The sequence below is a fragment of the Lygodium microphyllum genome, chromosome 6 (assembly GCF_053477565.2).
Source record: "Lygodium microphyllum isolate KBCC chromosome 6, Lygodium_microphyllum_v1.1.10, whole genome shotgun sequence".
Lineage (NCBI taxonomy): Eukaryota > Viridiplantae > Streptophyta > Polypodiopsida > Schizaeales > Lygodiaceae > Lygodium > Lygodium microphyllum.
The window spans coordinates 152,635,895-152,707,983 of NC_141140.1; positions in this window are offsets into that span (position 1 = coordinate 152,635,895).

Genomic DNA, 72,089 nt, shown 5'->3' on the forward strand with positions numbered 1-72,089 from the left:
TGAAGGTGCATAGATTGAGGTTTGAAGGAGCGTCAGTGGTTGTTGGGAAGCATTAATAGGCCTTCCAAATTCGGGATGTGTACGATATAAGACACGGTTCTATGAGTCAGTCGTAAATTTAATAGTTTTATGATGAATTCCATTGGTAAATGATTGGAAAGGGTTGTATTTGGTTGTCAATGTTGTGATTTATCAAATATGTTAAGGAAATCAAGAAAAATCGTCATCTAGTAAGTTCTTTATAAACACGCAAAACCCACAACATTGTGGTTTTAAGGAAAATCACGAGTTTTTGGGGTTTTGTTGTATATATGGTGTTTACATGGGATGGAATGTGACAAAAAAATAATTCTCAAAAATATTAATTCGTCCAAATTAGTAAATTATAAAATATCAATATTTATCAATAAATAAATGAAAAAAATAAAAAAGAGAGAAATTTAGGATTTTTGTGTCCAAAAAATAGAAACAAATTACACTTGTATTTGTGAATGTATGATAAGAATGAGACATGAAATTTAGCCTTAGTTTCAGCCCTATCTTTATGTTAAACTGGGTATTTGCTGCTTTTATGAAGGAAAAATACATTACAAATGCTCTCTAAACCTACCACCGAATGCACAACCTTAAGCAGTAGGGGAAAGGGGGGTGTTAAGGGTTGATAATATGTTGAATTATAGTTTTTTTTAATGCATGGCATAGAGGACACGTGGTTTTGAAAATTAAAAGGGTCCAATAGCTTGAGCATGCTCGGTGCTGGCTCTATGCAACACATCAATCTTGTTTAGAGTAAAGGCATGAAAAAATGTTTTTGCACCTTCACAATGACGGTTGTTGATGGAATTTTTTAAAAGCACTATATATCATATACAATTGCATTGCATACAACACATGGTATCATCTTGGACAAACAACAATTGTTTTTGTAAATATTGACCACTGTTAAGTGTGAGGAATCCTAAGCCGTAGGTGTAGTAATCATTTCCCTTGGGGAGTATGAAGTGAGGAATATATTACATCTCCTAGAACGACTAATTTAAAAGAGTGGAGCATGTGTCCTATGCGTTCTATGTATGATCAATGAATCTTGGGGCCAATTCTTGAGGTGTAGAAGAGCCATAGTGGGGCCATGGCAATCAGCTGAGGGGCACTCCCTTTGTTTGTGCTTACGTGGTGTATTACACCGATATGTGTAGGCACTCCCTTTGAGGAGTGTGGGAAGGGTTATTTGTTCGATTACAATCCATACAAACAGGAAATTCTACATTAGAGGTTAGGGTAGTATACCCCTAAGATGCTCCTAGCCATGAGATTGTGAAGGGTGGTTTGGGTGCATAGTAGAGGCCCGGCTAGTGCCATAGAGCCAATGTCAGGCACATATTAGGTCCCAATAAATAGGTACAATCCCCCCTTTCTCATTAAACTCAATAGGGATACTAATAAGAACCTTATGACAATGGTGTCAGTATACCTTAATATCCTACATGAAAGATCTATCTTGCCACTCATTAATATGATAACCCTTACTCCACCAGATCACTCAACTTTGGTGGTAACCCATCACTAAATATGAATGTTCAAGTTAAGGAATGGCTCTGTCCATTTGATTGCCTTGGCACGTGTATTGCAAGTTTAAGCTAGATTTTGGAAGACCTCTAAAGGTATCAAGTCTGATGTCAATCCCTACACATAATAGGACTTCAAGTTATTAAAGTTTACTTTATTTTAAAATTCTACCCCCTAAAAATATGCTAAAATGGTTGTAGATCCATTCTTTCCTATACAATGGATGATATTATAAGGGCCATCCCATTTGGGTTTTAATTTTCCTAGAAATAACTTGCAATGAGCATCATAATATAAGACCAACCGACCCTTCATAAATTTATATCTTTTAACACAAAGATCATGAAGCACTTTCATCCTCTTCTTCTCTACCTCTTGATGTGACAAAGCCTACAACAATCGAATCTCATCGAGATATGCTAGGGAGGTCAACCTTTTTTGCAATGCTTTCTCTTCTCCCAAAGAATGGTTTAATGCAAATCTCATAGTGGGTAACTCAATTTCCAAGGGCAAGACATAATCTTCCCTATATACCAACTTAAATTGGGTGTAGCATGTTGCTATCTTGAATGTAGTATTATAAGCCCAAAAAGCCACATAAAGTTTATTGTCCCAGTCGTGCTTCCTCAGATAGAGTCTTGGATAAAATGCCTACAAGCTGCTTGTTGGTATTCTACTTGTTCTTCATTCACTTGGAGATTATATGGGGTGGCTTCTATGACCTTATTCAAAAAGTTGTCCCATGAACATGAGTCTCTTAGGCAGACCAAAATGGCAAACTATTTGTTTCATAATGAAACTAGCTATTTCCTTGGCATTGTCCTTCATTGTAGTTCGAGCTTCATACCATTTTGTAAAGTAGCCCATCACCACAATAATATACCTCTTCCTTGTAGTAGACTATTTACAAAATCAATACTTCAATACTTGTAGTAGCCCATCACCACAAGTCCAACAAAATCAATACTTCACTTCTCAAAGGGCAAAGCCACAAGAATAAGATTAAGCGACTATTTACAATTCTCCCTAGCATCATGTCTTTGATATATATCACAATGCTTAACATACACAAAAGCATCTTGAAAAACTGTCGACCGACAATAGCCATCACATAAAGCTTTTTGGGCGGTGAGTCATCTAGCAAAATGGCCTCCATATGGTAAATCATGACATTTCTCTAGAATAAAGGACACCTCATCAATCAACACACAATGATGATAAATCTCATCCATATCTTTCCTATATAAGACACTCGCTATTATTGAAAAGCAAAGTGCTTGCTGCTTAATCTTTCTCTTCTCAGATTTAGAGAGAGTTTTTGCTGGGTTGCCTATTGATAGATAATGTGTAATAGAAACATACCATGACAGAATAGAGGTTGCATCAATTTTTCATAAATCCTCATAGTCACTAATATCAACCCACTCTTCCTTAGGCTCAACAAAATCTACTAGACACTCTATGATACCATACAACTTTGGTGGCTTGCTCCTAATGTCATAGTTGAACTCTTGCAAAGAAATCAACCACTTGACTAGGCGATCAAGAGGTTGAAGCTTGTTTAGTAATAAGCACAATCCCTTTGTGCCTTGGTGAAAACACCACCTTTTCATAAAGAATATAGTGTTTGAACTTCTTAGTGGCAAATACCATAGCCAAGCAGACCTTCTCCAAGTAGTTGTAGATAAGCTATGAAGTTTCCAACTTCCGAATTGCGAATTTAATAGGATAATAAAGATGTGTCTCCAAAATCCAGGATAGGCAACAACTAATAGTATGCCTTGTCACTATCGTGAATATATAGAAAACCTCACCACTTTTTGGAGCTTTAAAAACCGACGCTTTGGATAATTCCATTTTAACGTCTTCAAATGCCACTTTGCATGCTTTTGTCCATTCAAAAACATGGCTATGAGATAAAAGTTTCATCAAAGGTAATGAATGTTCAGCCAATGCATTAATGAATCAATGATAGTACCCCCCCATGAATGACACAAAAATGTGAACTTTCTTAGGGCAAGTGGGTGGGCTTAGGGCCATAATAACAACTACCTTTTCAAGGTCAGTGGCAATACTAGTCACTCACAACATGACCCAGTAGCAAGCCATAAGACACCCTCAATACACACTTTCGAGGGTTCAACACTATGCAATACTCATGGCATTTATCAAAGCATGTGCATAGAATAATCAACTATTTATGACGGGTCATGGTAGCTGTCTCCAAATCATCTATGAACACCTTTAGCTCTTCACAAGATATATCAGCAAACATCTTGTTAGCCATTCTTTGCCAAGGCCCAAGAGCATTACATAGGCCAACAGCCATCACATGGTACACAAAAGTACTAAAAATTATAATGAATGTCATCTTTAACTTATCCTCTTCAACTATGACAATCTAGTTATAACCCACGAAAGAGTCCATGAAAGAGTATATCCCTCGAGGAATTCACTATATGTATACCCTCTATATCATGTGCCTTCAAGGGCTATTTATACATATCCTTATCTGTGAAATTTCCCTTAATAAAACATAACCCTTTCCTACTCAATCTGTAATAAGTAACCCCTTTATATGGGACCCTTCTGTATGTAAAAAAAAAGTGTAAAAATGGTATTTTTAAAATCCCTTATGTTGAACCCACATGATACATACATATATTTATGATAATCTCCATGGACACCCTGCCATCAGTAGCTAATCTAAAATTTGATCAATAAAGGGTAGAAGATAATAGTCCTTCACCATTTGCTTGTTCAATTCCTTAAAATCAACACACAAGTGGATTTAATTGTTTTTTTTCTTTCTTATTGCCATCCGTGAGCACCATTTTGCATGTTCAATGGGAGAAATTAGACTAGCCTTCCTTAGACACATCAACTCCTCAAAAAGAGGCTCTCTCAAAATGCACACATTTAACATTCTCCCTCACTATCTTACTATCTTCTTTCAATGGGATCATATGTATGGCAATAGAGGGGGGAATTCTTGGTTCTTCATAACTCTATGCAAATGTATCCCTGAACTCCTATAGGAGTATCACATAATCTGTATGCTCATCAGTAGATAACATAGTGCTGAGTTTAATGGGGCATGAATCATTGGAATTACCAAGATCTAGCTCTATCACATCAATATCACGAATCCTATCCTTTGCCTCTATTGGCTGATTTAAACATACTTGATAAACCTCCTAAATGGTAGAACCCTCTTCATAATCACTAGAACTTGAGGTTCCAATAGCTGAAGTTCCCTCAATCCCTCCATTTTGTAGTGGAAGGTAATGCCCTTTCATCCAACGGGCTCTCAAGGTATGCATCTAGAATTATTCTCCTTAATCCATGCCCAAAAATTAGTTGACAGGTGGGATATCCACTAAACATTTAGAATATAATATCCATGGGCATCCAAGCAACAACGGATAGCTTTGCCTCCTAGCAAATTGGATAACATGGAAGTCAAGGATGCACTCAATATTAGCAACCATCACATGTACTTGCGCTACCATTCCTTCTAGTTGCCTTAGGCTATCATCATCCATTTTCAAAACCGTCATGATATCATTTTAGATTGGTAGATCTAGCCTCTCCAATAAATCCATACTCATAATGTTTACGAACACCGCATTATCTATCAGGATACCATAGACATATGCCTATACCTTAGGGCAGTGCTTCTCTACATGATCCCATCATTCACTACCCTCTCAATGAATACCAAAAGGTTCCCTTGACAGAAGCTTGGAAGCTTCTAATTAGAAGCTTCTATTAAAGCCTCCATAAGCCTTGTTCTCCCGGGCCTTCCTCAGTTTTTAAAAAAACCGTGACTGCAAGTCATGTATCCTACTCGGAAGAGGAGATCACGGACTGAGAGACTTCGAAACACATGAGTAGACCAAGGGGGAGTTGCTGCGACGAAATTCACTGCATAAATGGCTCCGAAGCAAAAGGCGAGAGGAGCACACATGGGAGCTTCCACCCCGAGCATGCGAGTGGACAACACCTCGAATCTTAACACCCAGGTTCCGATAACTTTCCTGCATGAAAAGGATGCATTTTAGCATGTCTTTAATTCACGTAGGCAAGTTTGAATACATTGTAAAATTTATATACTTGCATCAAATTACCAAGTAAGTTGCATGATGAGTACTTGCATGGTCATGGTAGTTGCATTCTTGAACGCATATTGCATAAGTTAAAAGGTGGATTTGTCTAAGGGCATCCTTGTTGCCTCACGAAAAGAACATCGCATAATGCACTTAGGTAATAATTTCCTAGTTGTGACTCATGTATGAGATAATCTTAGACGCCCATTGAATGATGTCCAAATAGTCGCAATGCATGGAAAGGAATTATAAACTTTGCAAGTTGCATGCGAAGATGGTTACATTTTAGGTCGGCGGGTTAAGTGATAAAAGGAGAGATTAAGTCAATGATGGACTCATAGTATTCGCTCGTGCATGGAGTTCTTTATCAAAGTTTGAATGCATCATCATCAAAAGTATTTAAAGCTTTGATTTCGTTGCATCATTATAGTTTAGGGCAAGGAAAAGAAAAGATCTTTGTAAATCTTTTAGCTGCATAGAAGGAAAATGTTTATAGTCTTGAAATCACAAATTTGCATGGAATGATACATCGCATACATCTTGCAGTTCCTTGCATCTTTTAGGGAAAAGTACTTGCAAATTTAGAAGAATGTATTTGCATCTTTAATAGAAAGATCATATTAAATCGCGGGTTGATCAAACTAAGTAATTCGCATATAATTGAATAGCTTACATGAGAATCATAAGGGTACAATTAGATTGCTTATGACAATCACCTCAAAGTGCTAGGTAGGGTTAAGTTACGTTAAAATTCTGCCTAGTATTGCACTTGGGTTGTCGACCTAATATTTTCGATCTTAAAGGTCCTACCCACATTCACCAAATGTTAGGGTTAGCTAAACACCCATGCAAGAATGATCTAGGGATTCTCACCCTAAGGATAAATTGACCAAATACTAGACTTCCATATGAATTTAGGAACCCTAGGGCCAAAGCATTATCGGCCTAGCAGGGTAAGGGTTGGGTTGGGTCAAGAGAGAGGACTCTCAAACCCTACATCTTGACCAAAGGTATTCTTGACCAAGGAATAATGTGTGATGGGTGAAGTAATCCCACGAATTAGGTGCTGACACCTATCTCGTGCAACAAGTTGCTACGTCGCATGGTTTTGTGTCTAAATCACAAAATAGTATTGCCATTCCTTAGAACAAGATTGGTGAGTTCTAAGTACAAGTCAAATTTTCTAGAGGATTAGTAGTCATCCTGCTATATCACCCTTCCTTGAGGCTGATTTGCCAAGCTAGGGCAGATACGAATTTGCCAAGAAGGCAGTTAACCAACCAAGTTAGGGCGACGAGGTTGCCTAGGATTTATTGTCTATAATTTAAGGAAATCTAAGATGGAAATAATTCGGGTTAACAGGGTACAAACCCTAACCCAAGGATAAAGGATAAACAAGCAGCTTATCTTACGAAACCCTTGGGATCTTGCCAAGTCGCGATTGATCTCGGATCAAATGCTAGATGTATTCGGAGAGAAGGATTCACACCTTAGCAGTTGGCCATATAAACGACCACTATAGTGCTTGTGTTTGTACACTTAGGAGCACTATTTGTTCTTCTTTGTTCAAGGAACTAATGCTGGAAAATAACTAATGCTTTAGGTTGAAAACCTGGAGGGAGAGGTAGCATCAGTTATCCCCGACTGTCTACCTGACCCTATCCAAGGGGGTTGTTAGCCGCACCGGGTACATGGACCTAACCCGCTGTGAGAGGTCTCTTCGTGGGTGCTACTTGGAGCAGGAGGACGCTTGGGTGCTAGGGGGGGCTCTGGCTATAAATCCCTTGCTTCCAGATCCTGCACAAGAGGCCGATGTGACTCGAGATTGGATCTCGAGGCCCGCATACTAGTCTACAGGCAGAACTTGGAATAGCGATCCCGGAGGATTGCTGGAATAGCCTTCGGCCGGATTATTTGGTGTATTTCAAAGACTGATAAATAAAGATCAAATGTTGTTTGACATTGCTTTTCTATGTCAGTGCTTAAGTTACGTGAAGGAACCCGTGACTAATTGGTTAATTAAGGAAGCTATTTTTGCTTGTCAAACTAAATGTGGTAGATAATTAGATAACTAAAGCAACCCGAGGAAAGTGCGGTGGATGTGACCTTGGGTTCGTCCTATGGAAGGGTGGTCCTGGTTGGCCGGGAACTTTTCTCAAAGGAATTGATAGCAAGGTAAACGATGACCTAGAATCTTTAGAGCTAGAGTCCCAATTTATGCTATTTTAGGGGAACGGAATGGGACTATGCCTTAAGGGTAGAGAAGTCGAGCTTCACATCCCTCTCGTTTCCCATTCTCCTTGAACCAAGTGCAGTATAAATCCACTTCGACCCTGATGTTTCTGTGTAAAGTAGTTCATCCGAGGCTCGACGCTAGCTACCTTCTAGGAACTTGACCATTAGGAAAACCCTAATTCAGGTCAGTCTTAAGTGGGAACGGCCGGAATGCTTTCGACTCGTGGCAGACTTGGGAAGACCTAGATCGCAAACCCCATAACATTCCTTGGGAGTGCCGGGCAGCGCTTTCTAGACTCTCCTCTCGATGGGCTGCTAAGACATGTCCTACAAGTGGACAGGGGGACACGTTACAGTTGGTATCAGAGCCAACCAATGGAATCTAATATTTACAAGAAGACTTAATGAGGGGAAGTAGAGCAATGTTGCCGTTAAGAACATTTTCTTACTTACCTATGGATGCTGGCCTGCAGAGTCGCGAAGCATGGAACAAATTCTTGGTGTTCCAGGTTATGGTTATGACTACAATGCGTGCTTCGGATTATCGACAGAGGCTAGATATGATGAATATCCTAGACCGCATCTACAATTCTTCACCCTTGTACGTGGAACGGAGATGGATGGGTGATTTAGGAATTTATTACATAGCTGCCCACCGACTTGCATACCTTCGGACCAACTTGAAGAGAGTCAAGTGGATGGAGGAGTTAAGGATCGTGAAGCTGTTCATCTTTGTCGAGGCTCACGCAAACACAATCCTACATGTCGGCGGTCGAAAGGTCAAGCAGAACAAGTATGTGTACGAGGAAGTGACTCGAATAATCCCTGCCGATAGAATCAAGGTGTTGGGACGTTATGAGAAGAATGGGTATCAAAGGAAGGGATACCCCAAGCTTCCTATGACCTATCGATTCCTGAAAATCCATGACCCCAATCCATATTATTACTCAGTTTCCGTAGCTGAATGTAACACAATCTTATTCTCCCCAAATTGATGTGCCAATTAGCTTGTTCTACCTTCCCAAATAAATGTACTCGAAAGGGCTATACCCACATGAATAAATAAAATTTTTATCACTATCTGTCTTGGCTGTAAGTGTTGGTAAAGGAGTTAAGTGATTAGGTTACTTGGCTAAAAGCTGAAATGGGCATCTTAATGTAATGTGAGAAACGTTTAGCAAGTTTTTAACGTAAAGAATCTTAATGCCTAGGTGCAACCTCAAGTGCAGATTCCTAGTCCGACCCCTACACCAAGTACAGATGTAATTGAAGAGAAGAAGTTTCTTCTCAAACAAATCAAGCCACCAGAATTTGATGGTAAGGGAAGGACCGTCCAAATTGATGCCGAGATCTGGATCGAATCCATGGAGGATTATTTTGAAGCAACAGGTACTACACCCGCTAACCAAGTGATGCTCGCCAAACTAAAACTTACTGGCAAAGCAAGACTTTGGTGGAAGCAATGGTGCAGAGACCAAGGGATCTCGGAGGGTCAATTACTTGGGAGAAGCTTAAAAGAGCTGTGCGAGGGAGATATCTACCACCTGCCTACCGCACGTAAAAGATGAACGAGTTCTATGAACTGAAGCAGCTTGGTCTATCTCTTGATGCTTACTATTCAAAATTCATCTCTCTCTTAAAGTAAGCACCACAAATGGATATGACACAACAGGTGTCAAAGTTTTGTGCTAGATTAAACCCACCCATAAACACTCGCCTGGAATCAATGTGCCCAAGAGACCTTCAGGACATGCTCATTCGAGCTGCACCAATAATATAGGAGGTGCAAACCAAGCCAAGAAATAACAGGACTTGGTCTTACAAGGATCAAAACAAGGGAGTGTATAGGTCTCAAGCCAAGAGAGTGTAGGGCCAAAACCAGGAACAAAGGAAGAAAGCTAGGGTGAACACTGCTAACAACTTCATTCCTGCACAAGGTAATGGCTGCAATCTCCGTTGCTTCCATTGCAATAAGCCTGGTCACTTCAAAAGGCAGTGTCCCAAGCTTAACAGAGGACAACGTCAAGGGCCATTCCAAGGAGCTGCCCATGGCCAAGGAGCCACCGTCATGGCTAGAGGGAGAATCTCCAGTGTTTCCAACAAGGAGCTGTGTGATGAAGAAGATCCAACCATGGAAGTTGACATTGAGAGGGCAATGGTTCACACCGCTCTTCACAAAAGAAAGGCCCGAATCGCCAATTCTCGGGGTGATCCAAACACCATCAGATTATCAAGGTAATTGCTTCAAAACCCTGATTGATTGTGGTTGTACACATTCCTTCATTTCACCAGTCTGTGCAAAAAGATTAGGAATAGCTACAATAGATGCACCTACCTTACTTGTGGAATTAGCAAATGGTCATGAGGTCACTTATACTGGGCAAACTGCTAAGGTGAAATTCCTACTGGGTGGAAAGTTGACTTCAGGGTAATGAACCTAGGTGTCCACGAGTGTTTACTCAGAATGGATTGGCTAATACCCAATGATGCCCACATTCACTGTGGAAAGGGCCAATTCTCCTTCCGAAATTCTGAAGGGAAGCTAGTTACAACTCAAGGAGAGGCTGGGAAGCCGAAAATTCAACTCGCCAAAGCAACACAGATAATAAAAGGAGTTAGAAAGGGGCTACCTGTCTATTTGATTAAGCTAAATAAGCTAGATTAGAATCAGGAATCTAGGGAAGAACTTTCATGGTTAAAGGAATACACAAACGTATTTCCTGAAGAGCTGACAGAACTTCCTCCTCAAAGGGAAGTCAATTATGAAATCAAGCTAGCACCAGGAGCTGCGCCAATCGCAAAGAGACCATATAGAATGTCCATCCCAGAAGCGATTGAGCTGAAGGAGCAACTCAAGCAACTGTTAGACCAAGGTTACATCCATCCTAGTAGTTCACCATGGGGAGCTCTAGTGCTGTTCCAGAAGAAGAAAGATGGAACGCTTCGGCTATGCATTGACTACAGAGGGTTGAATCAATCAACCATTAAAAATAAATACCCCATTCCAAAAATAGATGAACTCCTTGACCGTCTTCAAGGTGCGAAGATCTTCTCTAAGATTGATCTTAGGTCTGGATATTATTAGATAAGGATCAAGGAAGAAGATATCCCAAAGATGGCATTTAGCACAAGGTATGGACACTTTGAATTCCTAGTCATGTCATTTAGGTTGACAAATGCTCCTGCTACCTTCAACAGGCTAATGCAGGATATCTTTAGGCCCTATCTTGATGACTTCGTACTCGTCTTCTTTGACGATACCCTAGTCTACTCCAAGCAGGAAGAAGATCATGAACCCCAGCTTCACATCATTCTTGAGACAATGAGGGCGCACAAGCTTTATGCCAAAAAGAAGAAGTGTGCATTTTTCAAGCGACAGATTGAATATGTGGGATTCATTGTATCAACGGAAGGAATTTCAGTAGATCCGCGACCAAGGTCAAAGACGTTCTGGAATGGCCAACACCAACAACTGTCAAAGAAATATGTAGTTTTCTTGGATTGACAGGATGGTACAGGGTCTTTATAAAAAACTATGCTTTGATTGCAGCACCTGACTGATCTACTAAAGAAGCAAGTATCAATTGTATGGTCACCTGTTGAACAGACCAGCTTTGACAAACTAAAGCAAAGCTTGGTATCAGCACCCATCTTGAAACTTTCGGATCTTAGTAAGAGGATTGAAGTGATAACTGATGCTAGCACACTTGCCTTAGGATGTGTGCTTATGCAAGAAGGTCATCCCGTAGCATACTCTTCAAGGAAATTGAAGAGCCATGAAAGGAACTATGCTACCCATGATGATCTAGAGTTGTTGGTTGTCATCCATGCTCTCAAACTTTGGAGACACTACTTGCTGGGTAACAAATTTACTTTAGTGACGGATCACAAAAGTCTTAAATGGATTTTCACCCAGAACCAGCTCAATATGAGGCAATGTCGATGGATTGAAGTGCTGGAAGAATATGATTTTGAAATCAAATACCGACCTGGAAAGGAGAATGTAGTTGTCGATGCACTCAGTCGCAAGGCATTTCTGAATCCTCTGATTTTGCAAGATCCATCAACAGCAAGATCTCTAGCCACAAAGGTATCCATGCCAAACAACCCAATTCTTGAGCTAGCTAGGGAAGAGGCATGCCATGACCCAACCTATCAGAAATTGCTAAGGGAGATCCCCATCAAAGATCGAGACCTGAAGCTACAAATTAAGTATCAAGAATTCTCTATCCATAGCGGACTTGTCTACTATAGGACAAGATTATATATCCCGGCAAGCCAATCACTCAAGCAGAAGATACTTTGGGAAGCCCATGACTCCCCTTTCTCAAAACATCCTGGCTATGCCAAGACCCTTAATGCCGTCAGGAAGAGCTATTATTGGGAGAGGCTCAAAAGTGACGTTCTCAAATATGTCACTGAATGTTTGTCTTGTCAACTCATTAAGGCCGAACATGTCAAAATGCCAGGGAAATTGCAACCTCTTGACATTCCCCAAATGAAATGGGAATTCATTAGGATGGACTTTGTTGTTGGCCTGCCCCAAGTTCAGGGAGGATACAACTCCATTATGGTTGTGGTGGATATGCTCACCAAGGTTGCACATCTTATCCCTGTTAAGAAAAACTATAAAGCCTCAGATATTGCAAGGTTATTCATCAAGGAGATTTTCAAATTACATGGGTTACCAAGAAGAATCATTAGTAATCGTGACTCTCTCTTCACATCACACTTCTCGAGGGCTATCTTCGAGACCATTGGGACTCAACTATGTTTTAGTATAGCTTATCATCCCCAAACTGATGGTCAAACAGAACAAGTCAACCAAGTCATTGAAGACATGCTTAGGGTACACTACTGTCGTGAACCCAAAAAGTAGATTCAATATTTGCCACTGGTTGAGTTTGCCTACAATGCTTCTTACCAACAAAGCATTCAGATGACCCCTTTTCAAGCATTGTATGGGCACAACTGTCGTAGTCCTTTAAACTTTTCGGATCCAACCTTAAGGGTTGAAGCTTCAAAGCAGATGCTGGAAGATATGGATGACCAAATTAAGTCAATAAGACAGGACATCCAAGCCGCCAAGGATAAACAGAAGGCATACGCGGACTTGAAACGTCAAGACAGATCCTTCATTGAAGGCGATATGGTCTTCATTCGTGTACGTCCAAAGAAGAGTTCCCTATCCTTGGGTGAATGCAAAAAGCTAAGTCCAAGGTATTGTGGACCCTACAAGATTCTCAAGTGCCTAGGGCCCAATGCTTACAGACTTCAACTCCCTGAAAACCTAAAAGTTCATAATGTATTCCATATCAGTCTATTGAAAAAGTACGTGCCTAACCCTAGTCACATGCTTGATGATCAACAAGTTGTAATGCCTAGCCGAGGAGTCCTTGAGCTACGGCCTGACAGGATTTTAGATGTTAGGGAGAGGCATTTGAGATCCAGGACCTTGAGAGAATACCTCATCCAGTGGAAAGATTATCCCAAAGAGGATGCCACTTGGATGGATGAAAGTACTATCAACCAACAATACCCCCAGTTCTTCTCGAGATGAGGACATCTCAATTCCTCTAAGGAGGAGAGAATGTAATATTTGCGCTATGAAATATTCAAGACCCAAATCTCATGCAAAAGCGGTTCAAAATAATCTCTTGCAACAGAAAAACCTTTGGTTAAGTGCTCCACCCTCACGCAATAGCAAACTCTAGCTCCGTGTCGTGTATAGGAAGCCGTGGCTTGAAAACTGCGAGCCACCGTAGGCTTGCACGGGAACACCCCTTCAAGGGGGAAAAGGGATAATGGATGATGAATTAAGTGTAAATTTTTTTATTAAACCCCCTCCCCTTCAGCCATTGCATGGCGGGGAGAGGAAGTATGAGCTAAGTGGTGGAGGGGCATGGGGGAGGAGGGCATGCACCCTGCCACATGTGTGGCTATCCTCCACCCTTCTACCTATATATGACCCCCCCTCCCCAAGCTTGAGGAGGGAGGGAGAGAAGGGAATCGTGCTGTTTGCCCTGCTGTCATGAGGAGCCACCACGCTGCCACGCCGCCAGGCTGCTACACCTCCACCTTCATCATCATCATCATCATTATTATCATCATCATCATCATCCTCGTCGTCATCTTCACCTCCATCCTCATCATCTTCCCAATCATTTTCTCTCACCATGTTACTTCCCTGTGACAGAAGCTTGGAAGCTTCTAATTAGAAGCTTCTATTAAAGCCTCCATAAGCCTTGTTCTCCTATGCATTCCCCAGTTTTTAAAAAAACCGTGACTGCAAGTCCTGTGTCTTACGCGGAAGAGGAGATCACGGACTGAGAGACTTCGAAACACGTGAGTAAACCAAGGGGGAGTTGCTGTGACGAAATGCACTGCATAAATGGCTTTGAAGCAAAAGGCGAGAGGAGCACACATGGGAGCTTCCACCCCGAGTATGTGAGTGGACAACACCCCGAATCTTAACGCCCATGTTTCGATAAATTTCCTGCATGAAAAGGATGCATTTTAGCATGTCTTTAATTCACGTAGGCAAGTTTGAATACATTGGAAAAATTATATACTTGCATCGAATTACCAAGTAAGTTGCATGATGAGTACTTGCATGGTCATGGTAGTTGCATTCTTGAATGCATATTGCATAAGTTAAAAGGTGGATTTGTCTAAAGGCATCCTTGTTGCCTCGCGAAAAGAACAGCGCATAATGCACTTAGGTAATAATTTCCTAGTTGTGACTCGTGTATGAGATAATCTTAGACGCCCATTGAATGATGTCTAATTAGTCGCAATGCATGGAAAGGAATTATGAACTTTGCAAGTTGCATGCGAAGATGGTTACATTTTAGGTCGGCGGGTTAAGTGATAAAAGGAGAGATTAAGTCAATGATGGACTCATAGTATTCGCTCGTGCATGGAGTTCTTTATCAAAGTTTGAATGCATCATCATCAAAAGTATTTAAAGCTTTGATTTCGTTGCATCATTATAGTTTAGGGCAAGGAAAATAAAAGATCTTTGTAAATCTTTTAGCTTTATAGAAGGAAAAGGCTTATAGTCTTGAAATCACAAATTTGCATGGAATGATACATCGCATACATCTTGCAGTTCCTTGCATCTTTTAGGGAAAAGTACTTGCAAATTTAGAAGAATGTATTTGCATCTTTAATAGAAAGATAATCTTAAATCGCGGGTTGATCAGACTAAGTAATTCACGTATAATTGAATAGCTTACATGAGAATCATAAAGGTACAATTAGATTTCTTATGACGATCACCTCAAAGTGCTAGGTAGGGTTAAGTTATGTTAAAATTCTGCCTAGTATCGCACTTGGGTTATTGACCTAATATTTCCAATCTTAAAGGTCCTACCCACATTCACGAAATGTTAGGGTTAGCTAAACGCACATGCAAGAATGATCTAGGGATTATCACCCTAAGGATAAATTGACCAAATACTAGACTTCCGTATGAATTTAGGAACCCTAGGGCCAAAGCGTTATCGGCCTAGCAGGGTTAGGGTTGGGTTGGGTCAAGAGGACTTCCAAACCCTACATCTTGACCAAAGGTATTCTTGACCAAGGAATACCATGTGATGGGTGAAGTAATCCCATGAGTTAGGTGCTGACACCTATCTCGTGCAACAAGTTGCTACGTCACATGGTTTTGTGTTTAAATCACAAAATAGTATTGCCATTCCTTAGAACAAGGTTGGTGAGTTCTAAGTACAAGTCTAATTTTCTAGAGGATGAGTAGTCATCCTGCTACATCACCCTTCCTTGGGGCTGATTTGCCAAGCTAGGGCAGATACGAATTTGCCAAGAAGGCAGTTAACCAACCAAGTTAGGACGACGAGGTTGCCCAGGATTTATTGTCTATAATTTAAGGAAATCTAAGGTGGAAACAATTCGGGTTAACAGGGTATAAACCCTAACCCAAGGATAAAGGGTAAACAAGCAGCTTAGCTTACGAAACCCTTGGGATCTTGCCAAGTCGAGATTGATCTCGGATCGAATGCTAGATGTATTCGGAGAGAAGAATTCACACCTTAGCAGTTGGCCATATAAACAACCATTGTAGTGCTTGTGTTTGTACACTTAGGAGCATTGTTTGTTCTTCTTTGTTCAAGGAACTAATGCTAGAAAATAACTAATGCTTCAGGTTGAAAGCCTAGAGGGAGAGGCAGCATCAATTACCCTCGACTGTCTGCCTGACCCTATCTAAGGGGGTTGTTAGCCACGCCGGGTACGTGGACCGAACCCGCCGCGAGAGGTCTCTCCGTGGGTGCTACTTGGAGCAAGAGGACGCTTGGATGCCAGGGGGGCTTTGTCCGTAAATCTCTTGCCTTCGGATCCTGCACAAGAGGCCAACATGACTCGAGATGGGATCTCGAGGCCCGCATACTATTCTACAGGCAGAACTTGGAATAGCGATCCCTGAGGATTGCTGGAATAGCCTTTGGGCAGAATAGCCTTCGGGCGGATTATTTGATGTATTCCAGAGACTGATAAATAAAGATGAAATGTTGAAAAGGAACTTGTTTGACATTGCTTTTCTATGTCAGTGCTTAAGTATGTGAAGGAACCCGTGATTAATTGGTTAATTAAGGAAGCTATTTTTGCTTATCAAACTAAATGTGGTAGATAATTAGATAACTAAAGCAACCCAAGGAAAGTGCGATGGATGTGACCTTGGGTCCGTCCTATAGAAGGGTGGTCCCGGTTGGTCGGGAACTTTTCTCAAAGGAATTGACAGCAAGGTAAATGATGACTTAGAATCTTTAGAGCTAGAGTCCCGATTTATGCTGTTTTAGGGGAACAGAATGGGACTATGTCTTACGGGCAGAGAGGTCGAGGTTCACATCCCTCTCGTTTCCCATTCTCCTTGAACCAAGTGCAGTATAAATCCACTTCGACCCTGATGTTTCTGCGTAAAGTAGTTCATTTGGGGCTCGACGCTAGCTACCTTCTAGGAAGTTGACCATTAGGAAAACCCTGATTCAGGTCGGTCCTAAGTGGGAACGGCCGGAATGCTTCCACTTCATGGCAGACTCAGGAAGAACTAGATCACAAACCCCGTAACATTTCTTAGGAGTGTTGGGCGGCGCTTTCTAGACTCTCCTCCCGATGGGCTGCTAAGATGTGTCCTATAAGTGGACAGGGGGACATGTTACATCGCTAGGTCAAACTCATGGAATTTTGCCACTACTTGCTTCTCTTTCCACACCAGAAGCTATATTGGATTCTTGATAATTTTAGTATCCTCCTTATCTTTTACATTTTTTTATAAAAAAAATCAAGGCTCCTCTAAAATACCATCATTTTTAAGAGAACCCGCCTAGGCATCCAACACCTTCTCATCATCCTTGCTAGGTTTAGGGTTAACTTTGCTTGTACTAGGGTCATATTTTTGAGTTTCTTTCAATTTCTAACCCCTAGTTACTACCATAACATTATTAGGAGATAAACTCTTACGGATTGATAAAGTTTCAATCAAACTTACCCCAGTGGGAATTTTCTTAAGTGTGGCTTTACCCCTTTATAAAATTTGCTTAGGGCCCTCTCCTTTAGTATTCTTATTATTCGCATGATAGTTCATAGGTCAAGGTTGTTGACTACCTTGCTGGAGAGAACTAACCCTACTCCAACAAGTAGTGACTAAGTGACCATAACTCCCACAGATATCGCATTTGGCATTAGGACAATTACAAGGGAAATTTTGCCCACCACACCACTTATAGTTGAATCGTGATGGACCCCCACCATTTGGCTTTCTAGTATCCATTAGATTTTGCTGATGCTTTAAAAAATTAACATCTATAGAAATTTGGTAGTATTGCTAAATGATCATATCTTTATAATGTTTCATCATATGTTTTACTTCCCCTACAATGTTTGATGAAGAGGACTCATAACCAATGGTTTCAGGAGCTACCCTTGCACTAGGTTGCACAACTTTCAAAGGGGTTGCTAGTTGTAGTGACCCTTGGTTTACAAAAGGAACTCTTTGGCTAGCTATTGGCTTAACAACATTTAGAGGAGATGGCAACAAAGGCACATTTTTCATCATGCTTTCTCTACCATTTGGGTTGGTCATAGGAGTACTTATCACACTTTGATCTCCACTAACCAGTCCCAAATTATTTCCAGGACTATGGCTCAAATTTAGATTTTCACTTGATGCATAAGCTACGTGTAAGCAAGACTCTACTTCCTCTACTTGTGTTATAGCAGTATCTATGTTCACTAGAGGATAGTAAAGTCCAATCCATGCAAGAAATATTGTAGTTGGGTGACAACGAGTGGGATAGGAATAGAGGCTTGCAATTTATATGCTTGGGTATTTTCATGGTGCTCTTCATGTGTCACATTTAGCACATGTAGCCAATATTGACCACCTCTCTTAGGGGAAAATTCCCTTTGAAAGACTGCAAATAATAAATCAAATGTTGTTATGGTACAGACTTCTAAGCTATGACACCACATTGCAACCCTCCCTTTTTGGGTCATATTAAAGAACATTATTAGATGTTCCTCATCCTAAATTTGACAATTCAACATGAGTTTTTGGAAGTCATTGATGTGAAGCTCCACATCCTCCTCCACTAACCCATTATAGATGGGTAGAGGGAATCCTAAGGTTGGTGAATCTAGCCTTCATGCAGGAATTGTAATAGGTTGCACCATAATGATAGCCGGATTTGCTATAGAGTTTGTAATAGTGCAACTACAACTCCACTTGAAAAGGGTTGACTTACTAGGAGAAGGGGAGTACTAGAGCTTCCTCCTCCTCCTAATGGACCGTTTGTGGCACTAGGGTCACTAAAACCTCTCCCTCATAGGGGTATCGAGCTGCTACATTGAGGGGAATACCTCTTAAGGATAATAGCTCACCTTCTAGACTTTTCGGCTTGTTTTTGAATCTTGGCTTGATGATGTTTATTAGGAAATAAAGGGTGTATCTTGATGCTCTTTGGTATAAACTAATCGATTAGTCCTTCCTAAATTACCAAGATTTGAAAATCGCCACTCATTTGCAACTCCTGACAATTGGTAATATTTCTACTCGAAATATTAAAGAGCTTTGATCACCGCACACCCACGCAAAAATCTATGCAAAGTTATCTCCCACATCGTAAATATCGGCAGCTAAATCTGCACGCGCAATAATGAGCCCATCCGCATTGTGCAATTGAGGCTGGGGTTTAAGACGCAAAGCCACGTGAGAATTCCCTTTTTGAAGGGGCAATTGGATAATGGGTGAAATTTAGGCTAATTTTTTAAATAATTACCCCTCCCTCAGTCGATGCATGGCAGGGGGAGAGGGAGTGTGTGGAGGTGTGAGTTAAGTGGAGAGAGGAAGTGTGGTGTGTGGGATGCATGAGGGGGGAGGCATGCACCAGCCACGTATGTGGCTACCTCTCCCCCCCCTTAGCACTATAAAACCACCCTCAAGCATGGGCAGAGGACACAATCAAAAGGGAGAGAAAGAGGATGATTTGTTGCCGCCTGCCGTGAAGAACACTGCCACCGTGAAGGTCGCGAGATTGCCGTTGTAGCCGCGCTGCTACTATTGCCCAACCCACCACCACCATCATTGTAAACTCCCCCCCTTTCGCCATCGAATCTTCCCTCCAATCAGTACCCTCCCCTTCTTCCATATCACTCTGTAGTAAAACAGAAGCTTCTAAGGATAAGGCCCCCATAAGCCTTGTGCACACGGTTTTGGCCACGGTTGCTTATAACCCACATCCGAAAAGGGTAATTCCTGCGCAAGGGAGAAAGTAGGCGGACTTGGAGGCTGTTTTGCCAAAGCTCAGAGGAAATTCGAAGATCACGTAAAAGATCGCAGAGTTCAAGTCATCAACGATGGCTCCAAAGCCAAAGTCGCAAGGCGCACGCACGAAGGTCTCTTTCCTGAGCATACACATGGACATCCCCACGAGCCCTCAAGCCCAGGTTCCATGAGTTTAATTCCACATAAAAGAAATGCTTTAAGCACGCTTAGGAGGAATGCATTTATGCTTGTCATTAATTCATGTAGTAAAGATAAAAGTACATTTGAGAAATTATCTCCTTGAACGATGGACAAGGGTTGGTGCATGTCATGCAATTGGATTGCTTGCATTTCCAAAGTGATAAACCTAAATGCATATTGCTTAGGGTTAAAAGATGAAATTGTTAAGTGCATCCTTGATTGGCCATGAAAGAACAAGTGTATCTTGCATTTAGTCAATAACTTCCTTGTTATGACTCGCATGAGAAAATTGTTAACATCTGTTGCATGGCATGAAAATGAAACCATGGACATTGCATGCTGCATGCGAAGATGCTTCAGGACACATCTTAGTAGTCCATTGGAAAGAGAGTCTAGAAAGCTCCGCCCGGCACTCCCATGGAATGTTACTGGGATTGCAATCTAGGACTTCCCACATCTGCCACATAGCGGAAGTATTCCGGCCATTCCCACTTAGGATCGACCTGAATCAGGGTTTCCCCTAATGGTCACTTTCCTAAACGACAGCTAGCATCGAACCCTAAGCGAACTATTTTACGTAGAAACACTAGGGATGAAGCAGATTCATGCTCCACTTGGTTCAAGGAGAATGGGAAATGAGAGGGATGCAAGGCTCAACCTCTCTGCCCATAAGGCATAGTCCCATTCCGTTTCCCTAAAACAACATAAATCGGGATTCTGGTAACCTAAACCCTAGGTCAACGCCTTTGCTATTCATTTCCTTTGAGAAGAGCTCCTTGCTGTCCATTTCGATTGAGAAAAGTTCTCGGCCAACCGGGACCACCCATCCGTAGGATAGACCCATGGCCACATCCACCGCACTTTCCTCAAGGTTGCTTTAGTTGTCTAATTAACTACCACATTTAGTTGGACATGTATCAAAAAACTTCATTAATTAGCCAGTTAGACACTGGTTCCTTCACGTAATCTTAGCACTTGACATAGAAAAACAATCTCAAACAAGTTTCTTTTCAATAGGTTATGTTATTTATCTTTGGAATACATCCATAAAGTCCAGCCCGAAGGCTATCCATAATCTGCCCGAAGGCTATCCAGCAATCCACAGGGATTACTAATCCAAGATTCCGTCCATAGACTAGTATGCGGGCCTTGAGATCCAATTCCAAGTCACGTTGGCCTCTTGTGCAGGGCCCAGAAGGCAAGGGATTTACGGCCAGAGCCCCCCCTGGCACCAAGCTGTCAAGATTGTGGGAGAGAAGGAAGGAGTCTCACTTGTAGCTTTCTTGCTTGCACAATGGGGGAATACACACACAGGTGGAGGCTGAAAACGGTTTTCCTCTTCTTAGTTGTGTAAGCCAAAAAGAACTCAAGTACATAGAAATAGAAGAACCCTATATATGGGTCTCAAACCAAACTCAACTAACTAAGGTGGCATACTAACTGAGCCACGAACTAGAGTAGATAAGGATAGCTGTCATCTAGCTATTATTCATGGGCGGTGTACCAACCGCATCTACAACTGACAAGTCGGTGACATTAATGCACAACGATCACCCTGGCATATCACGAGTGGAGCTCGATATCTCAACACTCCCCCTCAAGCTCAATCCCAATTCCTGCACACCAAGTAGGTCTCTGAACTTGCGCAGCTTCTCTACGCCCAATGTCTTCGTAAATATGTCAGCTACCTGATCCTCTGTGCTGACATAAACTAGATCAATAAGACCTAGTAAAACCCTCTCCCGCACATAGTGATAATGCACCTCAATGTGCTTTGTTCTAGCATGATAGACTGGGTTATTTGCCAAGTGTATACTGCTCATGTTGTCATAATAAATGACAACTGGCCCATCTGTAGGCTGATGCATATCATAAAGTAGCTTATGCAACCAAGCTACCTCACATGCAGCCATTGCTGCACCCCTGTACTCAACCTCTGTGCTCGACAAGGCAACTGTAGGTTGTTTCTTGCTGCTCCAAGTGACTGCAGCACTCCCAAAAGAGAACACATATCCACTGGTAGATCGTTTATCAGAAATACTACCAGCCCAATCAGCATCAGTGTATCCATGCAACTGTATCTGAACCCGTCTCATAAAATAGTCCATATTGCAATGTGGACTTCACATACCTGAGTATGCGTCTAGCCGCATCTATATGTGGTTTCCTTGGAGCCTGCATAAACTGACTTACCAATCCAACAGCATAGTTCAAATCTGGCCTGGTAATAGTCATATAAATCAAACTTCCTTCTATGCGTCTGTACATAGTAGGGTCTTCCAGAAGCTCACCTGCATCTGTGCTCAGCTTCACATTCTGCTCCAAAGGAACTAAAATAGGCTTACAGCCTGTCATCCCATATTTGGACAGCATGTCCAATCCATACTGCCTCTGCAAGAGCTATATCCCACTTGGTGATCTAATCAGCTTAATGCCCAAGAAATAACACAGCTCTCCCAAATCCTTCATCTCAAACTTTTGCTTCAATAGCATTTTCACATGAAGGATATCTTCACCACTATCACCTGTGATAATCAAATCATCAACATAAATGACAAGTAGCATAATACCTTTCTCTGTTTTTCTCACATAAAGTGAGAAATCTGCCTAGGAAATTTGAAAACCAATAGTGACAAGATACTGTCCTATCTTGTCAGACCATGCTCTAGGTGCTTGCTTCAAGCCATACAAGGCTTTCTTCAACTTGCAAACAAACTCAGGATGAACAGCATGCACATAACCTGGTGGCTGCTCCATATAGACCTCTTCTTGCAAATCACCATGCAAGAAGGCATTCTTTACATCCAATCTGATGTAAAGACCATCCCTTTGATGTAGCCATAGCAATGACTGCTCTTACGGTTGCCATCCTTGCAACCGGACTGAATGTTTCTTCATAATCAATGCCATATGTTTGTGCATACCCCTTGACTACTAATCTTGCCTTGTATCTATTTACAGAGCTATCTGCATTGTGTTTCACCTTATAAACCCACTTACAACCAATTGCATGCTTATCTTTAGGCAAAGGTACCAATTCCCATGTAGCATTTGCTTCCAAGGCATCCATTTCTTCATCCATGGCTTTCTCCCATTTTTCTTTTTCCATGGCTTGCTCAAAAGAAGTGGGTTCTGGTTCCTGTATCACTTTGACCATATATGCATAGTGAATGGCTGTAAATCCATCATATTTCAGCCTATCCACAGGATATCTAGCTCTGGTAGACCTGTGCAAAGTAGGTTCACTCCCAGGTGCTCTCAAAACATCCCTGGTCTTCCTTACTCTAGGTGTAACAATAGAAGGAATACCCAACTCATCATCAATGCTTTGTTCTGAGCCACTGGATTCACCATCCACATAAGAGTGACCTGCATTCACATCAACCATGGGCTGATCTACCTTCTCTTTTCCTTTTCGTGATACCTGCATACCACTATCTGCATTGCTTTGAGAAGATTCTCCTGATCTCAATCTGTCTGTCCATGGCGAAGAATATGAACCACTGCTAGAGGACGCTCCAGGTCCACTAATATCTTGTGATTGCTGCTGTGAATTCTGTGCAGCATTACCGTTTTGTGCATCTACATTATCAATCACATTTACTGGTTTATACCAACTACTCATCTCATCAAAAACATCTTTGCTCACTGTAAACTTACGAGTAGAAGGGTTATAGCATCTATATCCTTTCTGCTGCAAAGAGTAGCCAATAAAGATGCATTTCTCAGCTTTTGGATCCAACTTGGATCTCAACTCATCTGGCACATGAACATAGGCAATGCAACCAAAAATCTTCAAATGCGAAATATCTAGTTTCCTACCAGTATACCTCTCCTCTAGAGTCATCCCATGTATAGATGCAGTGGGAGTCCTGTTCATTATGTAGACTGCTGTAGCAACTGCTTCAGCCCAGTAAAAATCTGGCAAGTCTTTTTCATTGAGCATGGCACAAGATACCTCTCCAATATGCCTGTTTTTCCTTTCTGCAATTCGACCTTAGGCATTTTATTTGCAAGCCTGTTTCTTTTTCAACCATAGCTTTAAAAGTTTTGAAATGCCCAAAAACTTCACTTTTCTTTTTTATAAAATATACCCAAAATTTTCTGCTATAGTCATCAATAAAAGTGACAAAATAATGATAGCCTCCAAGAGATGCAGCTTTAGTAGTCCACACATTAGAGTGGATTAATTCCAATGGCTTCTTACTCTCTTGAACATGTCTAGGAAATGGTTTCCTTGCCTGTTTTCCAAATTGACAGGCTTCACATACCTTATGCATTTTTGCAACCTTGAATTTAGGCAATCCTGCAACAATATTTTGGGCCTGCATTGATTTAAGTTGCTGTACATTAACATGACCAATGCGTTTATGCCGGATATCAATATCTGCAACTACTCCGGTCCCATGTGCAAACATTGCTGCACTAAACATTCTTCCCTTCTTCTTTCCTTGTGCTATCAAGCGACCTTTATTTTTCATATCCTCAACAAAGCATTCATGAGGATTAAATCTGACCTGCAAGCCCTGCTCAACCATTTGACCAACAGAAACCAGATTCTTGATGATAGGACATGAAATACATCGGACAGGTATTTTTTTTTCCCATCATGCATAGACAAAGGAATTTTTCCAATCTGCACAATAGAATGTGCAATATCATCATCAATCTCCACAAATCCTGGTTTTTCCATTTTCCTTACATCCTCCATCCATTCTGCATGACCTGTCATGTGGTTTGATGCACCTGAGTCAACATGCCATACATCGTTGCTTTGTTCTGCACTTGTCACAGAATTGTTTGTGTGCTACACCATAAACAAATGCTCATTTCTGTCATCACCCTATCTACTAGAAGATGCATAATTCCCTTGTTGCAATTTTCCATTCATGATGTCATTCTGCTTTTTATAGCAGTCTTTAGCCATATAATCCATTTTACCACAGTAGTAGCATTCAACATTACTGTTTGCATTTTGGCCTCTTTGCCATCCACCACGACCTCTTTGGCTCCCCCTGCCTCTAGAGTTACCATGTCCTCCTCCATAGGACTGGTTTTCTTGAATTTGCTGCATATTCTGATTTCTACCACGGCCTCCAGATCGGCCTCCTCTACCTCTGCCTCTACCTCTTCCAGCATTTGAGTAGAAGACAACTTCTTTTGAAGTTCCTCTTGAAGAAGATGCACCACCATTTCTCTGCTCCTCAGAAATTAGAAGAGCAATCAACTCCTCAAAATCAGGAAATCTTTCACGGACGGAAATGGATGTTCAAAACAGTGCATAATCCTTTCCTAGACCATTCAAGGTCACAGAAACTAAATCATCATCTTCCACTGGCAACCCAATGGAAGCAAGTGCATCTGCAATCTTCTTCACCTTCATGTGGTAGTCATTGATGCTCATATTTTCTCCTTGCACATTGTGCAACTCTTGCTTGAGTTGCATTTTCCTGGCTTGCATATTTATGCTATACATTTTTGACAAAGTATCCCATGCCTCCTTTGGTGTACTTGCATCTTGAATATGCACAATCATAGAGTCTGAAATGCTGATTGACAGCGAATACATAACTTTCCTGGCTCTCTCATGCCATGCTTTAAATGCCTGCATTTACTGTTGATTGGGAACATCAGGAAGAACTGGTTCTTCTTCATTTCCTGCAACGAATTTCCAATATCCTTTTCCCATAAGGAAATTCGTCATTCTAAACTTCCATGCTTGGAAGTTGTTCTTGTCAAGCTTTTCATTGACAATCTGTGAAAGAGAATCAGACGCCATTACAGAACATTGCAAAAAATTATGTCACTACAAAGAACACAGCTTCAGCCTCACAAGGGCAAATCTGCAAAATTGACGAAAGTGGTATTTGACCACACAGTCACTTCTTAGTGACGATTTTGTATCAACAGGAAATAGGGATGATTCTGTAACTCCCAATGTCTCTATGCACAGGCATACGATGCAATTTCTACAGTAACTTTTCACTGACCTGTAGAACAGTGGTCGCACAGCATAAAACTGGGCCTTTTCTTGAGTGCGTGCAGAAAACTTCCGCCTCCAAAACAGGCCACGAAATGGCCTCAAATCAAAAAAACAGAGCAACCAAGGGCTAAAGCCCTTGCCCGCAGCATATACTGCCCTCTTGCTACACCGCAAAGCGCGTCTCAATCTGAGACAATGCACTCTTGCACTTTCCGGCTATGCTACCTGCAGAGACTTGCTCCCAAAACAGAAAAATGAAAGCAATACTGGTCCTCTTACCAGAACACCGCGAACTTGGTTTGCTTTCTTAAGCTCCTTACCACGAACAAGGCTCTGATACCATGTCCAGATTGTGGGAGAGAAGGAAGGAGTCTCACTTGTAGCTTTCTTGCTTGCACAATGGGGGAATACACACACAGGTGGAGGCTGAAAACAGTTTTCCTCTTCCTAGTTGTGTAAGCCAAAAAGAACTCAAGTACATAGAAATAGAAGAACCCTATATATGGGTCTCAAACCAAACTCAACTAACTAAGGTGGCATACTAACTGAGCCACGAACTAGAGTAGATAAGGATAACTGTCATCTAGCTATTATTCATGGGCGGTGTACCAACCGCCTCTGCAACTGACAAGTCGGTGACATTAATGCACAACGGTCACCCTAGCATATCACGAGTGGAGCTCGATATCTCAACACAAGTGTCCTCCTGCTCCAAGTAGCACTCAACGAAGAGACCTCACGCGGCGGGTTCGGTCCACGTTCCCAGTGTGGCTAACAACCCCCTTGGTTAGGGTCAAGTAGACAGTCGGGGGTAACTGAAGCTTCCTCTCCCTGCTGCAAGCCTTCAACTTAAAGCATTAAATATCTTTCCATCCTTTAGTTCCTTGAGCAAACAATGCAAACAGTGCTCCTAAACTGTTACAAGCACAATCAATTCCAGTGGTCGTTTATTTGGCCAACTGCTTTTGCGACTTGGCAAGATCCCCAAGGGTTTGTTTGTTCACCCTTTTGTCCTTGGGTTAGGGCCATACCCTGTTAACCCAACTTAACCAATACCTTAGGTTTTATTAACAGTATATCTTGGTGACCATGTCACTTTAAATTGATTGACCCTTTGCTTCCAAGCAAATACCTAACTTTCCTTATCTTGGCAATTTTCCCCAAGAAAGGTGATGTAGTAGGATGACTACTCATCCTCTTGCACATTAAACTAGTGCAAGAACCTGCCAACCTCATTCCAAGAAATGGCAAAACTCTTTTGTGATCAAACCACAAGACCATGCGATGTTGCAATTTGTTGTACAAGTGTCGCATCTATTCCAAGGGATCATTTCACCCATTGAACGGTGTTTTCTGGTCAAGGAATTATGATTAGACAAGAAGCAGGGTTTAGGGTGTCTTCTTACCCAACCCACTCCTAATTGCACTAGGCCGACAACGTTCGGTCCTAGGGATTCCAAACTCAAATTGAGTTTTAACATTTGAATGAATGATCCTTAGGGTAGAAACCCTAGATCGTTTCATGCATGAGCGTCCAATTGTCCCTACATTCCGTGAATGTGGGTAGGACCTTTGGGTATGAGGGTTTCGACTTGGCAACAAGTGCAAAACTAGGCCGAGTCCTTAATGTGCTAAACCCTAGTTAGCACTTGGGGTATTCATCGTATCGATTGAACTATCCTATGCGAATCCCTTGCGGGTTAGGTGTTTTAGATAATTCGATCTACTTGTCTTGCGATAAGGGCGAACCATTCCTAGAGATGTTAACTTGATCTAAAGGAGAAAACTAGTTGCAACAGGTCACAATTCATGTAAACACGCGATTCATTGCTTCTATGTACCACTAGATTCGCAATAACCCTAACTTTTCTTGTTAAGATCAAAACACGTGATAAATTTCAGAATAACTTCCATTGAACCTACTAGGGCTCACATTCAAGAATCATACCCACAATTCTTTTTCTAAGCTTTTAAGATTTCATGCTTAATAAACCAAGTAGCCTTTCCCTAAATACAACTCTTGATGAATGAAATTTTTTGTATGATGAACGTGCAACATGCAATCCTTTCCTAACTACAACGTAGTGAAATTCATGCCAAATAAAGCTAGAGTTAACCTATTCCATGCAAGCTCATAGAGTCATTTCCATGCTTTGCTATTTCCTAGGGGGTGATAAGACTTTCCTTAATGACTCATTACAATGAAGACATTGCCTAAAAATGCGACCTACGCTTAATCTTTCCATGTCTAGTTAAAGGTGTACTTAACAATTCAACCTTATAATGATAGATCTAGGCTCATCACTTTGAAATGCACGGAAGGCAACTTACTGATAAGGTCGTAAGATGCATAGACAATTTACGTTGATCACATTGAAAATACCAATTTTTCCAATTTCATGTCATGAACTACTTCTAGTAATTGTTCAAATAGTCAATTTATTTTGAATTGCATTTAGCTAGGCTAGGTAAATTCGACATGCATAGGTGCTTCCTAGTCCATGAAATTATCGTGCATAATGCATTACTTTTGCGTGGAATAAAAATGAGTAAAAACCTGGGTTTGTGGGTTCGGGGAAATGTCCACGTGAAGGTTAGGAGAAGACCCTCCCGCAGGTGTGCCTTGCGACTTCTTAGGGGCCATCGTAGGCATGATTTCGGACTTCTGGTTTGCCTTCGCGGTCTACAAATTCCTTGCAATCTCCAAAAATTCCGGTCCACTTCTTCCTTACGTGGGAATACCCTTTATACTCGTGGGTTATAGGAACCGGGTAAGGACCACGTGCACAAGGCTTAAGCCCCTTACCTTTAGAAGCTTCTAAAGAGCTTCAGATCCCCAGAACTACGTGGGGGAAAAAAGTCAATGATTGGGGAAAGGAAAGGATTGTTGACAGGGGAAAAAGAAGGGTACTCAGCGTGGCAGCCTCGTCTCTCCTCCCCTCTCTGATCGTCAGCGTGGCAACCACTTCCTTCAACAGCACGACCGGCTCCTTCTCTCACGGCGTCGACATCCACTCTCTTCCTCTCTCCACGCAGCCTCTGCGGCTTTTTCCCCCCCTCCTCTCCAAGGCTAAGGGGGGGGTTTATATAGCCCAGGGGGGAGAGGGGAGCTCCACCACGTGGGCTGTGCATGCAGCCCACGACTCCCTCCTAGCCCCATCCCTCCCCTCACTCCCTCTCCTCCAGCCACTCATCGCTTGGGGGAGGGGGATAAACATTAAAAAAATTGCTTTAATATTATTCATTTTGCCCCGCCCAAGAGGGTGTTTACCCACAGTTTGCGGATTTGAACCCCCGGGCTTGCTTTGCCAATGCGGAGGTCTCGATTTCACACGTGCGGTTTATGGATTAAACTATCAGAAATTCCAATACGGAAGATAACCTTTGCACGAGGTTTATGCGGTGTGCGGGAAGTCAATATTCACGAGCATGAATATTACAGTTTGAGACACGTGGTCAAATATTTGGATTTGTCATAAGTTGTACACTATAACTCCAAATCGAGCGCTCTATAGCTCAATAGATTTCATTTTTCAAGTACTTTCCAATGATAGGTCACATCATATGGTTTTGAGAAACATATGGGCATGTTATTCAAGTGCCACCTTTTTAGTATTCAAAAAATGGGAATTGGGAGATTCCCAAACTCACTAATATTGTATTTTAGAGGTATAGAATGCTTGTAATTACAAATCTACCTCCTCTATTTATGTGATAGCCATATCAATGTCAGTAAGAGCAACACTGTCCAATTGCATCTGGACATTAAAGTCTAGCCCATGCAAAAAGTATTGTAGCTGAGTAGTAGCGGGAATGGGAATATAAGTGTGCAACATATGAAATACTTCCTTCAGTTTCTTAGCATAGCCTCGAGTATTCTTGTGAGGTTCTTGACATGTTACATTGAGAACATGTAGCCAATACATTGATCTCTATTTTCAAGGGAAAAATCTTGTTAAAAGGCTACAAAAAATAGATCATCATAGTTATGGTTCCAGCCTTTAGGCTGTGATACCATACTATAGCTTGTCCTTTTAGAGTCATATAAAAGAACATCATCAAGTGTCCTTCATCTTAGGTTTGATAGTTGAACATTAACTTTTGGAACTCATTAATGTGGAGTTTTGTATATTCCTTTGCTAACCCATTAAAAATGGTAGAGGAAATCTTAAGGCTAGCAAGTCTTGTGTTCTTGTTGGGATTTCAATGAGTTGTGCCATGATGACTAGCTTGGCTAAAGATCCTTGAACTATGGGAATTGTTACCCCACTCGAAGTGGGTTGACTGAATGTGAAAGAGGAAGTACTAGAACTTCCTCCTCCTCCTAACAAACTACTCATGGGACTAGGGTTATTAAGACCCCTCCATTGTAGAGATATCAGACCACTCCATTGAGGAGAATATCTCCTAATAATCTCGGCCTGCTATCTAGCCCATTTAGCTCTTTCCTGCTTCCTGAGCTTAGCCTGACAATCTTTTGGATCTATCTCATTGCCTTTTGGCATACACTAATAAATTGGTTCCTATTGATTAAGATTCGGACACCGGCACTTATTAGCAGCTCCTAGCAAACACACCACTTTTTGGGACTTAAAACATGCTGAAACTAGCTCTAAGGCTCTAGTTAAAGCCTCTATGCTCAACCAAAACACTCCATGGCCTCCTGGCAAGGACTGTCCAAAGGCTACATACTACTAATTTAACTTTCAATTTAGATAGTTGCGTTTGTATGGCTCATAGTCCAATATGGATAACTTTTCCCAAAATCCTCACAGGGAGCCCCTATGCATACTGGTGTTTTATACCATGTAAAACAAACACAAGGAGCACCCCTCAACTAATTGTCGCAACCCCTCCTATGGCTCTCTACACCTCGGGGATTGGCCTCAAGATGCGACGTAAATACATAAAGCATGTATGACACATAATTATCTATTTTAATCAATCATTCTGAGAGATAAAAGATAATCCTCGCTACACACTTCCCAAAGAAAACAATCGCAAGTGCATCACAAAAATTTAGATTCAACATGTAATCAACACTTATTAATTCTCAAACCACACGTATCCTATATGCCAAGTGCATTAGAAAAATTGAGATTCAACATGTAATCAACACTTATTACCCTCTTCTCTCCCTACCATTTAAGGTGATGCATTCGGTAGTAGGTTTAAAGAGTGTTTTGATGTATTTTTCCTCATACAAAGTGATCAATGCTCACTTTAACATAAAGATAGGCCTAAATGGAGACTAAACCTCATGCTTCAACCATACCATACATCCACAGACACATATATTATTTTTTACTATTTTTAAAGCATAAAAATCCTATTTTTCTAACTTGTCTCTATTTATTATTTATTTATTTATTTATTTATAAATACTAATATTTTCTATTTTTTGATGTGACTTAATTAGAATTACTGAGAATCATTTTCATTCCTTATTTCATCCCATGTAAACAAGATTGACACATCGAAACCCCCAAAATCCATGATTTATTCTAAAATTGCAATTTTCAGGTTTTGTATGTTTATAAAAAAATTAATAAATGAATAATTCTTACATATTTTCTTAATTTTTCTCATAGAACAAATTATTGACAATAAAAAAACAACCATTTACAATCGAGATTTATCATAAAACGATGAAATTTATCACTTATCCATAAAACCACACTTTATTTCATGTGTATCTTGTATTTGAAAGGTTGTTGATGCTCATTAACAGCTGCAACAATCCTCCAAACATCGATCTATGCTCCATCATGTCTCAAATCACTCCACCCCCTTCTCTCATAGATTGATGCGTAGAAACTAACACTAAGAGGAGACAGAGGGAGGAGAGAGAAAAATTGGGTAGTCATTTTCCATGATACAACAAGCAATGGGAGAAAATTTTGAGGATTTGATTGCCATGATTAGGTTGCATGCTTCTTTGCAGCCCCATCCCTCCAAAAAATCGACGTGAAGGAGAATGCACAATTTTTGATATCAACTACCCCAAAGAAAACCCCTGCCCCCCCAATTCGTAGAAGGCCATTACTTTTAAAACCTTGGTCATTATTTGACCCTTCAGAGATGTCCAGCCTCCTACTCCTACGTCTGGACTGATTCATAATCTGAAAAATATTGCGCATCTGGCTTGGGGTCCTGACTGGTTGGGAAGTCATCTTACTTCGATCAAGCAATCAGAAAAATTATGAAAATTTTGCAACCACTATAATGGTCAAAGTTTGCATTCTTTCTTCCATGGTCACTTAAAATCATCAAATTCGCGTCTTCTGCTTTTTGTCAGGCTTTAAATTCCGTGCTGTTGTGATGCTATGCATCCACCACTATGAACTTGAGGGTGGAGTTTTTTTTTGAGAATTTGAACTCATTAATCAGCATCATTAGAAATTTGTTTTCCATTGTGTGTGTCTTTTCATTTGCCATTCAATTTGAACTCTTAGTTTGAAAATTTGACTGCTTGGTTCCATCCTAAATATTTTGTATTCACTGAGTAGTACTCAGGTGCAAATAACCCGCGTGTATGTCTCTGTGTGGGATAGCTCATATGAATGCTTGCTTTTGTGTCTACGTTGTTTATGTTTCCAGAAACTTCTAAAATGATGAAAAAGGTTTTTAGGATATGTAGTTTAATGTCAAGATAAGCGGGACCTGCCAATCCTGTTGGCTCACTATATGTTGTACCTGCAATTAGAAAACACATCCAAGCTGATAGGAAAACTACTATGAAACCTGAAGATGGAGACTTAAAGAATCCCAAGGAACTATGTGATGTTGGTAATGTTGACAATCGTGAGGCTAACAAGAAAATTGTTGTAGATGCTATGAATGTTACAACTGCTACAAATGCAAAAGCAGAAACAATGATATTACCAAGGGTGATAAGACAGAATGAGGAAACCTTGTCTTCTCTGGGATTGAGCAACCCTAAGGAGGATTTGATAGGCAAAGAAGATGCTTAAGTTTTAGAGCCTGAAGCTATAGTGCCTCAGACTTTAGAAGGCCTTATAGTGGACAATAGTAGCAAATAACTGTCCTTGGGAAAGAATTTCTCTACTAGTGACTTGGATGGAAACCTCAAAAAGAGTGTTGCTATTTCTAGCATGGATAAACCTAGCAAAAAAGTAGTAAAGAGGGTAAAATAAACTTCAATACTAAGTAATTCAGGTGTTGCAAAAAGAAAAGATAATGATAGCTATGAAAAAACTATGATCTTTGGAAGAGGAGAAAAAGCATTGTTGGAGAATGAGGAAAAAAGAAGATGAGAAGACTAGAATCCTAAGGGAATTGGGCGATTGGATGTAGAGGTAAGCTACTTGGGGTGATTTGGTCTATCACAGGAGAAGAATGATTGGACTGGCCTATCTATTGAGGTTTTTTGAGAGATCCTTGGCGGCAAGTCAATCACCATAGCCATCAATAAAAGCAACAAAATCAACACAGTCAGGAGGAGAGAGGGTGTCATCATCATAAGGGCAAATTGCAGCATTATGATTGGAGAGAATTGTGAGTTTTCGAGTTGATGGTGGGCATTTTCACAAGCAAGACAAAGATCTCAATGAGTTTAACAAATGATGGAGCTTCAACTCTGACAGTTTATGATTTTCCATAGATCCAACATGGTGTGACCGAGGCAAGCTACACTATTGAGGAGGAGAAAGTGAAAAACACCAGCCTACTGAATATGCTCTTACACACCATTGACTCAGCTATCGGATTGTGACCACCATCAAATCAAGAGAGAGAAAAAACTACCAACCTTCTAAATATGATGTCACGTGCCATGGATAGAGTAGTCACGTCTCTGACTCTCCAAGGAGTGGAGCACTACAAAAGAGATTACACTAGCCTAACTTGCCATGCCAGTGGTGTTGATGCTTGTATCAATGTATAAAAGGGTGGAATCTATAGCCCCTTAGCCATGAATTGAAAATCCCAAGCCTGTGGATTAGATCAAAGTTAAGCTTACCATAGTGGCCGATCACGACTCGAGGTTTTGGCTTCATCACCTTTGATAGCAAGTAGGTGGTAGAGGAGTTCCTTGTGCAAGGAAAGTCAAGAGAACTAGGGGTGCTATGGGAAGAAAGGGCCAATGTTTGCAATACGAACAGTGGACCTACAGCTTCAGTGATGTACTACCTTCATGCAAAAAGGCCATCATCAATAAGTGGAGTCAGCAGCGAGAACTTGGGTTCACCTTCTCCTTTCATGTAAAACAGACATCTATTGATTCCGAGTCCTTCATCAAATGGACTAAAGGTTTTGCAATCTTTGATGGGGTTGGAAAAGATGTTGTGCAAGGCCTACATGATGCTATAGAAAGTTGGCAAGTTCATTTGCAAGCTCTTGAAGATCTATCTACTTGGAGAACTTGGATTGGAAGGACAAGCACTTGGATTGGGGATTTATTCATGATTAGAAGCTCTTGAACTTCATTGAATACTCAACTTGGCATTTATGGCTATGGGTTCACTCTCCTGATTGAGCTTTGGTTTTGTAATCTGGCTTTGGATTTGTACTTGGAATATAAATGCAATATACTAGACCTTTGTCATAAAATCTATTATCTTGAATAGATCTTAATCTTGCTTCCATCTCGCATAGAATCCCTATGACGAGTGACTTTCATGAACTCCTGCACATATTCTGTTTGACATTTGGTGAACTTGATATGAAAGTGTCTCTTCTGTTCATTGAAATGGGAGACCTTTTGAATAATCCACATTCATCATCGATTTTTTCTTCCTCTTTGACCAATGACCCCAGATGCAAACAATGCCACCTAATCCACTGTGGTCACCACAAACAACAGTGCCTCAAATGATGGTTCAACCACAACAACAGTGGCCTCAAACTGTTCCTCCAATGGCGACTCAACAACAATGGAACCCTACCAACTGGAATCAACAACCCCAAGTCTCAACAAGAGCTCTGAATTAGAACCAAAACAGAGGACCCTCTGGATCAACCCAACCAGTGTATGCAGTAATTTTTAGAAGCTTCCCAAAATTCTACTACAAGTACTCAAGGAGGTGAAAATCTGAAGGACTACTTATCCAACTCGGTTGCAAGTATCAAGAAAGAGCTTATGGATGTGATTACAGAGCAGCTATAGACGCTGAAGGTGAATACCATCAATATATCCACCCCTGTGGGAGCTGGGAGAGATGTGATGCGTTCTAATACATGGTGCCGAAAGTGTCATCAAGTGGGACATTTAGCCACAGAATATACCCAAAAACAACCATTCTTAGAGCCTTTTGTTCCTACTGTTTGTGGAAGAACCATATAGAGGATATTTGCTCTCTGAAAGAGATGCACAAATGAAAACAGAAAGATGAAAATGCAAGATTCAACTTGCCGGAATCCAAAATGAAAACACTAGATATTGGACCAAAGCCTAGGGAGTTTGGTCCTAATTTCAGTCCAAGGATGTTTCCCTCTCAAAGTTACAGAGGATGATAGTCTGGACGTGGTCAGAGATCCGAGGTGGAATGTTACAAATGTGGAGAAAAGGGTCATATCTCACCGAATTGTCCAAACCCCAGAAGATTTGTGGATTACAAGCCCTTATGCAACCAATGCAAAGGAGAAGGCCACACTGCAAAGGACTATCCAAATCCAGCCCCTGTGAAGGCCAATGCCACTAATACCCAACAGAAGGCACAAGAGCCTGCCTCCAATTTGGTGGAGTTGGAAGTTGTCGCTATCAGTGCCAAGAAGAAGGAACCAGTTATCCAGAAAGAGAACAACTCCCTTGCCAAGACTGTGAAGTTCAACATACCAACAGAGGGACAGAGCAGTATAGGACAGAACAGTGTAGTACAGAGCATTGTAGTGCCATAGAGAGTCACAGAGACAGTCCCAAAAACATGACCAGAGGTCCAGGAGATAGACAATGTAGAAGCACCTCCAGAAATAGAAGAAGTGCTGATGCTTCCATTGCTAGAAGAAAAAGGAAAGATGAAAATGGGTGTAGCCCCATTCCCCAGCAAGCTGGAGAAGCCTGTGGATCCTATCAAAGATTATGACTTGGTCAAAGACCTAGACACCTTAAAACCTAACCTAACATTCCAACAATTGCTAATGTTGTCTCCCAGCTACCAAAATAAATTCAAAAGTATCTTGACAAGAAGACGCAGATAAGGATTGCTCCCCCAATAACAACAACGTCCAACAGTGCCTCAGAATCTCTACAGGAACTGGATGTGGCTAACACCTTCCTAGATCCTGGAACCCCAGAGATTAGTGTATGGATAGAAGGATGCTTTATTTCAGATGCATTGATTGATGAGGCTCATCAGTAAACATAATGATGGATGGGACAATGAAGGACTTAGGTTTGCAAGGAATTCAACCTACACAGTGGCTTATCAGATTGGCAGACCAAAGCAGAATTAAACTGTTGGGCATCCTCCCATACGTAAAAACAATCCTTGCAAGAAAAGATTACTGGCTGACCTATCTAGCGGTCAAACAAAATTCTTATGGGACCTCATACCCTCTGTTATTGGGAAGACCTTGGATTTTTGAAGCGAGAGCCATGACGGACTGGTTCAAAGGAACCCTAACCCTAGGCAAAGGACCCAATAAAGTGGTGTTGAAATTGTATGGATCGCAAAAAGGAAATGGATCCACATCCATCAAAGTTATAATTGACTCCTCCAACGAAGTAACAGATGGTACATCAGGAGATGAAGAGGTTGTTAAATAGATATTTCCCAAGAAAATAGAGCCACAGTCCCTAACAGTGGGCATTGTAAGCCATCTGCAAAGGAAGCCAAGTCCTTGTCCATGGGATAATAACTCCTGCATTTATTTTATGTATATTTCATCTTCAAGCTCAAATAATAGCCCAATTTACAAAATAGCAAGCTTTTAGCTTTTGAGTTTGCTTTAACACAAAAATAAGAATAAAGCTAATGGACGGTGCCCAAAGAGTCTGGCACGCCCAATACAATGTCCAAATAGAAATAACATAACCGTGCGCCCATGCGCATACAAAATAATAATAAATAATCGATGCCTCAATAAATAGGCATGACAAAATATAGGCATGGCGCCTATCAAAATATAATCCATAAATCAAATACTCGCTATCCTCCAATGCTTTCCTCCGCCACTGCTGCTATCTCTACACATCAACTGAAGCATTCACAATCGTTAGTAAAATAATACAATTAAACCGACAAAAGTGAATACCTAGCAGTCTTCAGCTACATAAATAAATCAACTGGTTAGAAATAAATCCTAACCTTAATTTATTACGAGTGCGCACTCTAAACTCATAAATGTTTATTAATTTAATATGCATTTTGCGGAATCACCCGCTATGGAATCACCCATGTACACACTAAATTAATGAAACGCCCGAAAAGGACAGGCGTCCCCATCAACTTCTCGCACAAAGAATCCACTTTGTGTATGAGCCCCGGTCATCAAATTTTACAGAATCCACCGTAAAACCTCACGGAATCCACCGTGAAATATGCCTCCTGGCATCATACCCCCGGGGTGGGATAGCAATTGACCTCAATTGCTATTAGCTCAATGTGGAGCTAACAGAGTGGGGAAAGCATTTAAGTCTCTAGCGTGCATCCATTGTGCTTCCTCTACATGATGGTTCTTAAATTTAACTAGATATCTAGAATATCTTCGGCCAGTTCTAGTGGTCATAAAATCAGTGTCTATGATAGCTTCTGGTTCAAGTATTTCTGTCTCTTCCTCTAATAAAGGTGAGTTTTCATAAACAGGGTGTACAGGTAATTGGCCTCTAAATGGTCTCAATAAACTAATGTGAAATGTGTTGTGAATTTTCCAATGAGGTGGTAATTCTAACTTGAATGCATTGTCATTTATTTTATGAATGATCCTAAATGGTCCATAGAATCTAGGGGCTAATTTGACAACTGGATGTCTATCTACACTTTGTAGTCTATGTTTTTCTATTCTCAACCAAACATAGTCATCAACTTTGAAATTCATTGCTTGTCTTTTCTTATTGGCTTGTTTGGTATATGATTGATGGGCTTTGGCAATCATGTCTTTAACCTCATCAAAAATAGTATTATGCATACTAGCAATATCATCAGCACTTTGAATTCTATTTGACAAAGATGCAATAGGTGTAGATAATCTATATCCATAAATCACTTCAAACTGTGCTTTCTTTGTAGATGTGTGTGGTGTATTGTTATATGCAAACTGTAATAAATGCAAATGTGTGTCCCATGTCTGAGGTTTAGAAATAGTATATACACGTAAAAGATCTAAAATAGTGCTATTAGTGGCTTCTGTTTGTCCATTAGTTTCAGGATGAAATGCAGATGAGAAATCAATCTTTGTGCCTAGGTTAGAAAATAGAGTAATCCAAAGGTTGTTACAAAATCTAGAATCACGATCTGAAATAATAACTTTTGGAAATCCATGGTTAGTGAAAACAATTTTCAAAAACAATTGTGCTGCTTGTGATGATGTTAAAGTTTTCTTACATGGAATGAAATATGCTTGTTTACTAAATCTATCTACGACTGTCCAAATCATATCATGGTTAGATTTAGTATTAGGTAAACCAGTAATGAAATCCATAGAAATTTGTTCCCAAGATTTAGATGGAATAGACAAAGGCATAAGTAATCCATACTGTTTACCATGATGTCTCTTAACTCTTTGACAAATCAAACATTCAGAAACAAAGTTAGATACATCAGTGTCCATATGCGGCCAATAAAAATCTTGAGTTAATGTACGTAAAGTAGATATGATACCTCTATGACCTTGATATGGGGGACAATGAATTTCATTCAAAACAAAAGATCGGAATGGAATTGTAACACACAATGTCTTTTCATAAAACATAAATCCATCGTTATATGACAATGAATCAATAGGAATGAAGTTATTTTGATCTAATTTATTCCAATCAGCATGAAAAATAATATCTTGATGATAAGTATCTTTCATAGCAATCAAAGAATCAAAAGATATAACAGAAATATTATGAATGGCAGGTCTTCTACTTAATGCATCAGCCACTACATTTTCTTTACCGGGTTGGTATTGAATGATAGGATGAAAACTTTGAATAAAGGATGCCCATTTGATATGTCGGTCAGAGATTTGGGGTTGGCTAAGTAAATGTCTAATACTTTGTTGATCGGTCTTTATCATAAATTCTGAACCCATTAAGTAGTGTTTCCACTGTCTTAATGCTTGTACAACTGCTAATAGTTCTTTGTCATATGTGGAATATTTCAGTTCAGAGGGTTCCAGCTTACAACTAGAATAGGCTATGGGATGGCTGTCTTGCATAAGTACAACTCCTATTCCTGATCCACTAGCATCGGTCACTACTAGAAAGAATGGTCTATTAAAATCAGGCAACTGTAGGACAGGGGCATGGGTTAATGCATGTTTCAATAAGTCAAAGGATTTCTGTTGATTCTTGGACCAATGATAAACAATTCCTTTCTTCAGAAGTTTGGTTAATGGTAAAGCAAGTAAGTAAAAATTACGTACAAACTTCCTATAGAAACTAGCAAGACCAAGGAATGAGCGTAACTTATACACGTTTTTAGGTACAGGCCAATTCAATATTGCATCTATTTTCTTAGGATCAACTTTAATTCCATCAGATGATACTATATGACCTAAATACTCAATTTCTGTTTTAAAGAATTCACTCTTTTCAGGATTTGCATACAGTTGATTTTCTTTTAATAACTGGAAAACCAATGACAAATGCTCATAATGTTCTTTCTCATTTTGACTAAACACCAAAATATCATCAAAGAAGACAATTACACAATACTGATATTTCAGAAATATACGATTCATCATTCTACTAAACGTAGCAGGTGCATTAGTCAATCCAAATGACATCACTAAAAATTTGTAATGACCAAACTGTGTCCTAAATGCAGTCTTGAATATATCTGACGTATCTAGTCTCACCTGATGATAACCAGACTTAAGGTCTATTTTACTAAATATAGCAGATCCTTGCAGTTTGTCCATAAGGTCATCAACTCTAGGAATATGATACCTATTCTTTACAGTGATCTTATTTAAAGCTCGATAGTCAATGCACATACGATAGGTATTATTCTTTTTCTTGACTAACAGGACAGGTGCACCAAATGGAAAACTACTAGGTCTAATCAATCCTCTATTTAGTAATTTCTCAACTTGACTCTGAATTTCTTTTTGCTCTATCTGGTTATGCCTATATGGTGCTTTGCAAGGTGGTTGTGTGCTAGGGATCAAATCTATTTTATGGTCTTCTGGACGTGAAGGAGGTAAACCAGGTGGTAGGTCTTCGGCAAAACAGCCTCTAAAATATGCAAGAAATTCTTTATGCCTAGGGTGCATATGATTATCTTTTACTTGCAGTTCATTCACCCAAATGAGATAGGATTTACTACTCTTGTGTAATGCACATTTGGCTTGAGTATGCGAAAGTAGTGGAAAAACATTAAATGCATGCATACCATATAATGTAATAGATTTTCCTTGAAAATTAATATTCATTGAATGAGTGGAATAGTCTATATCTGGGTTATGCTGATGACGCCAAGGCATACCTAAAATAATGTCACTCGACTGTAATGGAACAACTAGGAAATTTCTTCTTTCTGTGTATTGACCAATTTGAATCTCTAAGTCATGCACTTCCTGTGTACCATTATACCTAGTACCTAAGAATGCAGCTTTGATGCGGTAATGCGTAGGTACAGTCTGCAATTTCAATTCCTTTACTAATTTTGCTGAAATAAAATCATGAGTACTACCATCATCATGCAAAATAATATTTTCCTTTCCATGCACCAAACATTTCATAGTCAATAAAGCATGTGGAGTTGGCATATCTGGTAAAGTATCTGAAGGAGTAGTAGTGTCGTCCTCATCTTCTATGAAATCAGGCATATCTTCATGTTCGTCTTCGTCCATTGCTCCAAGGTAGTTGATATGGGCAGGTGGCTTCTTTGAATGACAATTTGCTGCTAGATGTCCAGGCTGGTGGCATTTATAGCATACTATTGGCTTGGCTTTGGTTACATTGTTTGCAATGGCAGGAAGTCTAGGGACATTAGGGTTTGGCTGTGGAATAGGCTTAGGGTTTTGATTGACATTGGATGGTAATGCAGGTGGTTTTGCCCAATTTTTACGGAAAGATGATGAAGAGAAACGACCTGGATTAAATCTTCTAAAGTTGGAATTGAATTGCTTAGATCCATAATTACCATTGGCTTGGAATTGCTGTGGACGTCTGTCTCTACCTCGCAGCTTGTCTTCAGTGTCGTGAGCTAGTGAAATGGCATCTTCAAGAGTAGCAGGCTTGAACATGTTAACTTCAGTGTAGTAATGCCCAAGGAGTCCAGACATATACTTGCGCTTGTGTGTCGCTTCAGGTACGTCTTCAAGCATGCGTAGCTGGAGTAATGCATTCCAAAAACGCTCTGTATACTGAGGAATAGGCTCATGATCCCGTTGCTGAAGAAGATCCCATTGCTTAATAGCTTTCTCATGAAATTGTGGAGGAAGGAAATTCTGCATGAACTTCTTCTTGAAATTGTCCCAAGTAGCAGGACAATCTATACTCTTGCGTACTACAGTCCACCAAAGAGATGCTCTGTCCACTAAATGGTTAGTGACACACTTGATTTTATCTTTTTCTGCATAGGTTTCCTCATGGAAATAGTCGTCAAACTGACTAATGAATGCTAGAACAGTTTTTCCTTCTCGTGTGCCATTGAAAGTACGGAATTTGAAACTTCTTTTACTTATCTTTGATTCCTTGTGGATGGTTTGAGCTTCGAGAGTTGCATCGATGGTACGTTGAATAAGATCTTCAGCTTGAGGTTCTTCTTTGTCGGTAGACGCTCTTTGTAAATTTGCCAATTGAACTTGCAATGCTTGCCTAGCCCTTCGTTCTTCTTCCAATTGCATCATGATTAAGTCCAGCTTTTGCTCCATCGTAGGCTCAGGTAAGTCGCCTTCAGCCATAAGATCATCCATATGTGGTTCCGTCATCCTGCAAAACTCAAAAGACCTTTCTAACTCAAAATCAAGTTAGCAGGATGAGCGTAGCTCAAGTTCGGGAATACAAGGCTTATGTATTTTTGGGTATAGCTTTCACAATCTTCGAAAAATCTGCATTTTATCCTTCTTCGTATGTTGAAAATGCTTCAGCAAACCTGCGTATGGGTAGAGTACCTTCCAATGAACAACTTTGTAGTTCGGAGTTTCTGCGCAGGAACAACCCTTCTAGGAGTTTTGAGCACAAGTCAGTTCTGACTCCAGTTGACTAGTCTGACTTGCAAAGTTGCAGACTTATGTGACTTGCAGAGTTGCAGACTTGCAAAACTTAGTTGCTTTACAGAACTTGTAGAACTTGACTTGAAGAAACTTGTTGAACTTGACTGATTGGGTGTGACCTGGAGTTAGTTATGACTTGCAAGATTGAAAAGCTTGTGTGACTATAGCTTAATTGATTAAGCTTCAAGCTTTATGGGCAGTAAACGGCGCAATTTGTGGGGGGGCCGTTTTTCAGCCCACGGCGCAAATTTCGGAGATGTCTGGATACCTCGTGTTGACGATTTGAAGCTTAAAGCTTCTCTTAAGCTTTCTAAGCTTTAAAGTTAAGCTTGGAAGGTATGAAAATAGTGACTTATCTCTGTGTAACCACGACTTGACGTAGGAGAGTTGGGAGTGGTCCTCCACCTCTGCAGACCGGTCCTTCGCGATCCAATGATGGAAACAGGGGTTCTTGATCACCAGAAGTTTGTCTGTATCGACGGTTCACGACGAGATTGACCGTAGAGCCCGATCGTTCCAGGAGCTCCGCCTTCGCACAAGATGGGTAGCGACTGGAAGCTCTTGATCTCAGCTTCACTCTGATACCACTGGTGGCAAAATTGGATGCTGTATGATCGTGTAGTGAATGTCGGAAGGTCCCCAAGAACAATGGAACTCTACTTTTTGCACAAATTACAAGGTAAAAAGCATGAACGATAAGAGCAAGAGACCAATTGGGTGCAATCTCTCCCCATGCATTGTGTGAGCGCTCCACAAAGCATGTATTTTATGTATATTTCATCTTCAAGCTTAAATAATAGCCCAATTTACAAAATAGCAAGCTTTTAGCTTTTGAGTTTGCTTTAACACAAAAATAAGAATAAAGCTAATGGACGGTGCCCAAAGAGTCTGGCACACCCAATACAATGTCCAAATAGAAATAACATAACCGTGCGCCCATGCGCATACAAAATAATAATAAATAATCGATGCCTCAATAAATAGGCATGACAAAATATAGGCGTGGCGCCTATCAAAATATAATCCATAAATCAAATACTCGCTATCCTCCAATGCTTTCCTCCGCCACTGTTGTCTTCAGCTACATAAATAAATCAACTGGTTAGAAATAAATCCTAACCTTAATTTATTACGAGTCGCACTCTAAACTCACAAATGTTTATTAATTTAATATGCATTTTGCGAAATCACCCGCTATGGAATCACCCATGTACACACTAAATTAATGAAACGCCCGAAAAGGACAGGCGTCCCCATCAACTTCTCGCACAAAGAATCCACTTTGTGTATGAGCCCCGGTCATCAAAGTTTACGGAATCCACCGTAAAACCTCACGGAATCCACCGTGAAATATGCCTCCTGGCATCAATTTTGGAGAAAAGATGATGATGATGCCCCTTGTTAACAGAAGTCACAACCATCAGAGCCATGGCTTATAGAAGGTCTGTGCTATGTGACATTCCTAGACGCATCCTCTAAAGATAAATCCCTAAGTCTAGAAGAAATCACCACTCACACAGAAGCAAAAAAAGCTTTGATACCCTTCCAACAATCTCAGCACACAAATGAGTCATCTGTTCAGAAGGAGGGCACTGGTTCTAGTAGAACATTATATAATTACACTACTCTCTTGAAATAGTTAGACCTCTATCTAGAAGCAATCCGTGGGACATTTATCTGTGAAGTGGAAGGTGAAAGGCAAGTGACGTTCTTGGATACTAATGCTACTTAACGTCACCTGAAAGTGGGTCTCAATCTTCCAGAAGAAGAACTAGTGGTCCTACGAGATCTACTAAAGGAGAACTTAGACGTGTTTTCTTGGTCGTACAAAGACCTAAAGGGGATTGATCACACTGTATGCCAACATCACATTCACCTAGAGCCTGATCCCAAACCTATGAGGTAGAGACAAAGGCATATGAATCCTAATTATTTAGCTCTAGTGAAGGCCAAATTATTGAAGCTTCTTGAAGCCAAGTTCATTTATCCCGTGGCTAACAGTGAATGGGTTTCGCCCATTGTGGTTGTACCTAAGAAGAACGGGAAACTTCAAATATGTATGGACTTTTGAAAGCTGAACTCAAAGACAAAGAAGGATCATTTTCCTATCCCTTTTATAGACAACTGTTGGACATAGTGGCAGGCCATGAGCTCTATTCCCTCTTGGATGGATTCAGCGGATATAACCAAGTCCAAATCGCAGAAGAGGACCAATCCAAAACAACCTTCACCACAAAATGGGGAAATTATGCCTATAGACTGATGTCGTTTGGGCTTTGTAATGCTCCTGCCACCTTCCAATGAGTCATGATGGTTGCCTTCCAGAATCATTTGCATGATTTCATTGAGGTGTATCTTCATGACTTTTGTGTCTATAGCTCAATTCGTGAGCATTCTAGAGCAATGTTTTGACAGATGCTGAGAGTATGGGATTTCTCTCAACCTCAAAAAATGTGTCTTTGGTGTCTCATCAGGAGTTCTTTTGGGCCATATTGTCTCTGCATAAGGGATTGCAATAGACCCGATGAAGATTGAGAAGATTGCCGCCTTGAGAGCACCAACAAACCTCAAGAAATTGAGAGGATTTCTTGGCCATGTGGGCTACTACAAAAGATTTATTGCACATTTTGCAACCAAGGCAGCCTCTCTGCACAAGCTCCTAAGGAAAGATGCAGATTTCCTTTGGAATGATGATTGCGAAGAAGCCTTTAATACCCTAAAACAGTGCCTTATCCAAGCACCTATTTTGCAGCCTCCTGACTGGACGAAGGAGTTCCATGTGTACACAGATGCATCAATTGAAGGGCTAGGTGCTGTCCTATGTTAAAAGGCCCCCTCTAAATTAGATCAACCAATATATTATGCAAGCTAAAAGGTTACTAATAGAGAATGAAACTACACTATGACAGAGCTTGAGTGCTTGGCAATGGTGTTTGCACTAGAGAAGTTTCAACACTATCTATTGTCAACACATTTCAAGTTCTACGTGGATCATGAAGCCATGTCCTTCCTGATGAACAAAGCAAATGTGAAAGGATGAATGATGAGATGGTTGCTCCTATTCTAGGAGTTTGATTTTAAAGTGGTCACTAAGCCTGGCCATTCGCATGTCCTAGCTGATCATCTATCACGGATCCCTCGAACTGCAAGAGAGGAACAGAATGATCCAGACCTTCCTAATGCTTCCTTGTTTCTAGTTGAAACAGTTACTCCATGGTATGCAGACATAGCCAACCTCCTAGAAATTCAATAGTATCCTCCTAGCATCTCAAGCTGTGAGAAGAAGAAGCTTCTGTTAGAATCAACCTCCTACACCTTGCTAGGTGGTGCACTGTACAAGAAAGGCAAAGATAAAGTGCTGAGAAGATGTGTCACCAGGGACAAAATCCGCATAGTATTGAAAGCATGCCATGACAAACCATGTGGTGGACACTTTGTAGGAGAAGAAATAGCCAGGAAGGCTCTGTTAGCAGGATATTAGTGGCCGATCCTCCACAAGGATGCATATGACTACTTCAAGAGATGTGATGCTTGTCAAGGAATGGGAAAACCCACCAAATTAAGTGCCATGCCACTGCAACCTATTCTTCCCCTAAAGCCATTTGAGAAGTGGCGGATTGATTTTTTGGATTCCATTGATCCACCTACCAAACGGAAGTAAAACAGATACATCTTAGTATGTACGGATTATGTCACAAAGTGGTGTGAAGCTGAAGCTCTGAAGCAGGACGATGGTAATAGTGTAGCTCTGTTCATGTACGAAAATATTATAACCCATTTTTGCAATCCCCTCGAGCTAGTAAGTGATAGAGGTACTAATTTCCTTAACAAAATCATGGAGGAGCTAACAGAGTTGTATAAGATCCACCATCGCAAGTCCACTCCCTATTACCTCAGAGCCAACGACCAAGTTGAAGTCACCAATCGCATCCTCTGCTAGATCCTGACAAGAACGATTTTCACACATCATTGCGATTGGGACGATTGACTTACAGAGGCCCTCTAGGCATACAGAACCTCCCATAAGGCAGCTACAAGACAGACCCCTTTCCAGCTGGTATATAGTATTGGAGCCGTCTTCCCTGTTGAACTGGAATGGCCCTCTTTGCGAGTGGCAGTTAAAGAATGCTTGGGAGATGATGAGTCACTTCAACGCTGCCTCCTACATTTGGAATTTTTGGATGAGATTCGGCGGATGGCCCTATAGTGCATGGAAACCACTCAAGCGCAACGCAAGGCCTATCATGACAGTTTCATCAAGCACAAGGAGTTCAAAGAAGGTGATCTTGTCCTGGCCTATGATTCGAGATTTGGCAAGTTTTGTGGCAAGCTTCAACAACAGTGGATGGGCCCTTACAAGGTACTTGCTATCAATCCAAATGGCTCTGCCCAAATGTAAGCTATCAACGCTTCTGAGGACCCCTTTCTGATAAATGGCTTCTGCTTGAAGAAGTACTTCCCTCCCTAGGAATCTTGAAAATCACAGTCAACTAACCCTTTCCCTTTTGGGCATCGCACTGTCATTCTTTTCATGCTTCTAATAGCCCTTATGATCTTCTTCATGAAGCGGTCTCATTCTACTAGCCCCTCACAGATACCTCTCAACCCTACCATGTTCACTTCTTGTCTAATTCACCAACGGTGGTAAGGTTGGTAAAAAGGAAAAAGAAAAATAAAAAAAAGAAACAAACTGTTATGGGAGAAAAGGAAGAAATTCCCTGTCATAACAGGCCTCGTTCCAAGAGAATGTGGAAATACCCTTGGGCGAGAAGCTAACTGTGGAAAAGGTGATAACACCCCGTACTTCATGATAGCTAATTCATCAGTAGAACCTTTCTAGCAAGTAATTTGAAGCCACCTCCCTTGGTGCGATGTCTCTACAATATCAGTCCCTCTGCCCTCCTTAACAGATAATATTTCATATAAATCATTGAAGTACCCAACGTGTCAGCTTCCTCCTCGGGTACGCATCATCTTCCACACTCTGGTGACAACAACAACTGACATGATCTTCATCACCAACCCCTTGAGTGATGCGAGATTTCATCCTAATAGGATGGGGATGTGAGTATGGGCTGCCCTCTATATCTATCAGTGAGCGTGAGACAGAGGGTGGGCTGAGTGACCAACTTTTCCTTCAAATCAAATGAGAGGTGAGATGTGTGACTGGAGGGTTACACGCATGGGATGGGCTTCTCAATACACAATGCACGATCTGTTCCTATGCACTGCACCATAAGGCTCCCTAGCCTTCCTTCTTGCACTGTATGCTAGCAGAGGGCGGGATACACAATTGCACCATCAAATGCACACAAGGCATACAACCTCTGCACAAGTGACAATGAAGATTACATCAATGGGTTTCAAGAACGGGTTGCCCTCCTGTATCTTTCAACAGAGAGTGAGACAAAGGGTGGGTTGAGTGTGACTGATGTTTCTTCAATCAATTCTTGAGAGATGAGAATTGAGGGACATTACGAAAATTGGCATCAGGTACGTTTATGTTTTCCTATGCACCCATGGGATGGGTCTCTACCATCGTCACAGTACATGCCACTCTATTCTCTGCACTGTACTACAAGGCTCCCTGGCCTTCCTCCTTGCACCTATGCTAGATGGGTTGGACGCACTGATGCACAATCAACTATACACCCTGGCATACTCCCTCTGCACCATTCCCTTGTTGATTCCTAAACCGGGTGTGAGATCTAGGTTTCCATCAATATTCACTCGCACGATGTAAGTTATGGGATGAGTGACTGTTCTCTCATCCCATTTAAGTGCCCGTGAGTTGAGTGACTCTCCTTCTCTCAACAACACCTACCCCGACGGGCTTTATCAACCAACTACCTTCCTGGGTGCTGCTGCATGATCCCTGCCATGCTGATTTAATGCTAGAGTGAGCCGTGGTACCTCTCCTGTAGCCAACTCCAACCCTTCTGTAGTAGCAGTGACGGTTCCTTTGACCATATGTGAAACGGGCCAAGTTTTTCTAACCCTATCCTTATGATCGCAAGTGTATGTTATGTTTTAAGTGTGGGGATGCCAGAGTCCAGTCTGTTGACGAGTCCTAGGCTGTGTTGTTGCATCTAACCCTACCCGTTAAGGTTTTTAGTGTGGGATGAGTCCCTGCATGTCTATGATGCATACCCCCTGCATATGCCTCACTTTAATCCTACATGTATGCCATGACTTGATTTTACCCTGATGGGGTCCCTTCCCTACCCACCCATCCATGTTCACCCCACCCTTGGGATTGTTCCTTCTCTTTTTCCCTTTTTCCTTGATTGTGATGTTTTTCTATGTGAACGCCTCCTACGTTCATCGAAATCCCCATCCAACCTTCCTGCCCTATTTGTCCTTTTGAATGGTACATTTTTCCTTTTTACCAACCCTTTTTTCGATTGCCAGTTCTTGAGTTATTAATTTTTGAAGCATTTCCCGTACATTGGATGGTTTTCCATGTGAACGCACCTTTATTGTTTCGGAATAACACTTTGGCATGCCAGCCTTGACCTCCATCTTCCCCCTACCCTTTTTCCTTTTTTCTCCCTATCCTTCTTATGCCTGGTTCCTCTAATATTAATTTTTGCATGTTCCCCATGTCATGGTCCACTTCCATAGGGGGTTCCATAAGAGCCATCTTGAGACACTATCGGCTGCGCCCCAAAGAGCTTCACAAATAAGGGCTACATGGAGTGGCATGCCACAACAGTTTGGTTCCAAGCGGTGGTTGATTGTTTCAAGCTCGCAAGTGCTGCCGTACTCGATTGTCTTCCTTTGCTCTTTATCATTGTATTTTGCGAACTGCGAGCCAGATTTATTTTCTTCTTCCTAAAATTGCGAAGAAATCTTTCCAGATGAATAAGCGCTAGGTCCAAGTGGACCTGCCTTTTCCTAAATCCTAGTTTCACCCATTGAGTAGGGCAACCGGATTCTCTTTCAACTTGACAACATTTCCAAACAATTGTTAGGGAATTACTTCAAAAGGCGCCCCCAGAACTGCCTCCCACCAGTCCCCTACCCCACCCCTGGACCAAAGAACAAATGAACCACAAGAGTTTTTGCGCAAACAACTCACAAAAGTAGTTATCATTGGACATCTAGTATCAAAGAACATGACAATTTTATCCTTATCGAATTTGCGATGAGAAGTCAAGTTGGAAGCTAGTCATCGTGGACACGTGGTGCCACTAAGGTCTAGTGGCATTGCTCCAAAGATATGACATGAGTTTTGCCTAGCCATGTGGGCATACGGAAGTGCGGATCAACCTCACTAGTGCCCCTTAGCCAATTTTCTTCACTCTGCACACAACTTGATAGAAACGCACATACCACCTAATATGCACGGTGTACGCCTCCTACCATGCGCCATTTTGTGGGCTTTTCGCTTGTAGGTGGCCACCTGTCCAAAGCCATGACTTGGTTGTCCATGGGTCTGGCCTCAACCCCCAATGTCACCTTACCTACTCATTGTTAGACCTCTTCTACATGCTACCACACATGTCGTCCTTTTATACATCTTGCATTTTGCATTACTCGACATATATGGCTCTCACATCTTATGTCTCACTTGTTGGTCTTGTATATAGGGGTTGGTTAATTAGTTAACACATGGTGGTCAGGATTTTGGTTGTGGTGATGTCAAGTCTTAAGGGACACCAAATTTTTACGCTTTATTGTTCCTGCCTTTCCTACGATGTGTGGTTCTCGCGCTGGTGGCAAAGGGATGGGTGCTTTGCTTGCTATGGTAGTGCAATTAAGCCACATTGATTCTAGTTGGACCCTTTGAATTAGGTTGTAGTGGTTCATAAACTTGCAAGTATGTTTTTGCACCACCTACAATATGACTGCATAAGACGATGTATGTGCTTACAATGGGTTTATGCAATTGCACAACCTGTTTGATTACGCATTGCTGATGTGCCCGTGACGACTTATACTCACAATATAGTCTCCAAAAGATAGGGTTTTGTCTTTCACAAGGAATCACAAGTATAACCTCTCCATCTAATGAAGGAAGAAGAATGACTCCCTTCACTATGTCACTCAATGGGTGTCTCATCAAAATGAAGCTATCACTTGTGTACTGAAAAAGAGGAGAGCATGGGAATATGTGCTTGGGAATATGTCTTGTTGTAATGGATACGAATCTTTGGCTAGGGGAGAGAGGCAATCCTAAAAACATACCTTACATGTTTATGTAGGATATGTTGCTATGGTAATTTTTTTAAGCCTTATTTAAAAGGTTAATGTGAATGCATTATTTATCCACAAAGATTAAAAAAGGGGGGATCCAAATAGGGGTCCATTGGGGCAATCCATGGTTTTGATAAGCAGGTGGATGGGAACCTTTAATGGTTCGGTAAGGCTAATGAGTGAGATATGTGGGTCAACAGGGTAGAGTCATACGAAGAACCATTTTGATTGTATGTATTTGATATTTTTGGTGTTCTTTAAATGTATTTATCTTTATCTTAATTATGATGTTATAGAAATGACCTTTTAAATTATATTAAAAAAATAAAATAACAAAACACAAAAAAAAACAAACAAAAAAACACACAAAAACACAAAATCACATGAAAAAGAAAATGTATACAAAAATACAAAACACATACAACAAAAAACAAACAAACACCCCACAAAAAACCAAAAATAACCTACAAACCACCAACTAATAATACAAATAATTATAAAAAAACACAAAACAATAAACAACCCATCACCATACAACCATAAACTTGTGTTTGGATGCAAGCATTAGATTGCATGGAAAAGAGAAAAAAAAGTGTGAATTGGCTAATGCAAGTCAGAGTATACAAGGGAGAACATGATGGAGTGCACCAGTGGATTCATTTTTCAGCTTATGCTTATTTGGTTGAGGTTCATTATCAAGAAGCTCTTGTCAAAGAAAAGAGAAGAAGAGATGAGGACACTATTGGTCCTTCCTTTTCAGGCCCATCCAAACATGTAACACAAAGTAAAATGGAGGAGCACAAAGAGGCTGAAAAAACCATGCTCGAGCATGTTATGGAGGATGCATCTCAAGAGAAGAAACAAGAAGGGAAGAAAAGGGGCAAGCAACCTAGTTATAGGTTAAAATCGGATCTTGAGACTACCACAATCCTTAAAAAAGTCTTGGAAGATTGCATACTTGGCAGTAGAGTGGAACTCACACTTGGTGAAGTTCTTGGAATTGCACAGCGTGAATTTCACGATGCAATCATTGATATGCTGAAACGAAAAAGAAAGTTTGATAGTGAAGTTTTGCAAGCATTGATGCAAGTTGACAAAGACATAGAGAAACACCTTCAGAATGAATATGAGGATGCATATCATGCTGTTTTGGAATAGGTTGATGCTGAAAATGGGCTAAATGGGAGCATAGATAGCAAGCTTGTGTCTAAAAATAGTATTATGGGTAGCACAAAGCATAGAGAGAAGGCTATGTATAATAGGGATGTCCATCAGCAAGCACATGAAGAAGAAGATGCTCATTTTATTCTAGGTAGTCATTATTTATGAATGCTACAACAGAGACAATTGTTAAAGTGGGAGAAAGAGAGACACCTTGCATAGCTCTCTTGGATCATGGTTCCGAAATCAATGTTATGGAACACAGTTTCTATGAGAATGGAGGATGGCCAATTGATATAGTTCCGGGATGGCGCATGTGGGCAATAAACAATTCATCAGGGGATCTTTATGCCGCTTGTCCAAATATACTTGTGACTATTGGAGATGTTATGGATGAACATCATTTTTTTGTGCAGGATTCATGTAGTTATCTTGTGATTTTGGGGCAGCCCTATATTTCGGAATCAAGGCTGGAAACAAAAGCCTTGGACGATGGTTCTTCATATGCTTGGGTTCGAAGTAAAGACAATAAACAGGCGATACAATTTCTCACCGTTTGTGTGAATCATTCATACAATCGGGATATGCTGTGAGATAATCCCATGCCACCTAATGCATGAGAGTTTAAGGGTTTTTAGACAGCACTGCTGTAAGTGGAGGCTATGGCAGTGCCTCTAGCTAGGAAGATAATGATGTCTCCAAGAAAGGGAAAAACTATGTTTGTGTCTGGATTGCAGGAATGGACAGCATGTAGCCTTGGAAATTTTAAAAATATTTTAGCCATGTGCAGATATGAAAAGAAATATGTAGGATGGGCTGAAAAAGAGCTAAAGACATATGGTTTGATGGCTGCAAATGAAGGCATTTCAGGGCTATTTTCAGGGTTGGTGGATGTGTCAAGATTGTGGAGAGAAGGAAGGAGTCTCACTTGTAGCTTTCTTGCTTGCACAATGGGGGAATACACACAAAGGTGGAGACTGAAAACAATTTTCCTCTTCTTAGTTGTGTAAGCCAAAAGAACTCAAGTACATAGAAATAGAAGAACCCTATATATGGGTCTCAAACCAAACTCAACTAACTAAGGTGCCATACTAACTGAGCCACGAACTAGAGTAGATAAGGATAGCTATCATCTAGCTATTATTCATGGGCGGTGTACCAACCGCATTTGCAGCTAACAAGTTGGTGACATAAATGCACAATGGTCACCCTGGCATATCACGAGTGGAGCTCGATATCTCAACAGGATGTTGATACAATGGTTGAAATTTTTGCAGCAATTAAAACTGAAAACAGGGCAAAAAAGAGGTTATTTATGATAACACTTTAGAGATGTATGAATTCATTCAAGAGTTTGCTAAGCATTAATGTTATGGGCTGCAATATGGGCTGCAAAACAGGGCTGAAGCAAGGGTGGATACAAAGTACAAAATAGTTGCAAAGAAGGTTAAGCATGTGGCTTTGCCTTTGCCACCTGAAAGTAATGGGTTGGCTGGAAAAGTGACTCAACAGCCTAGTTTATGGGATCCACATGGAGTAGGATATAAATTTACAGATGAAACTTTATATAAGCTAAAAATTGGTGATGCAAGCTTTCTTTTGCCTGTAGAAAGAGCTTGTTTCTTGCAGATGTTGGTAAGGCATGGGAAAGCCTTTGCATTTCAGCTAGATGAAATTGAATGTGTTGATTCGCACCTATGGTGATCTTTACAGTACCTCATGTGCCATGGAATTTAAAGCCTATTCTAGTATCTTGGGCATATTTGCCTAAGCTACTGTAGCTTTTGAATGAGAAGATCAGGATGTGGATTTCGGATCCCTCTTTAGCTCCATATTCGAATGGGTGGTTTACTGTTCCAAAGAAGAATGGTTCTTTGAGGTTTATACAGGATTTACAACCAATTAACAAGGTCACAATAAGGAATGTTGGATCAGGCCCGATAGTGGATGAATTTGTAGAAGCATTTATCCAACTCAATTTACTCTATGGGAGATTTATATTTAGGATATGATCAGTTCCAGCTTGCATTGGAAAGCCGGGATATTACTACCATGAAGATACCACTTGGATTGGTTAGGATGTGTACGCTTCCACAGGGAGCAACCAATTCAGTGGCACATATGATGAATGCTATGCATAAAGTTCTAAGGGAGTATATTCCTCAGTTGACCTTACCCTTTCTTTATGATGTGCCAATAAAAGGGTGTGATATCCAAAAGAAAAATGAAGAATTGAATGAGTAGGGATACACAAGATTTGTGGCTGATCATATTGTTGATTGTGACAGGATTTTGAGCCGTCTTGAAGAAAAGCATTTGACTTTATTAGGAGAAAAATCAATTTTTGGAGTGGAGGAAGTATTGGTTGTTGGGCACATGTGTGGACCATATGGAAGAAAGCCCTCACTAGTAAAGATTGATGCCATAAGCAGGATGCGAGAGACATGTTTGAATGTATTCGAGGTGAGAATATTTTTGGGTACATGTGTCTTTTACTTGATATGGATTCTACATTTTGCTCATGTGGCTAAAATTTTATATTAGCTCTTGAGAAAAGGGCAAAAGTTTTGGTGGGAAAAACAACATATGAAGGCATTTCAAAAGTTAAAGAGCTTATTGATTTTAGTCCCAACAATAAAGAGAGAAATTTATGAGAATGGGCAGCCTATTATTCTCACTGTGGATACAAGCCCAATTGGCATTGGTTGGGCAGTGGGTCAGGATGATGCTAATGGAAATAGGTATGCCATTTGGTTTGGAGCAAAGGTCCTCAATGAATGGCAACAGCGATATTCTCAAGTCAAAAGAGAGCTTTGGGGTGTAGTGACAACCCTTAAGTGTGATAGGGAGTATTTTATGGGAGCTCATGTAGTGGTAGAGACTGGTTTTGTGCCTCTATTGGGCATGATAGCAAATTGCTCAACTCCTGATATTGCCATGCGATCTGAGAAAATCACAAAAAAATATTTATCTAACATTTTGTTGATTTTTTGTACATTTGGAGCTTTGAAATAAAGAAGAGGGTGGGAACAACCTCTTGGAAAATCCAAGAAATCACTGGATGAAAATATTTCATGGACCGGTTTACCAAGGGGGGGTGAAGAGTAAAGATCAATGGAGGAAGGTGAAGGGAAAATGTATAATGTGAAAAGGAAAGATATGAAATGGATTTGGAGCCATCCAAAGGGCATGTGAGGCTCATAATGTCATGACTTTGGAGCCTTATGACAATTCAACCAAATGGGACCCTTCTTGGAAGCATTAGTGGAAGAAAAATCAGGCACATGATTTTGTAATATTTTTTAAAAATACTTCCACTCCGATCCAAAAAACTTTTCAACATGAAAGTTGTAGCGCATGAGCTGAAGTTTCGGCTGGTATTTTTTAAAAAAAATTTGGAGCTACGAGTCGGGAGATATGGCCAAAATGGTGGATGCCAACTTTTTCCAACTGCAGTGGAGACCACCTCCCAATTTAATGCACATCCATACTTTCTTCCCCACACTTAACACTTCCATAAAACATCATTCATTAGACCCCCAACCCTTTCCCCTCTCTTATCCTCTCTCTCAAGCTAATAAACCATTAGAATTCCCCTCTTAAATCACCCTCAAATCATCCTTAGTTGTAGTAGTAATGTATGAACTCTCATTACTCTCTCTCTATTATTGCTAGATATGATCTTATTTTATGAAGATTCTCTATATTTTTTTATAGGAGAGCTCTTGGACTCAAGCTATGGGGGGGAGAATGGAGACAACTCACCTATGATGGAGCTTGATTAAGTACAAATTGGTCAACAAAACATCTAGATGGAGCTTCCACATTGGTGGAACCACCTTAATGCAGCTTTGGTGGTGTTAATTCCTATTACATCTTAACCTCCTCCCTAAACACCCTCAAGGCCTATATAAAGAGACCTTATCCTTTGTAATTTGTAAGAAGAGAGAGAGCTCTTGCCTTCCTCATCCCTATTGAGCCTTCCCCATTCTCCCTCATGAGCTTATGAAATTCCTTCTCTTACTATAGCTTATGTATACTCTACAATGTAATAAGCCCATGATATTGGTGTCCATATTGTGTATATTGGTTATGTCCCGAGGATTCTCCATCTCTTAAGTCTATTGATTCATTTATTTTTTTCGTAGTTCTCTCTCTCTCACTCTCTCTCTCTTTCTCCCTCTCTTAGTTTTCATATCTTCTCCCTCACAATCTCCTCTCCTTCTTATATAGCGTCCTAGTCCGCTCTTCCATAACTAGGTGGTGCCCTTACCTCATTCACTTTGTGGCAGAAGAGAGTTTGGCATAGTATAGAGGCTGCCATACCGAATTTCCTTCGTCATAAATTGGTGCCCCCGCTGAGGACATTCTCATCCATGCGGGACGATACAACACATGGTGGTGCATCCTCTACAACAAGTACTCCAAGTGGCTCTTCTCCAATGCCTTCACTAACTTTTTTTGAAGCTGGTCGAAGTCCACAACTCCCACAATGGTCTCCCAAGGAAGCCCAAGAAAGGAAGTATGTCTATCGGATGACGGCACGTATGCGGGTAAAAGGTGTTCACCTTAAAAATTTCATTCTCTCACAACGGAAAAAATCATGTTGCCATCAATTGATAGGTTCTTATAATTGTGGTGAGTGTTTTGCAAACAAAGTAAAGGCCCTTCCGGGAGGTCCTCGTCTCCAAATCATCAAATCCCTCTCTCTCTCTGGCCTAATCCACATCAAAGGAGGACAACTATGCATGAACGGTGTGGAGTTTTGTAGAAGTGCAAAGTATGAAGACTACCTTCAACTATTGTTAGCTCGAAGGTTGGGTGTGGTTGAAAAGGTGGCCATCACATCTTATGAAATATATGTCACCGAGGATGGACACAGTAAGGCAAGAACAATCACTGGTGAGCAAATTCTCCGTATAGCAAAGTTGGTGGGATCCAAAAAGAAACATTATGGGGAAAATCCTTTATAATTCAAGAAAGTGCATTCCCTCTACTCCCTTAAGTAGTTTCTACTCATGAATAATAATAATGGCCCGAATTTCTACACCTTCCACTCTGTACAAAACATCCAAGTTAATGTATGCATCAGTAGGAAGATTTTTTTCCAACAGCGTCTTGTCATGTACTTTGGGACTGAAAGATTAAGGGAGATTCTTGTCACCAGAACCTATAATCTTCCCAATGCTAGACTACAATGCATCCTTCAATGTACATGTCTTTATCCTATTATAATAGTTTCTCATGAATCACAACGAGTTGCATGGACCTATCCGTCCACTTGCTATGCAAACTGTGCATATTGTAGCGAGCACAAAGCTTAGATTCCAAGGCATTATTAGAAGGGCCTAGACGTCTTGCTGAAATCAATGCATCTGTAAACCCATTCATCCTTCCCCTCATAAAATACAACTTAAGTCTAGACGTGTTCATGTTTGTACTCTACTAAGGCAACATGGCATTTCCAAGCTTCTTTGGGCGCAATGGAGAAAATGGATTGGATTTTTTGGACAACCTTGAGATGGCCTTCCTTGTCTCTGGGAGGGATGATGAAGCATTAAAGTTGAGGGCTTTTCCTTTGGTTCTCAAAGAAGAAGCTAGAATGTGGTTCCAAACTCTAAATCTGGCCCAAAGAGCTGAATGGGAAGGATTGAAGGCGGCTTTCTTGCGGAGATTTCAACAAACTAATTCAGCTGAAGAGTTATGGGAACGGCTTTTGGCCATCCATCAAAGTGATCCTTATGGTTATACAACTTATGAGGAAGGGTTTTTGAAGCTTTGAGGGCAGTGGTCAGACTCACTGAACCCTGGAGAGAGAGCTCCAAACTGCCTTCAAAAGGATCGATTTATTTCAGGTTTGTATCCCTTTCTCAGGGAGAAGGTAAAGGTGAAATTTCCAAACACTTTTGAAGATGCTTTGAGAATTACTAGGAAAAAGAATCGAAAGATTCTGTACCAAGCCCAAGCTAGCCAAGCAGGTTTGGGAAACAACATCACAACTATGGAGGCCTCTCAAGTTTTCCCAAATGTATCTAATGCACCAGGCCTTGTTAGAGGTCAAGAAGACATGATCCAACAAATAAACAATCTTACTAATCAACTAGAGGGTTTGAGAGTGAATCTTGTGCAAGGTACAAGAAGACCTATCGAGGGGAATGGTGGAAATCGACCACAAATGCGGCGACAAGCAAGGGAGATGTTGTGTTACAACTATGGAGAAAATGGACATGGCATGTACAATTGTCCTCACCCTAGAAGATATGATCACCCTGCCAGAGGTCCTAGACAACAAGTAAGCCCTCCTCGTGCTAGGACTCAAGAGCAAGAGCAGTCACGACCTGCAATTTTACAACCACCTTATGTTCAAGCTGAAACCCCTGCTGTTCAACCAAATGTTAATGTCATAAAAATAGAGGAGGTGGTCAGGGATAGAAGGCTTCAAGAAGAAATAGCGAGAGGTAAGATGAAGGTGGATGTAGTAGAGACCATGCCTATCAAGTGGATACGTGTCCAAACTGAGGCAAGTAAGGAAGCAACCAATGAGGCAAGTACATCACGGGCACCTAGAGATGAAGAGAAGAAGAGAAAAACTCGAGCTAGGTCTAAAATTGATATCTCCGACTTCCCTTTGGGTTCTAGGACACAACCTTATGATCTGGTAGCAGATGTGAGCTCTCAAGGGCCAAAAATTACTTGGCCACAACTACTTCATGCCTCTCCAAAGCTACGACGAAAATGGTCAAAAATGGTAAGCACAAGAGCAAGGCAAGGTAAAATGGTTAGTGCAATCAAGGCATATGGACTCAAAGATATAGTGCCTATAGTGGAGGCTCAAATTAAAGGTCAACAGATTCGAAAAACATACATCGATAGTGGAGCAGAGGTTTGTGTCATGACAGAAAAACTTATGCATCAATTAGGCTTAGAAGTAATGGAATCCTCAACCTTCAGGGCAAAGATGGCCAACAATGATGCGGTCACATGTGTGGGTGTAGTGAAAGCTTTGAGAGTTTCTATTTTTGGAATCACGGCAGCAGTGGATGTTTATGTGATGCTAGTAAAGGGGGAAGGATATCCCCTCATCCTAGGGAGACCTTGGCTTATGGGCATCGGAGCTAGGCAAGATTGGGCAATACGAGATCTGGAGTTGAGGCCATGTAAGGTGGGTGGCCACGATCAAAAGGTGGTTTACAACTTGAAGAGTGGGCGTCAAGAGAACCTTGAACTAGAAACGTCTGCCGATGAGTGGAGCTCAAGTGGATGTTCCTCATCGATAGAAGAGGAAGAGAGTTCAAGTGGAGAGAGTGATAGCACTCTCGAAGTTATGGGCGTCACCTTAAAGGAACCTACCTCATCAGAAGACAACCCAAGAATCCAAGGAGAAGATGTGTGGGATGCTAGCCTAGAGAAGATGATATCCAAGGATATAAAGGATGAAGAAAGGGAGGGTTATGTGAATGTTCTCAAGAAGCATGCATCATTGTTTATTTCTAATTATACTCACATTACAGGTGTCACTGCAGTGAAGCATCACATCCAGCTCAAAGAAGGAAGCAAACCTATAGTATAAAGATTGAGAAGACTGGGAGTTGTGCAACAAGATGCACTGTTGATGGAGGTGAAGAGACTCTTGAATGCAGGATTCATATACCCAGTGGAAGATTCAGAATGGGTCTCCCCAGTAGTAGTGAGGCCAAAGAAAAATGGTAAGTGGCGAGTATGCATAGATTACAAGCCACTAAATGCTGCAACAAAGAGGGACCACTTCCCTCTCCCATTTCAGGATGAAATCTTGAATGAAGTAGTGGGACATGAGCGGTATACGGTGTGTGATGGCTACTCTGGCTACTTCCAGATTCGCATTGCAGAGGAGGATCAAAAGAAAACCACTTTCATCACACCATGGGGCTGTTTTGCCTTTCGGGTCATGCCCTTTGGTCTCACAAATGCCCCAGTAACCTTTCAACGATTCATGAATATGGTTTTTCAACCTTACTTTGGTAAGTCCATAAGGGTTTTCATAGATGACTTTTGTATTTACAGCTCAAGGAACATACATCTACGCAAGGTTGATGAAGGATTTACTCGCTTAGCTAGGTTGGGTGGACAACTAAATAAGGATAAATGTCACATTGGGGAAAGCAAGGTTACACTACTAGGGCATGTAGTGTCAATTGAAGGAATTGAGGTAGATCCAAATAAGGTAGAAACATTGCTAGCTCTACCTTCCCCAACCTCCATCAAACAATTGGTCTCCTTCTTACAAAAGCTAAGATATTTGGGTAGATTTATACACTTACTCTCTCAGGCCATATACCCCCTGCAGCAACTGACACGCCAAGAAACACTTGTATGGAGTGAACAAAGCGAAGGACATTTTAAGGAGATAAAGAAAATGCTGGGGTCACTTCCTATAATCCTCCAGCCTTGTTGGGAAGAAACATTCTTTGTAAACCCTAGTGTGGGAGAAGAGGCCATTGGTGCTGCTCTCCTACAAAAAGATCCAAAAACATCCTTCATGACGCCTGTGTATTTTGCCAGCCGCCTCATGAAAGCCTTAGAGAAGGCTTACACCTCCATGGAACAACTAGTGTTGGCCCTCATGTTTGCAGTAACAAAATTTCGGCCATATTTACTTCCAAAGAGGTTTGTGATTATCACTGTGGAGGATATGTTTCCCTATGCACTACAACATATGGAAATCTCTGACAAAATAGCAAAGTGGGTGGTCCGACTTCAAGAGTTTGACTATACAGTGCAGTTTGAAAAAACAACTCGGGCATGCTTGGCTGATATTTTGACAAATAGGTGCTATGAGAAAAATCTCGTGGTGAAAAGAAAGAATCTTCCACCATCCCCATCCATAAAAACTCTTGTAGATGCTTATAGCCTCTACTTTGATGGTGCATACAAGAGAACTAAGGATAAGGCAGCCGCAGGCATCGTTGTTTTCTCTCCTTTAGGAGAGAAAATCTATTGTGAAGGAATCATCTTGGAAGGTGTCCACTCTAACAATGAGGCAGAATATCAAGCTTTAATTCATGGTCTTTGTTGGTGTCTTAGTAATTCAATCGAGAGATTGAATGCTTTTGGAGACTCCATGCTATTGGTAAGGCAGATGCAAGGTACATGGGCATGCAAAAATACAAACCTCTCTAGTAAAATGAGAGAGGCAAAATCTCTTATGAGAAGATTTAGGGAGGCACAAGTACATCATGTGCCAAGAGACCAGAACAAAGATGCTGACCATCTAGCATCATCAAAGCTGAATGAGTCAATGGTGGGAGCAGTGGCTATCAAACACCCACTTCGACAAGGCAAGAAAGACTTAGAAGATATTCTACATCTCTTAGAACAAGGAGAAGCTCCCAAACACCTGACTAAGGGAGAAAGACAGTGGCTAGCTCGGAAGGCTACAAGATATCGCATAGTAAATGACAGTTTGCATTGTCTTGGTAAGGATGGTGTGCTTAGGAAAGTGCCGTCAAAATGGGAAATTGAAGAAATCTTAAAAGCTTGCCATGATGATGTGTGTGGAGGCCACTTTGCACACGACATCACAAGTAGAAAGGTTCTACAAGCCGGCTTTACTTGGCCCAGTCTACACCGAGATGTCAAATATTGGTGTCAAACATGTGAAGAATATCAAAAATCAGGACCACGACAGCTCATAGCAGAACCCCAAACCCCAATCAAGGTCTATGGACCCTTTGAGAAGTGGGGAATTGATGCCATAGGGCCTCTACCACGCACTCCATCAGGAAAAGAGTATATTATCATGGGGGTAGATTACATGACTAGATGGGCCGAGGCTATGCCAACTAGAAGAATCACTGCTAAGGAAGTGAGTAAATTCATCTTTGACCACATTTGTTGTAGGTTTGGTATCCCTCTTGAAATACTATCAGATAGAGGACCAGGGTTTAGAGCTAATGTGGTGGGTGAACTCATGCAAAAGCTAAGTATTCAACGACGACACTCTACCCCTTACTACCCTCAATGCAATGGATTGGTGGAAAAGGTAAATGGAATGATTTGTAAAATCATCAGCAAACAGGTACATTCAAGGCCCCGGGATTGGGACAAAAGCACCTTAGTGGAGCTCTATGGGCTTACAGAACCTCCTTCAAAACCATGTTAGGGTTCACACCTTTTCATCTAGTTTATGGACAAGAGGCTCTTTTGCCTATTGAGGTGAAATTAGCTAGCCTTCGAGTATTAGGTGGCACAGTAGGCTCTCAAAAGGAGAAGTTACATCAAAGATTACTGGACCTAGAGAGGCTACAATTGGATCGTGAAGAAGCCATCAACCACTACTCCCAGGAAGCTGAGAAGCGTAGAGAAAATTTCAACAAGAAGCTAACAGATAAAAACATCAAGGAGGGATCTTTAATGCTTCGATATGACAATCGCTTTGATAAAAGAAAGGATGGCAAGTTTCTCTACTGGTGGGAGGGACCGTTTTGGGTCACAAAAAAATTCAACAATGGCTCCTACAAACTTCAAGACATTGAGGGAAAAGTTCACAAGACCAGGGTAAATGGATGGCGCTTAAAACCCTATCACATCAGGGTGGGGTTAGCTCAAGATACCAAAGAGTGTCTAGAGGCATAAATACCTCTAGCCAGGTTGGGGGGGGCTATATGATCCGAGAAAATCACAAAAAAATATTTGTCTAACATTTTGTTGATTTTTTGTACATTTGGAGCTTTGAAATAAAGAAGAGGGTGGGAACAACCTCTTGGGAAATCCAAGAAATCATTGGATGAAAATATTTCATGGACCGGTTTACCAAGGGGGGGTGAAGAGTAAAGATCAATGGAGGAAGGTAAAGGGAAAATGTATAACGTGAAAAGGAAAGATATGAAATGGATTTGGAGCCATCCAAAGGGCATGTGAGGCTCATAATGTCATGACTTTGGAGCCTTATGACAATTCAACCAAATGGGACCCTTCTTGGAAGCATTGGTGGAAGAAAAATCAGGCACATGATTTTGTAATATTTTTTAAAAATACTTCCGCTCCGATCCAAAAAACTTTTCAACATGAAAGTTGTAGCGCGTGAGCTGAAGTTTCGGCTGGTATTTTTTTAAAAAATTTTGGAGCTACGAGTTGGGAGATATGGCCAAAATGGTGGATGCCAACTTTTTCTAACTGCAGTGGAGACCACCTCCCAATTTAATACACATCCATACTTTCTTCCCCACACTTAACACTTCCATAAAACATCATTCATTAGACCCCCAACCCTTTCCCCTCTCTTATCCTCTCTCTCAAGCTAATAAACCATTAGAATTCCCCTCCTAAATCACCCTCAAATCATCCTTAGTTGTAGTAGTAATGTATGAACTCTCATTACTCTCTCTCTATTATTGCTAGATATGATCTTATTTTATGAAGATTCTCTATATTTTTTTATAGGAGAGCTCTTGGACTCAAGCTATGGGGGGCAGAATGGAGACAACTCACCTATGATGGAGCTTGATTAAGTACAAATTGGTCAACAAAACATCTAGATGGAGCTTCCACATTGGTGGAACCGCCTTAATGCAGCTTTGGTGGTGTTAATTCCTATTACATCTTAACCTCCTCCCTAAACACCCTCAAGGCCTATATAAAGAGGCCTTCTCCTTTGTAATTTGTAAGAAGAGAGAGAGCTCTTGCCTTCTTCATCCCTATTGAGCCTTCCCCATTCTCCCTCATGAGCTTATGAAATTCCTTCTCTTACTATAGCTTATGTATACTCTACAATGTAATAAGCCCATGATATTGGTGTCCATATTGTATATATTGGTTATGTCCCGAGGATTCTCCATCTCTTAAGTCTATTGATTCATTTATTTTTTTCGTAGTTCTCTCACTCTCACTCTCTCTCTCTTTCTCCCTCTCTTAGTTTTCATCTCTTCTCCCTCACAATCTCCTCTCCCTCTTATATAGCGTCCTAGTCCGCTCTTCCATGACTAGGTGGTGCCCTTACCTCATTCACTTTGTGGCAGAAGGGAGTTTGGCATAGTATAGAGGCTGCCATACCGAATTTCCTTCGTCACCATGTTACGGTGAATTGCATATATAAAGTCACTTAACCTTGATTTTCAGCATATTGCAGGTAAAGAAAACCCCATGGCTAACATTCTTTCACAAGCAAGGTTTGAAGGGGAAGAGGAGCTAATGGAAGATGTAGAGGATGATGTGATAGGTGTTGAAACCGACTTTGTAACTATAAGGAATGAGTATGTTGTTACTGCAAGAACAACTATTTCAGCAGTAAGAAAAGAACTTACAACCATGAAAAAGAGATGGGCAATAGAAAGAAAGCATCATCAATGTTATGCTTCAGTGAGAACACAATTTTTTTAAGAGTTGTATGACGATGATTGGCTGAAAATAGGCCAATATCTCAACCTCATGACAAAGAAGGTTGAATCATCTGAAGATAAAAGCTAAATTCAAAAGGATTAAAAGAAAAGATTATGGGTTTTTCTTAAAAGATGGATATTTATGGAAGCATGTGAAGAAAAAGAGAGGAACTCCAGTACATGTTTTGGGAGATAGGGCTTCTCAACAACATGTGATGCATGAGTTTCATGAAAGCTTAAGGGACTAGACATAGAGGAGTTTGGGGCACATTTGCCAAGATCAAAGAGAAGTACTGGTGGCAAAACATGTATAAAGATATGGAGCATTATGTGGAATCATGCAGTGCCTATCAGATGTATTCCATGTAAAGCATAAAGATGTTGCAACTGACCTATCCATTGTCTATGCATTACAAATGGGTAGTTGATTTGGTTACTATGTCTACAGGTTTATAGAATAAGAGATATCTTGTGCTTGCAGGAGAAGACTTGACAAATCAAGTGGAAGGTCGAGCTCTTAGTACAAAGAATACTCAAGCAGTTTGTAGATTCTTAATGGAAGAAGCCTTTTGTAGATATGGTTGAGTTGGTGAAGTGGTTGTAGATAGAGGATAATTGGATGCAGATGAGGCTCATGACTTTTTTTCACAATTGGGTATCAAGATAGCTTTAACTTCAACCTACAATCCTGAAGAAAATGGCAAACGTGAAAGAGGTCATCGGCCTATCATTAAGGCATTAGCAAAGTCCTGCCAGGGTAGAATGAAAGAGTTGCCAAGGATGTTACCCTTTGCCTTGTGGGTTGATAGGACCACTCATAGTGTAGCGGGTATATGCCTATTGAACTAATGTATGGACAACATCCAATCATGCCTATTGAGGAGACTATTGCTACTTGGAGTGTTCTACCATGGGAAGAGGGTTTGAATAGAGAAGAGTTGCTGGTCCTATGCATTAGATAATTAGAAAGAAGACTTGAAGACATTGACATAGCCATGAAAAAGTTGAAGACTACAAGGATCAAGAACAATAAGAGGTTTGACAAGCAACACAAACTTTGACCATGAGCTATACAAGAAGGGGACTAAGTGCTAGTTTATGACAACAACTTGGAAAATCAACATAGTGCCAATCGAAAGATGGCAAAGTGGTGGTTTGGTCCATATGTGGTAATGTTTGTTTTTTATAATGTTAGCTATGCATTAAATGAGATGAATGGGACATCTCTAAGGGTTCTAGTGGCTAGAAAACGTATCAAGCTCTTTAAACAAAGGGAGTCTTTAGCATATGAATTGAAGGATTTGGATACTGAGCATGAACATGGGAATATGGGAGAAGAAGAGGTAGAAGATGAAGACATTGACATGGCAGAAGATACTTCTTCTGCCACCGCAGAGACTTTGGCACATGCCAGAGGATGTGTAGGATACGAGTAGGTGGATGTGGTGCCGCTACGTGCACACCATGTGAGAAATTCTAGAGTGTGGATTTCTTATTAATCTAGAAAGTCAATGCCATTTTAGACATTAGTGTTAGTGTCCATGGTTCAAAAATATGAAATTTTTGGACAAGTTTAGCTAATTTTTGATATTTTAGATATTATCTCTTGTAAAAATCCAAGAACTATAGAAAACTTCTAGCCTAGGATGATATGTAAAAGAAAGTAGGTAGCTTCCAGCCAATTTTGAGAGGATTTTATGTAAAAAGAGGGATTAGAAAAATCATGCAACACGCGATTGTTGTTTTTAGGCAGTGAATAGCACTCAAGTGGGAGATGAAGAAGGAGTAATCTTGCAAAATTCTGGCTAGATGTCTTGGTATTTTACCCCCCTTTTGGAGCCAATGGGATCCTAAGATTGGTAGTTTGAGTAGCATAGAGGAAGGTATTATTTTATGCACATTTTTTTGTGTACAAGATTTTGATCTTCTCATAATGCAGAAATAAACTGACTAGCTTCAACTCTATGAGTATTCTTCTACATCTCCTATTTCTTTCTGTGAGTATTCTTCTACATCTCCTATTTCTCTCAACCCCTTCTCTTTTGTCTGCTCCTCTCCTTGAATCTCCCTTCACCTTGCTGTCTCTTACCCCCACGGTAGACTTTCCACCACCCCAAACACTCCGATAATGTTTAGAATGAAAGCATGAAAAGAAATGGTTTCACACTATCATAATGCTATTTAAATGAGCAAAAATGGTTTATCACTATGAAATCATTCACAGTTGCATCGCATTCATAGTTGCATCGCACTTAACACATGGTATCATCCTAGATGCATGGCAATTGCCTTCATTAATATTGACCCACGCTCAGAGTGAGGTATCCTAAGGTGTAGGACTAGCATGGTTTCTTTGGGGAGTACGCAGTGAGGATTATCTTTTATCTCCTAAAACTACTGATTAAAAGAGATGATTATGTGTCATACATGCTTTATGTGTTCAGGGTACATCTCGGGGCCAATCCCCTGAGGTGTAGAAGAGCCCTAAAGGGATTGCATGAACAATTAGCTGAGGGGTGCTCCCTGTGTCTGTTTTACATGGTGTACAATGCCAACATGTGTAGGAACTCCCTATGAGGAGTTTGGGGAAAGTTATCTATTGGACAACAAGCCATAAAAATGTAAATATCTAAATTAGGAGTTTTATTAGTGTGTAGCCTCTGGATGCTCTTGGCCGCAAGGCCGTGGGGTATTTTGGTTGAGCATAGAGGCCCAACTTAGAGCCAGTGTTGGGCCCATTTTAGGTCCTGACATGCAATTGTTACCTAAACAACCTTCCAACTCTAAAATGAATGTACATTAGGATAATATACATCTACCATATTTGGTTGGTTAGAAATACTTCAATATTTTGATGACATCAGAAACCTGTATCACATCTAACATTTGATTTTACCTTGTATGGATTGTACCCATTTTTAGTTTTTCCCTTTGGTTCTTTTTTACAAACTTGGAGGGAGTTTCTTATCTCTTTTTATACCTTTGAAGAAACCTATGTAACATAAATTTCTAATTAAAATGGTATATAAAAAATTAAAAGAAGTAAAGCTTGCATGGAGATACAACTACCCACACAATGAGGTGGTTGAATATCCATGGGATGATAGGGCTTTGAAGCTCGCATGGGGACATAGCTACCCATGTGATTAGATTGTCGAATGTTTGTGCGATGATTGGCTGGATTCTTCCTACTCGGTGCTATGTTCTTCCTACTCAGTGAGGACTATTGTATCAAGAGTTCTGCTTCCTATTTTCCTTTGTGTCAATTGAAGGTGTGAAGCTTCAAGGTTTCAGAATTCCATTCTCCCCAGCTACTATGAGGCCTCCAACACACAAACATGCACTGAGGGCGAGCCCCACCACCGATACCCGACACAAGAGATTACAAACAATCTCTTTGGTGTGACCATAGAAAATACTTCAGCTTAGCAATGAAATAGGTCGGCAATAAGGATAAGGGATAAGAAATTGCAACATCGCTTGCGTGATCACATATAGTTAGTTATAGGATGGAATTTAGGTGCCATGCAATAGCTAATTAGATAGTTGTGCATTACAAGGAAAAAAAAAAGGGATGAGTATCTAATCCTCAAGAAATTCTACTTTACGACATAGAAACTACATAAGGAGTATGGTTTGAGCCTTGAAGGGAAGGTCACTCGAGACTTGATCAATGCTAATCTCGTCAACAAACAATGGCTCACAATGTTCAAGCTACATCATTGAAACAATACCAAGATATATCTGAACCCTCTATAGCCTAAATTTTTCAAGGACTACAAAGTTCTCTTTCACAAGGTTTATTAAGCCTCCCCATTGTGTTGGGAGATTGCATTAAATTTTGCCAAGTGCTATGCACTTGAGAGGTGGAATGCTACAAAAGAAGACCCTTCCGCATATGAGATGTATGGACAAAGTTCAAGGAGACCAGGCTAGACATGTGCAAAAGCAAGAATGGAAGGCTGGAAAAGAAGTTAAATAATTGGAAGAGGGAAAATGGTGTATTTTAGGGTGGCTTGCATGGGTGAAACAAATAGACCATCTACACATAAGATGCAACCAACATGTGCACTGAGGAGGATAAGGTTTTAAGTTAAGACCTTCTAAACTAGATTACATTTTTTATTTGTAGGGCATTTCTGAGAGGGTTTTGACAAGCTACATGCAGAAGTTGAGCAAGTCACATGAGGTGAGGGCATCTCTCCAATGTAAAAAGGAGGGCTTATTGAGGGTTGAGGGCTCCAATGCCATGGCTAAGAGAATTAAGGACAACATTACTATGTTTGAGCAATGCATGGAGGAGCTCCAGTAGCAAGGTCCACTTGATGCTGAAGAGGTAAATGAAGTGGAGTCTGATCTGAATGAGTTGAAGCATGTGCTCCATTGCCTTGGAATCACTCAGGATTTGTATCTTTTTTCCCAAGAGGTGGAATCTCAATAGGTACTTTTGTCTTACCTTTCTATATCATCCATTTCTTTTGGTAGCTATTTTACTTCATTGGCCTAGTGTTGCATTTATTGTGGTGCCTTTTGAAAAATTTGGATCATTTTAGAACATTTTGGTACTTTTGGTATATTTTCACTAAAATAGTTTTGCATATTTTGAAACATTTTGGTATATTTGACTTGACCCTCATGTGCATTGAACACCATATGGGTCACCAGCAAGTGAGGGAGGCCCCTCATTGCAGTGGAGGGCATCCACATCACTTGTTAATAATCCCCATGTGCATCGAATGCCCTATGGTCACCACCAAGTGAGGGAGGCCCCTTAGTGGAGCGAAGGCTCACACATTGTTTGGTGGTGACCCTCACGTACACTAATCATTGTATGGGTCACCACCAAGCAAGGGAAGCCCCTCATTACAATGGCAGAGGGTCCCCCTTTTGCTTAGTGATGACCCTCATGAACTTTTTTAGAGGACCCCCCACCATCGCTTAGCAAAGGATCCCCCATTGCTTAGTACTATTTTGATATTTTTGGTACTATTTGGAACATTTATTTTTGACTATTAAATATTATTTGGTAATCCACATCCCTTGGTGAAGGACCCCCCATTTCTTAGGCAAGGATCCCCTTTTCTTAGTACTTTCTAGTATTTTTGGTACTGTTTGACACTTTTTGATATTTTTGAATATTAAATATTGTTGGGTAGTCCCCATTGCTTTGGTAGAGGACTCCTCACCCCTTGGTACTTTCAAGTATTGTTGGTACTGTCTGATACTTTTTTATATTTTTGAATGTCAAAGATTGTTTGGCAGTTCCATCGCTTGGCAAATGACTCCTTATCTCTTGGAGGAGGGCCCTCCATTTCTTAGTGGTGACTCTTATACACGAACTTTTTTGGAGGGGCCTCCATCTCTATGTGGAGGAGCAATTTTCTTAAAATACTAATTGGAGAGAGGAAAAAAACTCACATTGTTTCCCGGACCCTAGGTTGTGGATGAAGGCAATAAAATCCAAGTTTTGAGGACTTGTGTTGCTTATGGGGAGTCTTTAGATTCCACCTATGTGGTGTATTCTCTCATATTGGCCTATAGGCACTAGTATCACCCCTTGTGTTTCACTGTCACTCTCATAACAAATGACACTTGTGTGAAAGCTAGATGCAATCATCAAATCTTGAAGGTGGCCAAGAATTAGGCTCACAAGGGATATATTCAAGAGAATAAGTAACTCTTTGTTTCTTTTTTATATTGTCTGCCTCATTCTTCTTTTCCTTTTTTGTTATGGGTCATCTTGTTGAACTTTATAGATTGTGGGGATAATATGGGATGTCTAGAAAACCATGCTAGAGACAAGGATCCAAAGGGTCTTAGAAATGACTCTGGCAATATCAAGGAAGAAGTGTGGGGGAACCCTAAATCTAGTGATGACATAGGTGATGTGAAATGCATGCAAGTATAAGAGTAAGCCAACTTTCTGTGACGAGTAGAAGGGGGGATCTAGAAGGAGAGGAGGAGCACACTATGGTTCCTATCTCCAGAGAGCAGAAGGGGGAGCTAGAGCTAGAGGAGCCCACTGTGGTTCCTATCTTTGGAGAGCAGAAGGGGGGGCCTAGAGAGAGAAGGGAAGCTCAGTATGGTTCATGAAAATGAGTACAGATCACATGAAGATAATACATAACTCAGCCACTTTTGAGTTAAGCTATTTGTTAAGTCACTAGCACATACATAATTTGTTAACTTATTTTGTTGCACCAAAAGCTTGGTGGCTTAAAGAGGAATCTACCATGGAAAGTATTCCAAGTGATGTTCTTGTAACCAAGGATAGATTGATAATAATTTATTTCAATGCAGTGCTCTTGAAGGAATCAAAATAACTTTTCAAATAGGAGTAGTTATTGGAGGGATCCAAACCAACCCGAGTTAGTGAGGATTATGATTGTATGGTGATGCCTAAAGCTAAAGAGTTTCTGCTAGCATTAGGAGCCAAAGAAAGTATCATGGTTTGGAGCTATTATGGGAAGACAAAGCTAATGCATAATTTTTTTGCATGCTTCCCTTACACACTAGCTAATGAAAACATTCTTATAAGTAAAGCTACTTGGAGGCCATCTTTATTTTTGTGTCATTTTGTAGTCTTCTTATTGATTAAGTCTTACGTTCTTGTTTCTATATAAATAGATGGATTCTCTCGTGAAGATTGTGAAATGTGGAAAAATATTTTTCACCATGTCCCTTGTTTTGATGAGAAACATTGGAAAAAGTATGTCTTATTAAAGAACTTACATAAAGTGTGGAAAAAACACCCTCAATTCAACACCAACAACACCATACTCTTGGAGGGTTGTAACTACAAATCTCTAAAGAATGAATATGAAAAGTGCTTAGCTATCCATTCATACACTCGCTACAGGACTAATTGCGCACACTAAAAGCAAGGTAAATGCCAAAAGTTGAGCCCCGTGGCAATCCATCATATTTGATGGACGCTATTGAGCCTTAGCTTCAAGCACAGATTGAAGATCTATGCCCACTAGCCTACTGTAGGCCACATGCAATGTATGATGTCAAAGATGGCTTGACTCAAACTTTTTCATTCTGATGGATGGCTATTCATATCAGCCTAGAAGGCCAAATGTATGAGTTGTTTTAGCTAGCATATGGCATAGATCCCACATGGGTCACCAACAAGTGAGAGACCCCCATCAGACCAATGAACCTCACTTCTATCGCTTGGTGGTGACCCTCATGGGTTGCCACATTGTATGATACAACATTTCATACCTTTTTGTATCAAATTATCAATATCAATGCCCTTTTGGATGGTTAAGTGATGACATAATGATGTTGCAAGTGGTAATATGTGGTGATCTTAGGGCCTTTAAATATTTCAGGGGTGATTGCATTGTGATTATGAGGTGATATAATGTTGTGGGTGGAAATAGGTGGTGGTCTCTGGGCTTTAATAAAATGTTCATGTTGATTATGGTATCTTGGAGAATTATATTGAGATGACCATCATGTTGATATGGCTCCTTATCGCTTGGTGGTGGCCTTCGTGTACTATGAATGTCGGATGGTCTCACAACCAAGAGGGAGAATACCATCATAGTAGTGGAGTTCCCTATCACTTGGTGGTGACCCTTGTGGGTAGAGATGGTGAGAACCACAAGTACTAAGTGTGACACAATGTTGTGGTTTTTAATAGGTGGTGGTCTCTAGGCTGTTAAAAATTTCAATGATGATTATGGTATCTTAGGGAATTATGTCAAGGAGGCAACCATCGTGTTGATATGGCTCCTATCACTTGGTGGTGACCTTCACGTGGTGTGAACCACGAATGGGTCACCACTAAGGAAGAGAGCCCTATCACAGCAGTGGATTTCTCTCCTATCATTTTGTGGTGACCCTTGTGAAAGGCGAGGGTGAGAATCATAATTGCCAAGTGTGATAGGATGTGATGGGTGATGATAGGTGTGCTCTTTAGGCTTTTAAAAGTGTCAACATTGATTATGGTATCTTGGGACCTATGTTGAGGAGATAACCATTGTGTTGATATGGCTCCTTATCACTTGCTAGTGACCTTCATGTGCTTTGAACCCCACATGGGTCACCACAAAGCAAGAGAATCTTGTCCTAGTGGTGAAGCTCCCTTCTATCACTTGGTGGTGGCCTTTGTGGGCGGTGAGGGTGAGAACCATACAGTGCTAAGTATGGTTATAAAA